At 35.6% G+C, this 72,089-nt stretch overlaps 2 protein-coding genes across 2 annotated transcripts in view; one reads left to right on the top strand and one right to left on the bottom strand.

Moving 5' to 3' along the window:
- Positions 1-5,146, top strand: part of LOC124360887 (prostatic acid phosphatase-like) — a 14,782-nt gene extending 9,636 nt beyond the window's left edge. The window contains exons 5-7 of the mRNA XM_046814867.1: positions 460-586; positions 1,710-1,936; positions 2,488-5,146. Of these exons, the coding sequence (XP_046670823.1) occupies positions 460-586; positions 1,710-1,936; positions 2,488-2,637 (504 nt within the window). The 3' untranslated portion in view covers positions 2,638-5,146. The remainder of the gene's footprint in view (positions 1-459; positions 587-1,709; positions 1,937-2,487) is intronic.
- Positions 5,147-54,839: 49,693 nt separating this feature from the next.
- Positions 54,840-57,807, bottom strand: LOC124360886 (venom carboxylesterase-6-like). The gene is made up of 2 exons (XM_046814866.1): positions 55,073-57,807; positions 54,840-55,041 (listed from the first exon to the last, which is right to left on the bottom strand). The coding sequence occupies exon 1, from the start codon at positions 57,793-57,795 to the stop codon at positions 56,056-56,058; it is 1,740 nt and encodes a 579-aa protein (XP_046670822.1). The 5' UTR covers positions 57,796-57,807; the 3' UTR covers positions 54,840-55,041; positions 55,073-56,055.
- Between the last annotated feature and the right edge of the window lie 14,282 nt (positions 57,808-72,089).

The raw sequence follows: 72,089 nt of genomic DNA, 5'->3' as shown, positions 1-72,089 counted from the left end.
CACCGAGAGTTGAGGGTGATATGACGCCCTCCACTGCCTTAAAGTTATGACAGCCCTGTTCTCACGCGGTTAGAACTGTGCCAATTTTACTGTGTTAGCCTTCATATTATTAGTAATTGTTCTGTCTCTGATATGACGGGTGGAATAAGCCTCTGACTGATTTAAGGCCCTTTTTCACCTTGCCCGATATTTCCTGTAAGAAATAGAACAAGGCTGAAGTGACTAGTCTAGAACTCGGCACGCAGACATTATAAAAATACAAACAGACTATGTGGAGTTTCCCAAATGTCTCTCCCCAACTCGTCATAACCCCAGAGGTTCACCTTGCTATTGGCGAGGTATCACTCTCAAAACTCGATGAATAGACTGTTGTGTAATTACAATTTCTTGTAGTTTATATAATATAATGTTACGACTGATATATATTGGTGTACACTAATATATTGCTGTATGCATTAGACAGCAGAAGGGTTTCCGATCCCGGACTGGGCTCAAAATATCTTTCGACAACCTCTGGAGAACTTGATAGTGAAACTATATCTGGCAATCATATCCGGTTCCGATGAACAAATTAGGCTCTTTGAAGGTACGTTATGTCTATCATTTGTATTAATTGAATTTTAAAAGGATAGCAGTAAAAGATAATAATAATTAGCTCTAGAGAATGTATAGTTCGTATAAATAGAGATAGTGTGCAGTGCCATCTGGTGTGAGACGAACTGACTAGTGAACTCTAGCGGCATTGAGTTGCCGGTGAAGTGTGCACACAAGCGCTATCTTGATTGACCAAGACGAACTCACTTAGCTGGAACTTAAAAGTGGAAGTGTGGAAGTGATAAATTAATTTTAATTCTTTTTCAAAGTCTGATTATTTTGTTATCGAAATAGTAAAAATGGACTTATCCGAAATATACATTTGAAAACTTCAAACTCGTATTAGAAAGACTTATAGCCCAAGTATCAAAACTTTGTAAACGGGAGTGTATAGTACTAATTGGGGGAAGAAAAAATATGTTTTTAAAAATGGGTGCTCACCCCCATGCCCTCCGTACCCAAACACAAAATTTTGAAATGGCAACTTATACCTTGTGACACCTCAAATTGAAGCTAATAAAAATGCTGTATTTTGGTAAAAAGAATTGAAATCGGCCAAGCAGTTTAGTATCAGCAGCGAATAGTGTAATGTCTTACCCAACAATTATTAGTCTACAAACTACTATACTATTACTAATAACAACAAAATTACTCACTGCATACTGTTGTAAATCTTTTTTAAACTTCAAATTAAATGTTCAAATAGGTAGCAATTGTTGTTCAAGCAAAAAATATCCTATTTTCAAGTTTTCAAATAAACACCCTGTATGGATAGTACGAAAATAGGAAACAATTATATACAAACTTTCAATGAATTCTAGACTAGTACTAATTGTCGCCCATGGGCATCCATTTACTAACTCAAAAACAGCTTAATTTTCGAGTATTTAGGTGAAACATTCAACGCCGAGAGTATATTATATTCATTTTTGACACTGGATGCTTTCATTCTCTGTAATTATTGCTTCTCTAAGAATTTTCTTTGTAATTTGTACAGATTTAAGAGAGATTGCATTGGTTACAATATAATTATAAAAGTTAACCAATATAAATACAATCCCTGATTTAAACATCATATTTAAAATTTAAGTTAACAATGGGGATTCACATTTCAGGGATGCTATTCCAAGATCTGATAAAGACGATGGAAGCCAAAGTGAACGGTACCTTGAATCCGGACAGAAGATTTATCCTGCACTCCAGTCATGACGGCTCGCTTATGGCGCTCCAGACCATCCTGGGAGTGCTGGAGTACGAATCGGCTCACCTAATCGTGGACACAGGATCTGCTCTGATTTTCGAACTCCACAAGGACCCTGTCACCAGTCTAGAGTATGTCCAGGTAAAGCAATTATGTGACTCTCTGTCTGTAATATTACCTATTACAAGTTATTGCGTGATTCTCTGTTCATGATATTGCCTGTTACACTTTTTATTGGTTATTCAGACCATTCTCGCAGTGCTAAACAATGAGTCAGCACATCTGTAAGTATCTAAGTTGTGTGTGACCACCGACCGCTAGAATTGTTATAAGTGAGCTTATATGGATGAGTTTATCATATACCGTAGATGGCGGTAGAAATCTAAAACTGGTACAGCAGTTTTACATCAACCGTGGAATGTAGAAATCGGAACTGAGGAAGTGATGAATCAGATGTGACACTATCGATGTAATTCATTTCTTAAACAGGTCAATGTTATTCAATGGAATAATATCAGCAAAACAATACCAAGTTTATCTATCACACATTACTGACCAGTGACCTTAATTAGTTTTAAAGTTGATAATACAGTTAGATGAGTAGTGTCAATAATCTTGGAGGAGAACAACGTCAGATAACAAGTTAATGTATGTGATGGGCTACGACTAAATTTTGCCAAATGGGGTTCCAGGTGCTGTTCATACAAGGACATTCTGCAGACTTGAATCCTGAAGACATCAACATACCGGGTTGTGGCTCTCCCTGCGAATTCAACAAGTTGAAGAAAATTACTGAGAAATACTATAATATTACAGACTTCAAGAGGGAATGTTTACTTTAGACATGGATCATCCTGTGTCGTTCATTTATTATTATGTTTTAGTAAAATATAACCAGTGGTGTTATATGGAAGTTTGGCAGGTCCTGGAAAATTCAGAGAGACTTCAGGGGTGCATAAACATTCAGTGGTCAATAGCAGCATCTCTTGGAAGCTTATATATTGCTAGTAACATATATACAGTAGGAGTGTACTACAGTAGGCTACCTGTCGCGTAACAGGTTTCTCTCAAGTATGCAGATCATTTCATGTCCTCAGGAAAAAACCTCAGGTAGACAGAGAGAAAACCTGCCAGTCTACTGAAAGAACTTCAGTGACCCTCAGTCAAAGCCCATGGTCAGACATACACCTCCATCGAACTAATTTTGTCCACGTAGCAATGGAGTTTTAGCCAAATTTAAAATCTAAAGATCAAATTGTTCTAGAGATATCCTACAGAAAGATCTTAGGATATTGCTAATCCAAAGGTTTTTCTTAACAATACAGTCGTTCTGCAGGATCTGATGTAATCCAAGGTCGGACTTAGCTATTTCAGTGAAATTTAGAGAAATTCTATAGCCTGTGCATGATACTTAGTACTATACCCCTGAAACTATATAAGGGTCTAAAAAATCTTTGCTTCTAGAAGACTGTTTGAACCAAAAAGCAAACTGATCCTTCGGTTTAGAAAACTATGGGCTTCGTTCATGGGAGTGTTTGATTAGTCTTTCTAAACTATTTGTAAAATTGCTACACATAACGTTTTGGTTGGAAACTGACAAATAAATATTGGATTCCAACGCAATTTAAACCCATAGTAATTGTCAAATTTAGTTCCTTCGGAAAATATTTCTCACCCAATTCAAAACGTTTGTCGGAGAGAATTGTTGTTCAAACAAGGATGACGTTGTGAACACAAATATTTATTCTGTTTTTTCTTTTTGTTTTCTTTTTATGAAACTGACTCAAATATGGAGTTACATCTCCATCATGGCTGAAATGAGATGATGCTAACTCAAAATCATCCGTATGTCTCTCTTATACAGAGTGTTCCGGCAATGTTTAAGGAATTTGTTCTCCTTGTCAAAGCAAAAAAAAAAAGAAATATAAACAAGGGTTATAAATGCTTAGTTTATCGTATGTCTTTATGTATGTGTTTTTAGTTGTTAATTTCAAAAATCAGTAAAAATAATTCAAATTTTGCAAAATTATTTTTTTTTTTTCTAAAAGCAAGTGGAAACTAATACTAAACTATCATTTCACATTTCAAAGAGGCGGACAGTTGGAAAGGAAATTGAACTTTTAGAGCTATTAAAATGAAAATAAAATTTATCAAACTATTTACAATTTTTATACTTAAAATATAAAAATCTACCAATAAATAATGTAGATGTATGCTTTTAACAGATGTAATGCTCGGAAAAAAACTGTCATTGTTTATATGTTTACTGCATAATTAAAGGAACAAAAATTTTTTTAAAATATGCATTGATTTTCAACTGTTTTTAATTTAACTATTTAGATTTTCATTATAACTCACATGATGAATGTAATTCCAAGTAATATACTTTATATTGTAAATAAATACCATTACACATAACATTGATTCAATGTAAATGTTAAATCGCTGCAACAGACAACTCCTGGAATGTGACTCTTGAGCTGAGAGGAAGGTACTCAATTTCAGGAGTCAAGTCTGTGTAGCACGACAATTTTATTTAAAATATTAACCTGGTTATATTTTCTTTATTCATACATGACTAAAGGACAACATGCAGTTGTAAATCGTCCAACCGAAAAAATCCACTTGATTATTGATACTTATTGTGCTGTTACTGTTCCATGTCATTTATCTTGTTAGGAAATTGTGAGATGGATTAAAAAAACAAAATGTGAGTCTCATGTATGATGTTTAATGTGTATCGAATCACATTGCTGAAGCCTGAATCAGTCTTGCCAGAGCTGTTTCAGTTGCATTTTTGTTTAAGAAAGTATTACAAATCAAGAAGTATACATTTGTGTACCGGAAGTGCACTTAAAACTTGCTCCAAAAGAATTATGTTTATTTCATTTCATTTTGGACATAACTGTCATCAAATTATATTGTAAAATTTATATTTACTTTTTTTTGTGTTTACTCTCTATTTTGCTGAAGTGCTCCTTGAAAACTACCATTTAATAAAAGGACTTGAAACAAACTATGTTTTTATGAATATACTTTTAACCCTTTGAAACGGTCAGCTAAAACCTCCAAGAATAGTTAAATGATTGGTGCGTCTAGTTCTAGTTAACTATCCTCGGACATTCAGGAATCCAGAGTAAAACTTGAGCGCAAAGCGCATGGACGGTGAATGCTTCATTTTAATTAAACTGAGTCAATCACAATTACTGAGTCAAGTTGACTATATAATTTAAGGTCCTCTCTGCTCAAATTATGACTACAAAATATCAAATCAATCTCAATTATAACACATAAAACTACTTAAAACGTATTTTGCCACTTAAAAATACCCATCTACAATTTATTTCATTGTATTTTCGAAAGAACTCTCTTCAAGAATAAATTTATAGTAAGAAATGTCTTAAACAATATTTTAAAAGATAAGTTAATATATAGATTATTTTAAAATGTATGAAGATATAGCTACCCAATGTTATACCGTAATTTAATTATGACAATGTTTTATAACACCTGAATAAACACGTGAACACCTGAGAAACTCTTAAATATTCGTTAACTTCGGTGCTCGACTGCTCTTCATACTCACTACTACCTCTCCTTTAGTTACACACATTATTTATCACATATATGGCTACAATACATTCTTTTATTAATACATAATATTTATGTTTTAAGTTCCATTTAGATTGTGTATTCTGCATATTTATCAGGAAAGGATATCGTTAAATCTACAGGTAGCAGTTTTTGAAAGGAAATTAAGAATTATTTGTGTGGGTCCTCATAATTTGATTGATTAAAAGCATTGCAACGTTATTTGATTATAGACCCTCCGCCAAACACCAAACTTTACCTCGATAGAAACAACCATTGCTGAGTCCAAACCAAACCAAAGACCGCGGAACCAAACCATGATTAATCAGTGTGATCGGAACGGTTACCAGGTCGGTCACGGTAACGTTAGTTATTGCATGTCGGTGACCTTTGTCTCCCTTCCATCGCACCGGTCATCGTTTTAGGGGCACTTGAACACAATAAATGTAAAGTGTTGTGTAATTTTTTATTTACAAATAAAAATTAAATACTGTGCTAAAATAAAATACCGTATTTCTTACAATGTTTTCTGTCTTAGAATCGAGATTGCTTTGACATTTTGTGGTTCTGAAACCAAAGCTGAAAAACCTAAATTACAATGCAGAGAGGACCTTAATTATATAATTGCAATTTAACCATCGTATACCTGTAGGTCCACGCCATAAAATTGTCGAAACTATTTCCCACCTACTTCTTAAGGGGCGGACACGAAGTCCACGGTCCTACCTTTTATCCGAGCACGGAAACGTTTTGTGTTTACCGTTCCTGAGATCGTTGACACGGACAAATTTTGGCGCTTTAATATAAACCTGCGGATCTAGAGTTTGCGTTGGAATACAATTTTATAAATTAATTTCAGTAGAATAAAATTTCTATACAATCAAACAATAATTTGGTTAATAATAATTAAGAGACATTTCTAATTGTTGTAAGTTTAATTCACATAATGATCATTGTATTCCTACTATTACACTATTATGTATTAGTTAAATCCTGACTGCTGTAATATAATATTTCTCGCTCGTGATTTCACAAAATTTGAGATTATTTTCACTGAATTACGCGCTTAACTCTTGGATGTGAATACATAGTGCAGTCATTGAAGCGAAAAATACGGTCTTACCTCCGAATTTTTTTACTGTGAACCGATTTGCATGAAATTTTAGAATTAGGCTCATCTTACCCTTAACTTCAAAAGTGAAAATGATCTGAAATCCGCCTATTATTTTTAAGGGGTGTAAACAATCCCTTAATGGAAAAAATCGACATTTGAGCCATTTTATCGCTAGAAAAACATGTTTAATAGTAAGTGGTGAAAATTTTAAAGTGTTTTATATAACACAATTACCTCATATTAAAATCATTTTCAACCCCTTGAACATCTTACACAACCCTTGCAAACAACCCCTAAGTTGAAAAATCACAAAAAAATACTTTGGTATGATATAAAAAGATGTAAGTATAGAGTTAGTAATATTTTATATTTTCTATAATAATTATCAAATTTTTTAACCCCCTTTCAACCCTTGAAAACTACCCCTTGATAAAAAAAATTGTTAAAAATTTGTTTTGATAAAATGAAAAAGGATTTAAATATTATTCCACCCTCTCGAAAATGATTATCATATCTTAAGCTTTTCTATACCCTTAAAACTACCCCCTAAATTAAAACAGTAAATATATATGATTACATATTAAATTTAAAAATAATTTAATTTAGAGTAAAACATTGCCATTTATTGCACAAAATATTTACAAATTATACAAAATTTACTCAAATGTGTTATATATACATATAAGAAAGTTGGGTATGTATTCATGCCTACGTTTCCAAAATATATGAGCCATTATTATGTATATATACACACATTACAATAGTTTTTGGGTCTCTATATATACTGCGTACTTCCACATTGCTCCAAATATTCACAGTCCGAAAATTTTCAGTTACTAAGTAGAAAAAAATATGATAAGTTTTTTTTTTGACCATAACTCCTTCAATTTTCATGCTATCCACAAATTTATAAAAAACCATTGTAAAGTTAATTAAGAGAGCTACAACATCCTTCATTGCAATATATAGTAAAAAACCTTTTTCTCAAACGGTGAAGGTTAAAGGGCTTAAGAGGGGCTTGTGATTGCGCTGCCACGCGCTCTTTAAACAATCATATTTCCGTCAATTTTTTGTTTTACAGAAAAATAAAAAAAATCCAAATTGTTTGTCAGAAATATACCTACATTTTTTTTATACCTACACTTTTTATTCGTATGTGTCGTCATTTTCGAGATATTATGAAAAAAAGGTGGTTTTTTAAAATTTAAAATTTTTTTTAATCGTGACTTTTTTGAAAAATATGTGTCCTGAAGCATCCAAACTGATACAATCTATTAAACTCTTCATAATAAAGTTGATTCTGGGTGGAATACGATTAATTTTAATTTTGGTGGAATGGCACTTATGAAACCCATTGATTTTAAAAGAAAAAAACATTAGATGCTCCTCTTATTTGCAATACAGCTCACTTATTTTTACGTGCAAAAGAACTTTTAATAGTGCTCATTTTAAAAGCTTATTTTCAAGCACTATAAAACTCTTTTTTTATTAGAATGCCTAAAATGCATCTGGTCGCCGCTAGATGGCATTGACCACATCGATTAAATTTCAGACAAAATAAAAAACGGCTTTGATTTTTAATATCTAGCTTAATATTGCACTTAGAATACTTTCTAAAAAATAAAATTGTTCATTGTTTTACCTGCTACAATTGTGTTCCTTATAAAATTTTCGATAAAACGTATATTTTTTGGAGATATTTGCAAAAAACCGATGAAAAACGTGTAACAATTGCGAATTTTCAATTGCCAATAACTTGAAAAGTATTGAATTTTTCGAAAAAACGTTTATAGATGATTTTTGCTTAAAATTAGGCCTTCTAATTGATATCCGAGGTTATTTCGAAAAAAATAAATTCACTCCCGAGAAGGGGGTGGCAACCACCCCCAGGGTGGTTTGCGGAGTTCAAATCATTTTCACTTTTGAATTTAAGGGTAAGATGAACCTAATTCCAAAATTTTATGCAATTCGGTTCACAGTAAAAAAATTCGGACCAACAATGCTTCAATGACTGCACTAACAATTCAAGTACAATAATGATCAACAAACTGGACAAGAAATAATATATACACTACCACATTCATCCTACTTTGAAGATTAATCAGCGTACATAGAACAATGGTGCTGGACGTATTAATAGGTTATACATTTCTAAAATGTCTCTCTTACCAAAATAATTGTTTTTTGTTTACACCATAATGAAATGGAAAATACATGCACCATCTGAATAGTGGGTCGGTTAAATTCGACATGCATATTATTATTACTACGTATTTAAACATGACAATCAAATGTGTTTTAAGTGAGTAAATATTTAATCTGCGTTTATTAACAAATTTCATGTTATATTCTATGACTTATGGTGCCCATTTTTGTTTTCAATAAAAACAGTTTGAATACAATGCGAGTTTTTGTTTAAACAAATTCTAATTTTAAAACCTAGCAATATTTACTTAATTTTTACTTCACGAAATTCTCAACATCCATGGTGCGATTTGGCTGTAAAATATATTTTGGTATAGTTCCTAGCTAATATCTAACCCCATGAACTTTTGGATTTTCTGTTCTTTAGACCGTTGACACAGACGATAATTGATGTTTTGAATTCGCTCTAATTTTCGTTTGAGTAAACTTGTGTTAATTAATACCTCAGCACTACGATATACAAGTGCAATAGAAGCATCACTAGACAGAAGAATGTTCAGGTAGAAACACTAATGTACAGACGGTCTTGGAAAGTTGGATCGGTAGTCCACGGGTGTCGGCGTGGACTCACTGTCCTACCCTGTAGAAATGTGACGTCAGCCACTGTCGTCAAAATTAGGCGTGGACCTACAGTCCTACATTCATATTTTTAGGGTTTATTCTTTTTACAACAAACGATCCACTGAGAACATGAATATTATAAAGTGCATTCATTAATGGTCGATTATAGGTTGTCAGTTCAGAATTATTGAATAAAATACTTATCAGTTCCAAGAACAATTTATTTCAAATGCTCTGTAATTATTTTGTAGTACGTCATTAACCGTAACACTAGTCAACTTAGTGAAGTAACTGTGATTATCTCAGTTTTATTTAAAAAGAGCATTCGCCGTACATGCACTTTACGCTCAAGTTTTACTCTGAATTCTTGACAGTCCGTATTTCAGAATTTAGAGGATATTTAACTTGTACTAGACGGTTGCAGTCTCTTATTTGGAAGTTGAAAAAGTATATATTACAAACGTAGCCTGTTTCATGTCCTTTCAAAAATTTATTCAATACGTTAATTTTCATGGCTCACAACAGTACAATAGAGTGTAAACACAAATTTAAGTAATTAATAAAATAATCAAACATTTTTCAACACCATTTGCTGAAATTTATGTACAAAATGAAATAAAAAAAATGTTTAACATACTTGTGTATCAAGTTGTAAAGTTTACTTCCAGTACAGAAATGTCCGCTCGTTTATATTTAACATTTGCTTTAACAAAACTGAAATTTAAAAAAGTTCTGTCAACAATGTTGCAGCAATGCGATCCGACATACATTGAACATTCTACACGAGACTCTCATTTTGTGTGTTTGATCCATTCCACAATTTCCGAACAATATGGGTGACATTGAACTGTAAAAGCAGATTAAGTAACAAATACAAGTGAACTGTTGATGAAACGTTCCGATATCCAATTGCATTTTGTTCCTTAGTCTGCTATGAATATTACTATGAATAACACACCACATTAATATTTGTCCCATAACATTTAAATTTTAAACAGACTCCTAGTTTAAGAGTCAGATTTCAGGCGTTAAGACTGTGACAGTGAGATTCCAGACGGATTAAGAGGGTGGTGAACTGGAGCTAAGCTCAGCATTCACATTGACAACGCTGAATGCAGTATAATTTATTTACGCTAGGAATTTAGGTCCTGTTTAAGTTGGTTTAATATTCTTACCCAGGCTCAATTTGTAGTGGTTTCATTTAGAACAGGACCTACAGTGTAATGTTTCAAAATTTAAACCACCGTTCTGTTTTAAAGACTGAATCTTTTGAGGTCGGATTTGAATCATTCTACTCTACTAAGAAAAACCTTTAATTTGATGTACTACTCGACCTATGCTCTTATTTAAGATTTACTCGTGATTCCTTACTGTCCATCTTTCTGATTTCATAAAACATCGTAATTACTTCAAGTAGGTTGAGTAATGAAATACCAAGTTTTATTGCTTTACTTGTAATCGTTCGAGAATTATCAAGTCCTTTATGAACAACCTGTACAATGATCAATTGTAAAAAATATTCTTGATACTTTGACCCCAAAAAATAGAGTGCTGTCTCGAACCAGTAGAAACTTTTGTGCCAAGTTTTGAGTTTCTAGGACCACTCGCGCAAAAGGGCAGAGAAAATCCAACGAAACGATTTTAAGGGCTTGTCGGTCCTTAATAAAACGTTGAATAAGGTGACTGTAACAGATAGTACAAACGCTGCTTTTATATCTTTTAAACAGCTCTTAGTTTTAATTTCACCCCACTGCCACAGTATAATAATTGTTCCAACTTTGTACGAGGAATCGTATATGGAACTCGTATATGGAATCCAAACTCTCCAAAATAACCAACAGATTTTACCAAGACCAAATAATTCCTTGTTTTTTCCTACGGACTCTAAATTAACATAAACATGGTTGCTGTAATTACTGTGCTGATAACTTTCAATTATAACCAGGTGTTGTAGTTGAGGGGCGTAGTACACGATATGCTAATGCAATGCGCTGTTGATTATGCAATTATGCAATGCCAACAACTCTCCCTAAACAAGCTACCAGAGCCAAACATGGACTTCACAGCTATACATGACCTTTCGTCCACTTAACTGTCAATTACTTTTATATATTATACGTATTAAATACAATATTGTTGATATTGTATACAATTGTATATTTTTAAATGGTTTATACGTTTCAAAATAATTCATTTTCTTTTCAGTCAGTTTTGAAATAATAACAATAAATTATTTGCCTAGAATACTGTTAAACCCGAGTAAGACAAGAATAAGATATTTTGATATTGTACACAATTGTAAATTTTTAAATAATTGTACGCTTACTACTATAAATGACCTTTCGTCCACTAAACTGCATTTCGTTTATTTATTGCTAGTTATTATAATTATAGCTGTGACTCAATAAAATACGTTTAGTTCTTTAATAATTTTAATTTAATAAATTCTTACGGTTTTTACAAAGTAGAATATAGTTAAAACCGAATTGATCAAACATGAATGATTACTATTGACATTGTATACAACTGTATATTGTACAGGACTGTACGTTTAATTAAAACCAATTGTGATTGGGTAGCTTTATGCGATTTGGGGCTCTTATTTTTTGACCTGATCGGACTCCAGAGGAAGTGTCACAGCATTATAGATAGAACCCTGGGGTTCCTGGGAGGGATGAAGAGGGCACGGTTCACTAATAGTATCTCTGACCTTGCCATCCCAGCTATCCTGTCATGGTATTATCATTTTGCTTTTATCCTATTGTTAGTAGCCGGAGAATAAACTTCCCACCCAGTGGTTGTGTCACGTTCGACAACACTCCACGTGCTTATTAGTTTATACAATAAAGAGCGCCCGCCGGATTTGATAAATCAATATGAAAGATTTATTTTAATAATAATCCAAAAATAAGCATATTAATTTGTCCATGTAACCTTCCGATTTCACGTCTGCAAAATGACCTCTACTGCACTGGTACTCAGCAACTATCTCCATGAAATTCACTATGACTGCACAACAATTTTCCACTTCCAATTTACCGACAACTCGTCGAATATCCTCCTTCAAGTCACTGATATTTCGGGGTTCATTGGCATACACCGATGGCTTCAAATAACCCCAAAGATGAAAGTAACAAGGCGTCAAGTCGCAAGATCTTGGTGGCCATGGTCGAAATTTCGAGAAATGAGCAACAAATTTGTCTCACAAGCAGCGTGGCAGGAGGTCATGTCCATGAAGTCATTTTTCCTACGCGAATTCGGAATGTTATATAATCATGTTAATAAATTTATTTTTGTATTTATTTTTATTTATAATATACTAAGTTCCTTTTTGCTATTACTTTTTATTGAATTACATCCAGATTACATGATTTTAGTACTGTTAATGATGTATGTGAAGCTGTATAAAGATACTAGGGGATACTCCAGCACGCTTCATGTGGGTACGGTTATGGGAGTTGTCTCGTTATTATAAAGGTACGATGAATTCGCATCTGAACGATTTTTTTAAGTGTACACTTTTTGAGAACTTAAAATATAAAATTTAATAATGTTTGAGGTTTATTTCTAAATAATAATTAAAAATATAGATAAAGTAAAAAGCGACTGGATGCATCTTATTATCTTTGATGACTCTACGATAAAAAAATGAGGAGGAAAAGTTGGATCAGATTTAACATTGTGATTCATTGTTCATTGACTTTGTAAAAAACAAAATGGCTGCCAGTACAGCCGGCTCTTAACACTAATCCTCCCAAGCCTGTTTTTATGCAACTCTAGTCATTGGCGTGTATTTCGGGGGAGCGGAGAGGCCTAACACACTGGGGTTTTTAAAAAGTATAAAATAAACAGAACAAATATGGGCCAGATTCTTGTGCCAGAAAATGTTTTAATCTTTACGATCCTAAAAATGTGTTTTGGATAAAACAAACTACTACGTGCAATTATAATGTTTATTTTTCAAAATTTTCTGGGGGGTCTTGAGGCCCTTTAGCCCCCCTTATATACGCCAATGACTCAAGAGAGTAAAAATGTATAGTACTAATTACACTGTTTAAAAAAGTATCGTTGTTATCAACAAGTGTGCTACAATCAACATACTCGTACAATCAGGTACGGTACTTCTGAACGGTTTTGTCCGAACACTGGAATAGTTGCGCGCGCATTACGAATGTTTCTATAAACAGTTTGGCCTTTCAGTAAAGTAATTTAAAAAATGTAATTCTATACTGAGTTTTATAATATGAAAAAATATATTGGAACTAGGGTATCAATCAACTACAGTAACAAATTAGGATTCTGTAGTGTATAAACAAATAGTGGTTATTAGAAGCATCTATTAAAAGCATACATATTGGCAAGTGACACAATATATTGGCGAGGTAGAAGTACGCCACATACCTGACACGTGACAGGCCTCGCTCATGTATATAGATCAAACGTGTCAAAACATGTTTACAGGCCTGGGCTGACAGAGACAGAATCTGCCAGACTATTGAGTGATAGACGCTCAGACAATTAATTCTTGTCCACGTAGCGATGAAGTTTTATGCAAAATTTAAAATCTACCGATGAAATCGTTCTCGATATATCATTGATGACAGTTAGACTATATAAAGGCTTAGCCACGACATCAAACATAACGTTCCCTATGTAGGAATGACACAGACTTATATATAATTTAAAGTCTACAGGTCTGAAAGGATAAATGTATTATGGACATTTGCCATCCTTAAATGTATTACACAACGTCTCAAGGATTGTAATCTGTCCTCTTCGTCAGTTGAAGGGGCAATTGGTACATTCAAGTTGGAATGTACAGCAATGGATTGCCACTGAAAAAAGAAAGATAAGGAAAATAAAAGAGAAAGAAAGAAATTTGTGGTATATAACTTACAGTACAGGGCGTTCACGAACTTTCCGGTAATATTTTAGAGATTTTTTCTTCGCGTTAAGACAAAGAAAACATGTTAAACAAAAAATAAAAATAAAAAATCTAAATGAGTTAGAAATACTTGGTTTAACGACTATTTTTGTGTTTTTATTTTTTTATTTCTTATCACAGACCATTCAATATTAAAATATTCTAATTTTACCAATTAATTTTCTTGCATTCTCAAATCAAAAGAATTAATAATATTATATTATTATCATGTTACGTTTCGAAACGGCGGACGGTTGGAGTTTTAAAAGCGTAACACGTTCAAGAAAGAAACAAGAAAATCATGAATCTTTTTACAATGAAACTTGTTCAATTTAATTACATTAATTTTTACATCAAAAATATGAAATCCGGCCAATAAATAATGTAGATGAAAGCGTTTAACTGTAATGCACGGAAAAATATTTTTGCTTGTGTGTTTACTGTATGATTAACTGAAAAATAAATATTTCGAAAATATTGCCGGAGAGTTTGTAAACACAATGAAAAATTCGCGAAAGTTTGAAAATTTGATTATATATTCTAGTTTTACTCTTACATATACACTAACTGCTATAGTGTTTTAATTTTACCTGATCATTTTGCTTACTTTACTTTCATTGCAACTTCTATTTTTGTTGCATAAATAAAGTTATCTGTTTGAATTATGACAATAATATGTTAGCAAAATGTTCAATGTAATATACTTTCATTACTTTTATATATAAAAATCTGTATTTTAAAGTAAATTTGTAATTTATTCTATTACATTATGTATTAAAATATTATAAATAAAGTATATGATTAGAATAAGTACCAACAGGAGGTTTGCAGTTTTGTAAGACAAATCTACTTTTCTAGTATTGATAAAAATAATTATAATTCTCATTAAACTTAATTACGTAGGTTAATGCGGATTCAACGCCTAAATTAAGTAAAACCAAAAAAATATAAATTTAGCCTGTGTAATATTCTTACAAAATGCTGTATCAAAAAAAATTATGGTTGCCTGTAAAGTCGGTTTTACGGGCGAAGATTTTACGTGACAACGTCTTTTTCTCGGTAGAATATTTATTGATATGAATATTATTAAATTGCACAATAGGAACAAGGAATTGAATGAAATTAAGAATTGCACAAATTTTAACTATAGAAATATATTTTGTTTACTAAAACATTGTACATAATTTGAAATTAATTAAAATTTGTTATTGTAAATGGTAAAGTTGAATAAAACATTTACTAAAATTGGAATTTGAAATTCTTGCTAAACACAGTTAAATTCTAACTCCGCGCGTGGTGATTGGTCGGTTAGTTCGTTTGTTTGGTCGCACTGTTATGACAGGTTAGAGGTTATAATTTGTTATTTTAAATGTTTGACTAGCAATACGCGCTGTTTCTTTTCAATCGACTGAATTACGATTGATTGCAGAGTGATTTAAACTAATAATTTACTTAACACTATCAACATTTGTCAATAGTATGACATAACCTATAAACTCAGTTTCTCAACTTTTGTGTCAATCTAACAATTAATCAATCAATCATAGTTTACGATAATGAAATATCAGTGTACAATTATTTACCTTTATTGTTGTAGTTGTTGTAAATGACGAATCTAAGCACTCCACATTTTCACGAATAAACATAGTTAGTTATCTGCTTTATCCCGTGCGGCGGACCCACAGTTATCTGCTTTATCCCGTGCGGCGGACCCACTGGACGGGCATCGTAACGTTACCGGGCGTTACACTTTTTCATGAGTGACTCCGAGCCGCAACCTAATTTAAGACGTTGTCACGTCAAAAACAAAATTAATTTGCTTGTTACTAACTTTTGTAAAAATAAAATTTACTGCAAATATGCTATGATGTTGTCTTTGCATTCACTCATGGACTTATAATTTAGATCAGTATTAGTTTTCCTATCATGTTCCAATAGCTTACCCTATAGGAAGGGGAATTATGGATCTTGGATATTGGTAAATGTATGTTTCACGTGTTCCTGATGATCAAATCAGTGATGTTGGCGTTACAGATTTTCGTTATAAACTGCTGATATGTGGGTTTCTCCCGTTATTGGTGAATGGTCTCCGGGTTCTTTAGAGACAGCCGACCAACAAAAGTTGGTGATAAAATATTTCGCGCATATTTCAGAGGCGGGGTTGTAATACAAATTAATCATTAATGAATTGCATGAGGAATGCTCAGGGATATCTCGGTTCCCAGAGTTAGAAAACTATTGGTGCTCAACGTCTAGAACCATACAAATCGGGATGTTGAAGAATATGGATCAAGAGAGTTTTCTCCAGTAGTCATTATTGACCTGAGGTATGCCGAGGAACATACAGTATATCACTATCCCACTGGTGACGTCCAGTTAGAAAACTCTATTGGTGCTCAACGTCTAGAAACCATACAAATCGGGATGTTGAAGAATATGGATCAAGAGAGCTTTCTCCAGTAGTCATTATTGACCTGAGGTATGCCGAGGAACATACAGTATATCACTATCCCACTGGTGACGTCCAGTTAGAAAACTCTATTGGTGCTCAACGTCTAGAACCATACAAATCGGGATGTTGAAGAATATGGATCAAGAGAGCTTTCTCCAGTAGTCATTATTGACCTGAGGTATGCCGAGGAACATACAGTATATCACTATCCCACTGGTGACGTCCAGTTAGAAAACTCTATTGGTGCTCAACGTCTAGAACCATACAAATCGGGATGTTGAAGAATATGGATCAAGAGAGCTTTCTCCAGTAGTCATTATTGACCTGAGGTATGCCGAGGAACATACAGTATATCACTATCCCACTGGTGACGTCCAGTTAGAAAACTCTATTGGTGCTCAACGTCTAGAACCATACAAATCGGGATGTTGAAGAATATGGATCAAGAGAGCTTTTCTCCAGTAGTCATTATTGACCTGAGGTATGCCGAGGAACATACAGTATATCACTATCCCACTGGTGACGTCCAGTTAGAAAACCCTATTGGTGCTCAACGTCTAGAACCATACAAATCGGGATGTTGAAGAATATGGATCAAGAGAGCTTTTCTCCAGTAGTCATTATTGACCTGAGGTATGCCGAGGAACATACAGTATATCACTATCCCACTGGTGACGTCCAGTTAGAAAACTCTATTGGTGCTCAACGTCTAGAACCATACAAATCGGGATGTTGAAGAATATGGATCAAGAGAGCTTTCTCCAGTAGTCATTATTGACCTGAGGTATGCCGAGGAACATACAGTATATCACTATCCCACTGGTGACGTCCAGTTAGAAAACTCTATTAGTGCTCAACGTCTAGAACCATACAAATCGGGATGTTGAAGAATATGGATCAAGAGAGCTTTCTCCAGTAGTCATTATTGACCTGAGGTATGCCGAGGAACATACAGTATATCACTATCCCACTGGTGACGTCCAGTTAGAAAACTCTATTGGTGCTCAACGTCTAGAACCATACAAATCGGGATGTTGAAGAATATGGATCAAGAGAGCTTTCTCCAGTAGTCATTATTGACCTGAGGTATGCCGAGGAACATACAGTATATCACTATCCCACTGGTGACGTCCAGTTAGAAAACTCTATTGGTGCTCAACGTCTAGAACCATACAAATCGGGATGTTGAAGAATATGGATCAAGAGAGCTTTCTCCAGTAGTCATTATTGACCTGAGGTATGCCGAGGAACATACAGTATATCACTATCCCACTGGTGACGTCCAGTTAGAAAACTCTATTGGTGCTCAACGTTCTGAGCCATATAAATCGAGATGTTAAGGAATATGGATCAAGAGGGTTTTCTCCAATATTCATCGCCTTTCTCAGGAGTCCTTGGGAAAAATCTTTGCTATAAATATAAAAGTATTCAAGGTCAACCCTTAGGATGACTACTATATTACTCTTTGAGAAACTTTTAAAGGGCTGTAGCAGCAGGATTGGTTAGAAAGGCCAGATATTTTTGAGTTTTCACTTCTTTATTGTGGTACAAAGTGTAAACATCGATATTAGTTAACTTAAAAAACAAATGATTCATTTTAATACATTTAGAGTCCACGCTTAAAATTATTTCAAGCCTGATGTCAAAATCTATGTTACTCACAACAATTGCTTTACAATCGATTTCATAGAAACATCATATTTTGTAACATAATGCAATAATGTTTGGAAGACTATAATAATTATGTGACATTACAAAACACGATTTACTTTTGCATATGCAGGCAGAAATAGCGTAAAACTATAACTTTAAAATTATAGGCTCAGAGAAAGTAGGTCGCTAAACAAATTGCATTCTTCATAAGGAGAAGGATTAGCTCTGATTGATAAAGAGAGATATAAGCCAGGAGTACAACAAATAGATCAAAACAATGATTAAAATGGCCTCCAGCACCTAGTTCTACGGTCCTCGGGGGAGGCTCACGCTGTGGGTGGGGGAGGGGGAGGTGTCACAGATATATTCTACTGTACAGAATTTAGTTCGATAACAAATACCGAGCCTAGATACAATATTGTAAATATATGTAGCAATTATATTGTTCACAATGTATGATAATCTCTCTACCTCCCACCTCTGAAAATGTGTGAACCAGAGGTTTTCTGATAACGTTAGTTAATAATGTATCTATTAAGGTTGCATTTCCATTTATCTTTCAACTAAAATCAACTCGTATCAGAAAACTAGGATGACTTTTTGTATGGGTTGTATTAATGGGACCACAGGTCGGATAACCTAAAAATCGGTTAAACCGAAAATCGCAAACAACTTAAGAAAGTTAAACTCAATTACAGTAATTTAATTGGTTATGTACAAATGCAATATCAAGTATTATATTTATAAACAAATGTACTACAGTAATTAACATTTAATCGTCCATATTAGGTGTCATTTACTATTCAAGAGGACTAAAACATTAGCAACGAAATATATTTCTCTTTTTGTTAAAAATTAAACGACTTGCCCATTAAAAATTTAGTAGAATTTAGTAGAATCATTGTATTAGAATGAAATTTTTATTTACTGGTTTGTGCATAGTTTTTTATGTACTATCAGTCTATAAATAAATATACAATCAACAATAACAAATTTAACACAACTTAAAATAACATACTTACATATAACACAACACATTTAGAAGACAGCGAAAAATAGGAATAAAATAAAAAATAAGCTACCGTCCACTCTTAGGAAACAAAATTTAAGAACGCGATTGTACACCTGCTGCATCAACATCGAGATCTGTCCGAGGGCCTCTTGAAATTATAGAAAGCTCTTCCTGCCAAGTGGCCATTCGAATTATTGATTTAAATCTGTTCAGATTTTTAATATAATGAGGAAGAAAATTAAAAAATGTTGCACCTAAGCAGAAAAGAGGATTTTTTAAAAAAGAGTCTGAATATATATATATACAATATTTTGTTTGTGTCTCATACTTTTTTAACGTAATAATTCAAATTAATTTATTCAAGCCATTCAACATAAAAGCAATAGGCTACGTAAAATATACATGTTTGGGATAAAATACAGTTAGCTAAAAAGCAGTTGAAATGTAATAATAAATTAAAATTAAAATAAATGTTGCTTAAGGAAAGTATGCTGCCATGCTATAATTATAATAATACAATTTAGGCAGTATGCAAAAACTACACTTTGCACACTATACAATTAAGTAATTGAAGTTGGAATGAAATTATGTTTAAGTGATATAAGCATAATTACTGTGAAACATTCTTTTATCCTATAGAAAGGATTGTCTAAAAGCCAAGACTTGATAACAGTTTTAAATCTATTTAGTGTTAATTCTTTAATTGCTGCTGGCATTTTATTAAACTATTTCATACCAGTTACAGGAAATGATTTGGAGGTTAGGTGCAATCTTTATTTATGGATACAAATATTCTTCCTTTGATCCTGGCATTATATGAGTGAACATCAAAGTCCTATTTCGGACTATTCCAGAAATCCTTGTTGACTAGCTTTAGGGCAAACTCCTCTACAATAGGGTTACCAATACAGAAAGAAGTGTTATGAAATAATATATAAATACTGAATGATGAAACGACTAGGTAAAGATTATCAATAAATTCGAAATGAAATATTTTACGTAAAATTGTATGAAAGAAAATACAAATAGAAAAAATAATTTTTAATTGAATTACGTTAGTTACTTTACAAGGCAAACCGTCAATTTAGAATACCACTCAAAGATTATATACACCAATGATTGGATAGGTATGAGGTAATTTGGTCCTGTTAAATCCCGATGACCCTGATACTGGTCTTGTGGTTCATAGGCAGCTTACTCTGAAACTCAATCAAGGTTTACTCAATGTTAGTATCCATAATCCATATTGCTAGTAGTCCGTGATTACTGGGTCTATGCCATGTGAGATGAGTTTTGAATTGAATCATCATTTGCAAAGGCACATTTAGGTAGACGAGTGCTTCTTTAACTTAAATTGCGAGTAAATATATTCGTGTATTAGTCGTAACTAGTGTTCGTTTTGGTTTCTCTACACATCTACAGTTTATGTCCAAATATTAAAAGAAAAAAGTAAAGTTCCGATCAATCGTAACTTTCAGATTCGGTCTGGTATTTTGTATTTGAGATGTCATATGGAGACTATTACTTATTGGCTGAGCTTTATCGAAGCCTCTGATTAGAGGGACTGGCAATAGTTCATGTGTCTCTGTTTGTCTCTCTCTATATATCCGCACGATATCTTAATTATGAACAGACACATAAACTTAAAATGTTACATGAATCTTTTCTGTACAAGCAAAATTGAGTTCGATGATGGTAAATGTTGTTCCATGGAATTAGGCTGAGCGTTAATGAAATTTTTACTTTAGTTTTACGGATAACCATGTAGTACGGGAGCTAGCAACGTTTTTAAAACAAGAATTTCAGGTCAGCTGAAATTTTGATATGCTGTCTTTCTTGCTCTTTCGGTTGGAGTCCGGGCTATCTGGCTGGCGGTAGTGGTTGCGTTTATTAATGCGCATCTTACCTGCACAGGTAAAAATCCTGGAGCGCTTCGGCAAATGGACAACATGGCGTCAGTCTAAAGTCACATGTTTGTTTTGTGTTTGTGTTATCTGTGATGTTTATTTATTAATTTCGCTACAATCGCCAGTGGTAAAATGAAATGTGTTTCTGTAATTAAAAAAAAGCACTTCAAACTGTCTCTCTCAAACCACCTGTCTTATTTATTTCAGTAGGCAGTTCAATGTCACGGTACTTTAATTTATATTTTAAACGTATATTCAAAACTTCCTGGCACTTTTTCAGTTTATCAACCACGAAAAGAATGATTTTATCTTTATGTCCTTTACAGAAACACGTTTCATTTTACCACTGGCGATTGTAGCGAAATTAACAAATAAACATCACAAATAACACAAACACAAAACAAACATGTGACTTTAGACTGACGCCATGTTGTCCATTTGCCGAAGCGCTCCAGGAGTTTTACCTGTGCAGGTAAGATGCGCATTAATAAACGCAACCACTACCGCCAGCCAGATAGCCCGGACTTCAACCGAAAGAGCAAGAAAGACAGCATATCAAAATTTCAGCTGACCTGAAATTCTCTCTCGAAAACGTTGCTAGCTCCTATACTAATGGTGGTAGTGAGAAAGTCGTAAAATAAATAGATTTATAAGCAAACTAAGAAAGTGGTCTGACCTATAGACTTGAAGTTGTGCATGCAGCTTCATTCATATACGAGGAGTACTGTGTTTGGTCATGGTACATGGGATTGTGCTGAGTGATAGCAAATATTTTTACATTAGTCTTATAGATAACCATGATGACAAGGAGAAAATAACAGAAAATAAGTAAATTTGTAAACAAGTAGTGTTGTGTTTATGTAGTGATGTGTTTATGTAGTGATGTATTACAAATGTGATAGTAGTGTATGTGTTATATGTAGCCTAACTATCTCAACACATAAATAATTTTATAGTGACTTGGTGTGTAGAGACTTTTATTATTTACAATAATATGAACAACCCAATTTAATGACAAAAATTGAATGCGTAATGTTCCAAGATATGACTTGAAAGATTTGCTACATAGATAATACATTTTGCATGGTTCTTAACTTGTGTACGATTGTCTGACTTTCTATGTGTTCTCAGAACATGTTAGGGATGAAATGAGCCATAGAGTGAAAATTTTGTGTAGAACCTCAACGAAACCTGTCACGAGAAAATGGGTTGTGTACCTTGTAAATGAAAAAACCTTGTAACATTTTTAAGAGTAAGCTTTTTGGTTGGGCTGTCAGCCTACACATTATGTTACATATATTATGTAAACATTACAAACAAACATATCGTTGATGCATTTCAAATGTTATGAATAGCAGCATGTCTAATTTCTCCAGAAAACACTTCAACTATGTTCATAATATAATTAATAGACCATAATACCATACTGCAGGCTTCTTCAGACATATAAGAATCATCCACAATTAAGTTTCATACTTCCATGGAGTGATCCTTTCTGTATTTCTAACGACATCAACTGTTACAGTTTCGACTTCAATCACAACGCAAAACTCAGTATACATACTTATTTTTAACATATTACTATTCCATAAATACATATATACCAAATAAAAATGAATTATACAAAATAGTAACAATGTAAGCTGGATTAACTCGAAAATAATATTATTTTAACATAATAAGATTGATAGATATCACACATAATAAATATAGTAACAATTAAATTGGATTTTACAGAATATAATAGTTTCAGTTCTTGATACAGAACGTCTCCTGAAATAATGTACATTCCCAAAATCTCCATAATTATTTAAACATGATAAAACTAGGTTCATATGTTGCTGTTACCTTATAAATTCAATAATTAGTCTTATTAATGTTTGTCATTAATGAATAATGACAAACATTTATAGCCAGTGTGGTAGGTTAGCTTAAGTTAAGTTAGGTTAGGTTAGAACTTTCCGGGAGATTTGTGATGTTTTTCTGCAACACTCACGTTCGTAACCTAAATAAATTTTGTGGATAAAGACTGTTTTATGGATAACTTAGGAATTTAAAACATGTCTCAAAACACAACAGAAATCATCTCTAAACCATCCCATAGTAGTTTACACTACATCAATTGTTTGAAAAACATGCCAAAGACTACACGCTTGTCTTGAAGTGCTATCTTGTTAATTTTGAAAAACAAAGGTGGATTAGTATTTATTCAACAATGGGTAATAACATTACCTGATAAATTTTTATACTGAAGAATTCCTATAATATAATAAATAGTAACAATCTGCCAAAAATTACCTTATAATAATCAACAGTTAGACCCTATTACTTACAATTTTGTCAATTAAATCCAGCCCATTTCAATTTTTATTTATTGTCTCAAACAATCATAGTCATTCTGCTATTACATAAATTTTGCTTGCGATGATAGAAATATTGATAAAGACACCGTGCGAAAAGGTTGTATCCTAAATTATTATAACTATCATTATTATAATAATTAATCTCGCTATGAACAGCCTACGCTAATTAAACCATCTTCGTTTGATGAAAACATTTAACCCCAGGGTACGGTAGATGTGCTGGAGTCACCAAGAGATAATTAAACTGCTGGATAACGGCCTCCAGGCTCCAGGGGACATTACATATCATGTGTTCTCTAGGGGTTTAATCTTAATCTTGGCTAACATGAACTTTCTAATCTTGGGTCATTACGACCTCACTAAGAATAGTGAGGTCGTAATGTTTTACCATAATGAATCATCACATTTCACAAATATGTGTCTAAAAAAAATAAAATGAAGTGCCTCATTATGATTCTAGGTTTGTACATTTAAATGTTTCTAAATATTTATTTTTATTACTTTTCAGGCCTGGGTGGAAACATTATCCTGTCGAAGATTTATCAGGATGGCATGAAGACCCTATTATCCTGGACTGTTTGACTCTAAGAAATCCTTATTTCCACTCCTAAAACTTGAACTGTTCTATGAAAATACCTATTTACAAAGGATGTAATCGCATATCCAAACCTACTTGTTTCCAGGCTTTTTCACTTAATAATTAAGACTGTAAGAAACCCCTCTTACGCACACACCACATCGTTTCGGTGTACCAAACCCGGAAACCCATCAACTTCGAAAGGCCCTATAGAGAACCCTACTGGGTAACGTTTTTCCTAACAGGCTTAAAGTGAACGGGAAGATCTTTATACCGTTTCCATTGATCTGGTAACTCATTAGATTAACAGAAGTTTTTTTTAAATCATTTATGATAATTAATTCAATTACCTTTTATAAGTTCATTTAAACTCTTTGCAGAAAAAAAAACTAAAAGTATGAAATCATATGAAATCCTTACATGGATGGCCAAATCAATCTATGCATCTTTAATACTTGTAGAATATTGTTAAATTAAATCTTTTTGTATTTGCACTGTGTTTGAAAACAAATTACCCAAACTGTTCCAAAGTTTTACACGGCTATTATTACGGTAGTGTCTCCTAAAAGCTCCTGTTTGTCATGAGGTCCGGTAAAGCTTTATAAAACTTGAACTACTATAATATTCTTACTTTCAGTTTCCCAAGAGCCCTTATAGCGCTCTTGAGAAAGTTTATTGCCCACATTTGTGTTACGGCCGTGAATATTTTATTAGTTCCGGAGATTCTAAATTGTTATTTGATAAATCAGTTAGTAAAGAATTTCCTTATGGAAACTATTTTATGTTAGATTTAAGGGAGAGAAACATTTGATAAATGTTAGCCTTTGGAAAATTTACTCTTTATCAAGATTGTGTGTAGAAAGAAATGATCACTAAACAATCGTTTATTAATCCATATTTATACATTGTAAGTTAAAAATATTGTATCCTGTCGATGTCTAATTTTAAAGACATGTAAGAAAGTTTTGAATGAAATAGCTTACAAATAAGGTTATTAAATTTTTTTTATTTTTTTTTTTAAGATAACATGTTTAAAAAGAAGGAGTTTTTTACAAACCCCTATGCTGTGGATAACAAAGTGTCTCTGTGCCACGCATTAAAACTATTGAAGTTTCCTGTTTTAGGGAACGTATCAATGTTTTTAAAGATTATAGTTGAAGTTTGAAAAATATTAAGTTAATAATGGTCAGGGTCGTATTGATTCTAAAACTGATCTTAAATGAGTGAAGTCTGTAAGGTTAAAAATTATTCATAGGATTCGTTTCATAAATTTTCAATATTTTTACAAGCAATTGAATTTTCACATTTTAAATTATTTTCTTTAAATTCTGCATAGATTTTATTAATGGTAATATTCGATTATACGAAGTGGTTTTTAGGGATTCTTATTTACACAATTTATTAGTTTTGGTGATTTTTACAGCACAGTTTTTGACGTGACAACGTCTTAAATTAGGTTGCGGCTCGGAGTCACTCATGAAAAAGTGTAACGCCCGGTAACGTTACGATGCCCGTCCAGTGGGTCCGCCGCACGGGATCCGCACGGGATAAAGCAGATAACTGTGGGACCGCCGCACGGGATAAAGCAGATAACTATGTTTATTCGTGAAAATGTGGAGTGCTTAGATTCGTCATTTACAACAACTATAACAATAAAGGTAAATAATTGTACACTGAAATTTCATTATCGTAAACTATGATTGATTGATTAATTGTTAGATTGACACAAAAGTTGAGAAACTGAGTTTATAGGTTATGTCATACTACTGACAAATGTTGATAGTGTTAAGTAAATTATTAGTTTAAATCACTCTGCAATCAATCGTAATTCAGTCGATTGAGAAGAAACAGCGCGTATTGCTAGTCAAACATTTAAAATAACAAATTATAACCTCTAACCTGTCATAACAGTACGACCAAACAAACGAACTAAACCGACCAATCACCACGCGCGGAGTTAGAATTTAACTGTGTTTAGCAAGAATTTCAAATTCCAATTTTAGTAAATGTTTTATTCAACTTTACCATTTACAATAAAAAATTTTAATTAATTTCAAATTATGTACAATGTTTTAGTAAACAAAATATATTTCTATAGTTAAAATTTGTGCAATTCTTATTTTCATTCAATTCCTTGTTCCTATTGTGCAATTTAATAATATTCATATCAATAAATATTCTACCGAGAAAAAGACGTTGTCACGTAAAATCTTCGCCCGTAAAACCGACTTTACAGGCAACCATAATTTTTTTTTTTCAATTTAATTACAATAGCGTGATAATTATGAGCCCGGAACCACACACATTATATATAATCAGGAATGTTTGCAAAGTTCTATAATGTTTTTAGCAAGCAACAAAAGCTCATGGCTGCTACAGGTGGGAGGAAGCTGGAGTTTATTGGATCCGACAGGGCGAGTCTTTCATTGTCCGTCCGTCTGTGTGATAACTTGACACTAGGTTCATATAGACTTGAAACTTGTTACACAGATTGCTCTTGACTATAGAACTCTATTTAATATATCACCTGACGTAGTAACATGTGATGAAGTAACTTTATTGGATTGGTTAGTAGAACATTTTGTCGGGTCCTACTAGGCTATATTCAGTTTATTATTCTACTCAAAATGAAGGACCCATTTTGAGTTACCCCCATACTCTTTAGACCCATACTCTTTACCCATATTCATTTTGCGATAAAGCATGTCGGTTAGCTTACTGTCTTATGTAACACTCTACCTTTTCCTGTTCAGATTTCTGTAATTTATGCAGATCATATTAACGTTCTGTTTAGTTAAATCTGTTTAGATATGAAATTGGAGGCTTCAAAATGTTTTACGCTGGAAGATTCCAGTTTTTTATTGCATTCCTCAATGAAGCGTTTAAAATTTCCTAATAAATAAATCATTCCAGAGATCTAGCGTGAATCTAGCAACTACTAAAACTTTATTTTGTGATGAATTGTTTGAACTGTTAATGTTGTATTGTTTCACTGGAATAAATAATTATTTCACACCCCAAATTTTGAACTCCTCTATATAAATATCTATTTACAAAGAATGTAATCGTATATCCAATTTTTATACCCATATATATTTAGGGATTTATTACAAAAACATAGAGTTGGAGAGTTTTAAAAATACAAATATCATATTATGTAAGCTATCGAATGAAAGTTTATTGTTCGATGTATTTGCTAAAAGCGTAGAGAGAAGCTGACTACACAATATTGCCTAATATTCCTCTACCCCTCCCCCAAAACCATCGACCCTCCGATTCTCCAGCATCAGATACAATACCTGCGCTTGGGTCATGGAGGGAATGGGAGTGGATCCTTCCACTGTCCTCAGTAACATTAAAACCTCCCTCGGGAAAAGACGGAACTCTGCACTCTCGAGATTTGCATGTGTTAAAATTGATACTGAACGCGCATGTGAAAGTAACTGGCTAATTCAGTGTAAACAATGATGAGGTGGTTTAGAGAAAATGTGAATGCCTGATGTCTCATTAGTGTGTGTATACGATTTAAACTTTAAATTAAAATCAATAAATTTTGTTAAATACTGAGATTCAATAACCAAATTACAGGAAAAAAGTATATTTTTAATACTATAGTTGCTAAAACTATGCTAGGAATAAAACAAACTATATGAACCCTAACAAATTATCTTTTGGCTTTTTTCATTGTGAATAATTATTTTGCACACTACTGTAATTGACTGAAAAGATTTAAAAAATGTGAGGACTCCATTTTTCCCAATGTTCTTTATAAAAGACCAGAAACGATCCACTTCTCGCTTATTCATCATAAAATACCAACGGGAAGATGTAACTAACACAAAGGATTAATTTAATTTAAATTCTGTTCAAGCTCAGGGTCTCTGAATGTAAGAAATTAAAATTAGGCACCTTAATACAATCTTAGTTGTAGCCATCCATTTCTGTTATTTCTAAAATAAATTATAAAATAAAAAACCTGTTTCTAAATTAACTAACTTACCAACACGTATAAAAAATCTTTAAGAATAGTAAATTAAGTATATAGCAAAATGAGCTAGATTGTATTCAACACGTCTGTAAACATAAACGAGTGACAGTTCAATACAGTGGGGTAGGGGAGGAAGGGAGGTCATACCCCGAGTCAATCAAGTGCCCCTTGTGGAAGTTCGACCAGTTGATTGGTACCAGAGTTGTGTGAACAAGGGGTGGCCTAGTGAATAGGATCTAGTAGACAATAGAATTAGGCTGGTATGTTTGCATAGCGTGGCCATTCCTGTACAGCAGGGGTTAGTCCTATTGGAAATTATCTACAATTATAACGTATACTGAAGCAAACATTTATTACATCACTTTCTAACACATTTTAATCAAATTAAATATCCTTAAAATAGTTACGTAAAATTAATATTTATTATTGCCATGCATAATTTTACGTTAATCCCTTATTCCAAGGTAACCCCGAATTGGTAAACCATAGCAATTTCGCTTCTTTGATTATTAAAACAGTAGTTTACAGTAGTTAAGTTATAGTATTTAAAACAATCTATGTAACGGTTAGTTTTTAATTATTATGGTTCAGTCAAATATCTAGAATAAAGTTAATTTTTTGAACTCTCGTTTTGGTTCATAAATTTATGACACTTCAAATTAACTTGTTCATAATTCTTGGGGTGTGTAACTAACTGTAAGTATACAATGTTATTTATTTATTTATTAATACATACGGCAATCGCCATTTTACAAAAATGTTTACAACATAGTGTTCGAAATATTGATAATACACTTTTCATGCATAGCCACTTACATGCGATATTAGTACTGCTGGACTAGCCATGGTTACAGAACAATTGAATATGGTATACATTTAAAGTTAATAAAAATAGAACATCAAAGACAAGATACAAAAAGAGATAATAATGGTCAACAAGATGATTACATAACAATGTACATGCTAAGTATATGCAACTTGTGCATCAAAGAAAAATTGAAACAAGGTAACAAGATAATAACTACATGCTTCATGCTAAGCGTGTGCTAACTCTAGTTGAAGTGGGACACAAAGCGAGTAGGACAAGGGTGTCTCGAAATATTTAAACAATTTCTACAATATGTTTATACTCGAATTTATTTTCGTTTTAACCCAAATATTCCACCAAACATCATAAAACACGATAAAAATGTTGAGATATTTCGTACTCGAGGTGGAGTAATACGCAGCCGCTTATAAAAGTAGGGGGAGGGGCGGGCTTTGTCGTGATTGGTCATAAATGAACCAATCAGCGATTAACATTGCTCCTTTACCACAGGCTGCCAGCTTCCTGATGCAATTCAACTGACATTTATTGTTTGACGGTAACTTTTTGGGTAAACTGAACGTACTGCAAATGACATGCTGTCAGGCGGCTCATAAATTGAAGAACTACCAATAAGGATACGATTCCTCTGTTTGACCAAGGGTTGTGTTTTAACTTAGTCAAAAACGCCTCGGCTGAAATCGTGTTCCCAAAATTGTTTACAGAATAAAAATCTTCATAAGAAACCCTCACTTAATATTTAAAATATTAAGGAGTAATTCAATAATCAGGGTTTGAATTTTACTGAAATAAGATTTAAAAAGTTTTAAGGTTAAAAGTTCTATAACTTTGACTTTCCATTCTCTTTCACTGAGGCCTTTATTAAGAAGTATTATTAGAAGCAGATTGGTATTTAAAAGTTTCGATTTTGTTCAAAATATCGATAATTTGGTGAAAGAAGTAAAATTGTAATACCAATATAAAAGACATTTTATAATATACTCTCCAAAGTTGTATAGAGTATGATTTTTCTAAATACCACAGTCAAAGAATTTCAAATTTGGTATTTTTGGTGTATAAAGCTTGTTTTGATAGTAAATCAGTAAGTGAACCAAAATTTCAGAAAAGTTTTATAAGCATTAAAAAATAAAACAGTTTAGAAAAACAGAATGTTACTTTAGCACAATTTTTCGTTACTATTCCCAAATAAAACTTTACGTGACAGCGAAGAACCGTAGTACAGAAATTAAGAAGATATAAATGAAGATATTGAATATATTTTTAGTTTCAGTTCCCCTAAAACGATAACCAGTGCGATGGAAGGGAGACAAAGGTCACCGACATGCAATAACTAAAGTTAACGTGACCGACCTGGTAACCGTTCCGATCACACTGATTAAACATGGTTTCGTTCCGCGGTCTTTAGTTTGGTTTGGGCTCAACAAAGGCTGTTTCTATCGAGGTACGATTTGGTGTTTGGCGGAAGAACCATAATCAATAACGTTTCGATGCTTTTAATCAATCAAATTATCAGGAACAAACCAAATAACCCTGCAGTGCCCAATTTTCTTTCCTTGATTATTCCTTTGCAACGTTCTCCCCTAGGGGAATTGTGCAAATGTCCGGTATCACTCAGTGGAGAAAGGGGGTGGTCCTTGACAGCGCACCGTAAGGGTAAAGGGTAAACTACGATTAGTACTTCTTCTTTAAGGCTGCTCGGTGAGGGAAAGGGCGCCCCACCTTGTTGTAGGATAGGTAACAGGCAGGGCTCCAACAAGGAACAGTACCCCTGCTCCAAGGAAAGTACCAATCAGGCTCCCTACTACCATACACTAAAGCTATTTTTTTTTGTCAACCAGGCCTGTGACTACACAGATAGTTTGTATTGAAATATTCTGAATATAAGGTTAAATATAGACCCCTAATACTTATGCGAGGTTATCTAAATCCAGTTACTAGGACTGAACAAAAGAAACAAAACACTCAAATGTTTGCAATTAAACTAATTTATTTATGTGCAGGAATTGTATGACATTATCACAAGTAAATCCAGCCTTACAGTAAGTAAATGCTTTTAGACAGAAAATAATTAACAACAAAATATAGCGAAGATACAATGTTACCACTTATTAGAGAGAATTACAAATGGCTAAATGAACTCTAATTATGGTAGGGAGCCTCCACTTCCTCAAAACAACATGCAACATACATACATAAATAAATGCAATAAACACATGCAATAAATGGCCTAGACATGTAAATAATAGACGACACAAGTAAATATACTAAAGATACACTATAATGCACTAAGGTGTGCAGTTAACGTCTGGAGGGTAGCGTTGAACCAAATTTTAAGGGCTCCTTCCACAATTACAAAGGCTCCTGGGCCAGAATTAGACATCAGTCCGCGTCCGACTCACTAATCCATAAGAGCACTCTGTGAAATAATCCAAGTCTGTACTCACCAACTGGGAGTCACAACACAAAAGGCCTACTACGTCCGGTCCAGACCGTGGCGCGGAAGAGCGGTGCGGGTAGTGGTAGGTGTAAGGGCGGCACGGCCAGGAGCAGATCCAGTGTCAGGGTAGTGCAAGCTGGAGGTACCCACTAGCGGCTCGGCAATAAGTCCACCAGGCTCCGGGCGCAGTCCAGAAGTGTACCAGGACAAAATCCCCAAAAAAAAGCCCTTGAACACATTCACTCCAAAATAGTTATGGTCCCAGCAAGCATCGATTATATATATAATTGGTTAATTATAATTACTAAAATTAAACATACTTAAATTACCTGATTAATAGTTTAAACCAACAGAGAATATCAGATAACAACAGTTATCTCCGAAATAAATTAAAGTTTCCTTTGTTATAAGAATAGTGAGATCATATCAAATTATACAACTTATTTGTGCCATATTTATATTTAATAGCAATATTTAAATTTTTTCATCCAAATTTATTAGGAATTTTAAGTAAGCAACATCTATTCTCAGTAGCAATTGAAATGGACATTTAAATACAAATGAAAAACAACAATGAAACATTTAAAATGAACACATTAGGTTTTCGTTCGTTTGAAGCAAAGAAAATATTTATGCCAGAATTTATATTCAGCTGATTAAGCAACAATACTCCTCTAGGTAATTGATAATGAATCTACCTGTATTTATGCAATTTTCTGGCCATAAAATCATGAGAATTGTAAGCTTGATTGTTAATATCAAAGGCTAAACACTGTAGAAAATAATAAACATAAATAAGTAGAGTACCCTACATGTACACAGTATGATTTAAACATAATAGGCAGTATAATAACAAAATTGCATTTATAAATTCAATGTGATATCAAAGACTAATTATTAATAGCTTGAGGTAATAATTTACCTTGACTTTTATTACAAATAAACATTGATACATTAAGAAGAAACGTTGAAACTATTGTATCGTACTAACATGTGACACATTAAATTAGGGACTAATAAACGGTTTTTTTTTTTACAAAATATATGTCAATCATGGTTGTATTTTATGCGACTTGTATGTATTTCCATAATTAAATACTTACTTTACTATAAAAGAGATTAATTTTCTTCGATTAAAACATTTAAAACATTGCAGTTATAACAGTGCAAGTTGTGACATTAATTTTCAACATATGTACTATTTATAAGTTTACCTCTTTCTCTTAGAAATGTTGTCAACATTAGTTAGCGTAATTGGTTTTGAAAACAATATACTTTAAACAAAATTATTAGGTAAGATTATTAACTATTAAAAGTAAATGCCACGTTTTAGCTTTACACGTTCAATTCAAACCCTAACAGTTTTTCCAAAGGCTCAGTTGAGTGATTCTATAATCTTGAGTAGTGTTTTAAACTTTTTTAGTATATTAAATTCACGTAAGAGTGGACAAGAACTAAGGAAAAATATATGGTAGTAGTTCACCTTGGCCAATTTATTAGTCGGCTCCCGAAAAATCCAGCGAAGCTGAAGGGCTCGTAGACACACACAGCACCGACGCAATCCAGTCACTCGCAAGCTTCCTCACTAATCAATCCACCAGCTGTTTGTTATCAGTTCACCTGCCGCAGGCGTGTCGTCCGGTCGTGCGGTGAACAGTCCACCGGAGATAAAAGGTTACTCAATGGGCTATTCTTTTATGCAGAACAGGCAAGAGTGACGTACGGGCATTGGTATAATTGGTACAATGTCGGCGCGCTACGACATTGATGAATTGAAATTTATATAATGTAGAGTGATCAGTTTACATTATTTATACCATAACTCACCATAAACTACACACGTCACAAATACCCCCCTGCCTGTAGAAAATTTCCCAAAATTTTCTTCACTTGATGAACCTTTTGAGGTCAGCCAACATGCCATTTCACGATACGTTTACCTTTCATATCAGCCAGGGTGTATACCAAAGGAGATACTTCCTCAGCCACCAAAAGGGTCCTACATATTTAGGTGCTAGCTTCGCTGAGAAAATACTTTGTTGCGTCCGACTGTGGGTAATTCCTTTTGAGGACGACATCACCCACTCGGTAGTGTACAGGTCTTCTACGAAGGTTATAGCGACGAGCTCTCCGTCCATGGGCATTCTTTAGCCTATCAGCAAACCTCTTGATAAATGTGCTTCAGCTCTTGTAGCTTGTCACCATAATGCCTTGAATCTTCTGGAGAACGGTACCACAGAGCCATCCTCAAGAACCTCAAATCCTGCACCAGCAGTGGCGAGTTCTCGCTCGAAGTTCAGGAACGCTGGCGAATACTGTGTAGTCTCGTGGTACGCTGTCCTAAGAGCAAATCCTAGCTTAGGTATGTACTTGTCCCATTCTCGGTGGTTGTCTTTCACGTATGCCCTTAACATAGTTAACAATGTCCCGATTCACCCTCTCTGCCGGATTGGCTTGGGGATGGCGACTGGCGTTTTAAAAGGATCTTGATGTTATACTGTTTTGCAAGGTTGGTCATCGGCTTTCCGATGAATTCTGAGCCATTATCGCATATAATGTAAGCCGGAAACGCCATAAACCATGAACATATCATCCTCTAAGTGTTTGGAGACCAACTTCGCTGTAGCAGCTCGCAAGGGACGCAAAAACAGAATACTTAGTGAAAGTATCGGTGATGACTAACAGATACTTAAATCCCTTCAATGACCGAGGTAATGGTCCTATTAAGTCTGCAGCAATCATTAGCCAGGGAGCGTTCACACTACGTTGTGCTCCCATCACACCAGCAGGGAGTTGTTGGTCGTATTTTATGCGCTGACAGACATCACATCGAGCAACGTATGTAGCCACATCCTTCCGCATCTTGGGGCCAGTAATAACGCTGCTGCATCCGTTTGTAGGTTTTCAGAACGCCCTGGTGGCCAGCGGTTGGTTTATCGTGACATTCGGCTAAAGTTTGAGAACGAAGATCTTTCGGGATAACCAATCTCCAATTATTCATCTTGTAGCGAAGGAATCCAAAGTGGTCACTCTCTTCCAAAGCTTTCCATCCTCAGTTCGCCACTGGCTATACTGTTCTGGGTTGGCTAACACGTTCTGCAGCATGGTGGTATACCAATGATCCTTAAGTTTGGAGGAAAATGGATGGCATCACACCAGCACGGTCTCTTCAGTGGGGAGGTCAGGTGGAGTTGTCCTCGATAGTAGATCCGGCACTAAGTTGTCCTGGCCTTTCCTGTGGACTAGGCGGAAGTCGTAAGGTTGGAGTCTGAGAGCCCAGCGTGCCAATCGTCCAGTCGGATCTTTCAGATTGTTTAGCCAGAGTAGGCTATAGTGGTCGTTGACCACGGTGAACCTCGTACCTTCCACATATGGCCGAAACCTCTCAACAGCCCAGATCACCGCCAGACACTCTCTTTCCGTGGCTGAATACTTCTGTTCTTGGGCGAGTCAAAGTACGGCTAGCGTAGGCCACGACTCCTTCTCCATGTTCATACTCCTGGCTAAGTACCGCACCTATCCCAACGCCAGAGGCATCACAGGAAATCGTGAAGGACTTAGCAAAATCTGGACAAGACAATATCGGGGCTGTTATCAAGGCAGGATTTTATGTCCTGGAATGCCTTATCTGCTTCTTTCGGTCCATTCAAACTTGGTATTTCTCCTGAGAAGTGACGTTAGCGGATGCATTCGAGGAGCGAAATTGGGTATAAAAACGGCGATACCAAAGACGCCATGCCGTAAATTGTCTCACTTCCTTTTGATTCCGTGGGGTGGGAATTTCCACAACCCGCATTGATCTTATCGGGATCAACCCTCGGTCCATCACCACCGACGAGGTAGCCCAAGTACTTAAGTTCTTCTCGACAGAACTTGCACTTCTCCCTATTAAGAGTGAGTTTGGCTGCTCGGATTCTCCTAAAGATTTCCGACAATATCCCAAGGTGCGCCTCAAATGTAGATGTTACTACTACAATATCGTCTAAGTAGACAAAAACGTTTGGCTCGAGGTCGGGTCCCAAAACGGTGTCCACAAAACGTTGCCACGTTGCGGGAGCCCCACACAGTCCAAAGGGCATCGTCACAAATTGATAGAGGCCACGACCTGGGATCGCAAAAGCCGTCTTCTCCTTGCTAGCTTCTTCCAGCTCTATCTGCCAATAGGCACTTTTGATATCGAGACTTGACAAGAATCGAGCATCTCTGAGTCGGTCCAGAATGGTGGTAACTTGTGGCAGGGGATAAGCATCCTTGCGGCTTACGGCGTTGACTGCCCTAAAATCTACCACGAATCTCTTGCTACCATCAGGCTTGTCCAACAACATTATTGGCGATGACCAAGCGCTTTGGGGACGGTTCAACGACTCCCAGCTGCAACATACGGTCCAACTCCTCATTTATCAATTTTTTTGGCGAGCTGGGGATACGTTATAATATCGTTGCTTGATGGGTTGCGCGTCTCCCGTGTCTATGACGTGCTTGACACGATCAGTCCTACCTAACGTAGATGGTTCATTTTTAAAGTGCTCTTCTAGTAGGTCTTGAAGTCTTCCTCGTTCTTCCGGGGTCAAGTGGTCTTCAGACGTAATCCCTTCAATAGCGCTACATAGGAACGGCGTCTCCCTTGGAGCAAACTCCCATCTTCGATTACGCATATCAGCTACTATGTGCATGCGCTCCCAAAAATCGATGCCCAATATCAAAGATTGCTGCAATGATGGAACAACACATACACTCAAGTTCTCGGTTCTACCCCTTAGAGAGATGGGCAGATCTACAAATCCCTTGACCTCGTGTCTGTTAGAGTCAGCAGGCTCTACAAAACGTCCAGAAGCAGTCTTAAGGCGCGTAGGGAACTTTTCCAAAATCCACAATCCTTTTTCTCCAAGAAACGTTTGAGAAGCACCGGAGTCTAAAAGTGCAATAATCTCTCGACCAAACACTCTAACTTTTAAATACGGTCTAGGGCCTGACTGAAAGGTATGCAAAAGGTAGTCTATAGTGGGGGAATTCTCGTTAGACTGGGAGGCAGGCATACTCACTGAGCTCCTGACTCCCATCCCTACTCGTTTTTTGGAGTACATTTAGGGCACTCTCGTTTCAAAATGTTGTCCTTGCCACAGCCAAAACAGAACTTCTTCTTGGTCTTGCGACAAAATCGGAAACGATGGCCTTTCTCTCCACAATTCCAACAAGATACCTCTCCGCGATCTGGTCGTGGTGATGCCTTGATGTCAGCTACTCGTCCTTGGGTGATTACTCTGCGACGACTTGGATCTTGATAGGCGAGGTCCGGTTCAAGCGTTACCTCACTTCGTTGAGATCTGTTTCTCGTCATGCTTAACCGTCCAGCTTCAGCTCGACGTCCCATGGATCGAAGTTGATCTAGAGTTTGGATGCTAAATAATGCCAATCTGTCCTGCAACTGCGGATGGAGGTTGTAGTAGATCTGGGCCAGACGAGTACTCTCGGGAACGGGAACAGCAAGTCTGCCATACAGGCCTTCCACAGCCGCGATGTAGAGGTCCAAGGGTTCGTTGTCTCCTTGTACTCTATTGAATATCTCCTGATGAAGCCGTAGGTCGTAATCAGCAGGTTGAAAGACTTCTCGCAGTTCCTTCGTTAGTTGATTGCCATGACCGGATCCTGTTAGCGGGCTGCACGATACCATACAAGCGCGGGGCCAGCAAAGAGATTGACAGCCGAGTCATAAAGTTCTTGGTGAGTTACTCCTCGGGCTCGACGAAGTTCCTCGGACCCTTTCCAAGAAGGCTGCGATGCTAGGACCAGAGTTGTCGAATTTCAGGCCCCACTTATACACAGGTACATATCTGGGGCGTGAGCCTTCTCTTTTGTCTTCTAAATATCGCAGATCGTCTTGGCGGGGCCAGTCTTGAACAACTTTTCCCATCGAAGAATGATTTTCCTGCTTCTTCCTGTCTTCTTGAAGCCTCCACTCTTCTTTTTGCCATCAACTCTCTTGCTGTTGTCTCTCTTCTTGTAGTCTTCTTTTCTTCTTGCTTCCACTTCTCTTCCTGTTTTCTTCGTTCCTCTTGAAGCTTCATCTCTTCCTGGCGAATCCAGTTATCTTGCTGTCTTTTCAAATGTTGTAGCTGCATCTCGTCTTGACATTCTCTTTCTCTTCCAAGTCTTCCTTCCTCTTCATGTGTTCTTTCTCTTCCAAGTCTTCCTTCCTCTTCATGTGTTCTTTCCTCTTCTGGTGAAACGACTGAGCCAGAAAATTCTTAGAACTTTCGTGGGGACAAAGAGAGGATCCGTCCGCTTATCTGAATCTGGCTGGGGTTGTGGATTCCCAGCTGATAGAGTCTTGTTGTCAGGAGAATCCACCTTAGCCGCAGACTTAGACTCCTTGAACGAGTCCAACAATCCCTTGCATTTACCAAACCAAGCACTGCTTGGTCTGCTCATGATCATCATCCGCCGTCGCACCTACTGGGACCTGTCAGCTCGGAGGTATAAATGCCACAGGCGTGCAACAATACGATGATACTCATTATCATTGTAATTCCCTCATAATCACTCACAAGTGCTGATAAATCCTGGTACTTTGCCTCACACTCCTCTAGTTCTGTATCTGTATCCAAAGAATTAACTACAGCCTCCTCTATTGGCGTATTCGACGCTAAAATCTGAGAAAGTCGTTTTCTCAAATCTCCGGCTGTACCTCCAGAGGGAAAATTCCTAATCTTCAGCTCATAGATAATTTCTGTTTTACGCAGGTGATAGGCACTCATATTTAGATAAGATACCAAATTCAAAAGTGGAACAGAAATACTCATAAGTTTCCCAACTCAAAAATATAAACACCCTTAAAAGGTCACAAAACCAACATGAGCGTATAAAATTAAAATTTCGAAAGAGTACGCTCAATAAGTGTCACAACAACAATAAATAGAGATATGTTGTCCAAAATAAACTACAACAATGACCAAAACACAGAATTCAAAGCAAATGTCAGAATTATTCCATAACTGAAAAGGAGAAATAAGTTTGTTTGATATTTAGGTTTTTGTACTTTGTTTTGTTAAAGAAATGTGAATAACTACTTATTCCAAGCAACACTAATGCAAACCGATCATATAAGCAACAACAGTTCAAAGTTCATAAAAATAGTTAATATTTACAAAAACACAAGTATGAAGGACAAATAAAAATGTACAGTTATAAACTATTACTTCAGATTATTCCAAATAATCCAGGCCCCACGTTGGCAGTGCCATTTTGCAACGTTCTCCCCTAGGGGAATTGTACAAATGTCCGGTATCACTCAGTGGAGAAAGGGGGTGGTCCTTGACAGCGCGCCGTAAGGGTAAAGGGTAAACTACGATTAGTACTTCTTCTTTAAGGCTGCTCGGTGAGGAAAAGGGGCGCCACCTTGTTGTAGGATAGGTAACAGGCAGTGCTCAACAAGGAAACAGTCCAAATTCTTAATACAAATTGATACATTAAGAAGATAACGTTGAAACTATTGTATCGTACTAACATGAAAAACTGTGACACATTAAATTGGGACTATAAACGGTTTTTTTTTACAAAATATATGTCAATCATGGTTGTATTTTATGCGACTTGTATGTATTTCCATAATTAAATACTTACTTTACTATAAAAGAGATTAATTTTCTTCGATTAAAACATTTAAAAACATTGCAGTTATAACAGTGCAATTTGTGACATTAATTTTCAACATATGTACTATTTATAAGTTTACCTCTTTCTCTTAGAAATGTTGTCAACATAGTTAGCGTAATTGGTTTTGAAAAACAAATACTTTAAACAAATTATTAGGTAAGATTATTAACTATTAAAAGTAAATGCCACGTTTTAGCTTTACACGTTCAATTCAAACCCTAACAGTTTTTCCAAAGGCTCAGTTGAGTGATTCTATAATCTTGAGTAGTGTTTTAAACTTTTTAAAATTAGTATATTAAATTCACGTAAGAGTGACAAGAACTAAGGAAAATATATGGTAGTGGTTCACCTTGGCCAATTTATTAGTCGGCTCCCGAAAATCCAGCGAAGCTGAAGGTGCTCGTAGACACACACAGCACCGACGCAATCCAGTCACTCGCAAGCTTCCTCACTACTCAATCCACCAGCTGTTTGTTATCAGTTCACCTGCCGCAGCGTGTCGTCCGGTCGTGCGGTGAACAGTCCACCGGAGATAAAAGGTTACTCAATGGGCTATTCTTTTATGCAGAACAGGCAAGAGTGACGTACGGGCATTGGTATAATTGGTTACAATGTCGGCGCGCTACGACATTGATGAATTGAAATTTATATAATGTAGAGTGATCAGTTCTACATTATTTATACCATAACTCACCATAAACTACACACGTCACACCTTTTAATAATATACTGCTACCTATACATTTTAAGATATACTTTCCTGATATATAGACAGCAGACACAATCTAAATGGAACTTAAAACATAATCCTGTGATAATAAAAGAATATATTACAGCCATGCATCTGATAAATAATGTGTATAACAAAAAAATATTTAATGGTTGGTCAAGCTCCGAAATTTTTCATTAAGTCCAATTTGTGTTTTCCCTTGGAGTTATACATGAAAATACAACAGTATATAAGTCGCTTTTAAGTGGATTTCTGTCTTAGAATTGAGATTACTTTGATATTTTGTGTTTATGTCACTAAAGCTGATAAACACAAAATACAATGCCGAGAGGACCTTAATTATGTACACCTGTTATTTAACCATCCCATTTTTCGGGTTTATTCTTTTTTAAATCTCCTGGGAACATAAATACTATAAGGTACATTCAATAATGATCGGTTACAGGTTGTCAGTTCAGGGCAAAATTAAATATGTAACAATTCCAAGAACACTTTATGTCAAAAACTCTGTAACTACATTGTATTAGGTCAACTATACAACCAGTCAACTCTTGAAGTAATTGTGATTGCTTAGTTTAGTTAAACTAAAGCATTCACCGTCATGTTTTTACTCTGGATTCCTGACCGTCCGAATTGTAAAGGATAGTTAACTTGCACTCGACAGATTAATCATTTAACTTTTCTTCACGGTTTAAGTCTATCGTTTGGAAGTTGCAGAAGTATGTACTTACAAACGTAGTTTTTCTCATGTCCTTTCAAACATTTATTAGACATAGTAATTTTCAAGGCGCACAACAGCACAATGGAGCGAAAACGCAAACGAAAGTAAATATACATTTTTCAATAGCATTGATGACAGTTATTATGTCCAAATCGAAATAAAAATAATCATTCTTCTGTAGAATTTTATAAATAATCAAATTTAAGTGCCTATTGATCCTCTTAATACTTTTATTGGTTCAAGTATTTAGCATGTTTAATAATACATGTCAAGATAACTAATATAATCTAATAAGCACATGGTTGTGTTCTCCAACAATGCACAACCACTGGGTGAGAAATTTAATATCCGACTGGTAACTATAGTCTTAAAGCAAAATGATAACACCACGATAGTATGGGTAGAGTGACGACGTCATTGAGACTGTCAGAGAACGGTACCCTCTTCAGGAATCCCGGGATTCTACCTTTAAGCCGTGACACTTCCTCTACAGTCCGACCGGGTCAAAGAGCCCAAATCGCATATCACATTGGGTACATTATAGACTTGTAACTTTGGAACCTATGATTAATGATTTACCACCGTCTTGACATCACCTTGAATACATACACTGATATAGAACTTAAGTATATCAATTCGCATGATCGTCTATTTACACTGCAGATACTTTCGCTGTGAGTTTTCTAAAACCAAAACTAATGAGAGGTTTGTGAAATGCTTCATCCTTAGTTAATAGGCGAGTAATGTTTGGCTATTATTACACACTTGATATAAAAGAATTTGTTGGAAGGAATGTCCTTTGTAGCAGTGATATATCAAGCAATATATAGAGCAGATATATATGTCAATTACTTTTATATTACGTATAAAAGTAATTGACATTTAAGTGGACGAAAGGTCATGTATAGCTGTGAAGTCCATGTTTGGCTCTGGCAGCTTGTTTAGGGAGAGTTGTTGGCATTGCATAATTGCATAATCAACAGCGCATTGCATTAGCATATCGTGTACTACGCCCCTCAACTACAACACCTGGTTATAATTGAAAGTTATCAGCACAGTAATTACAGCAACCATGTTTATGTTAATTAGAGTTCGTAGGCAAAAATGGACTCATTTAGTTTTTGGACTGTTTATATTTTTTTAAGAGTCCGAAATCCCTATGACAAGTTTGAAAATTTATTATACCGTTGCATAGGAGTGAAATTTAAAATAACAGCTGTTTAAAACAGATATAAAGCAACGTTTCTACTATCCCGTACAGTCATCTTATTCAACATAGTTTTTTATTAAGGACCAACAAGCCCTTCTAAAAATCGTTTAATTGCCAGTTTGTCTCCCACATTTAAGCGATATCTCTTGATAAATAGGTCATTAGAAACTTGAAACTTGGTAAATATGTTTATACTGGTGCTAGGAAGAATTTTATTGTTTTGGGGGTCTAATGATCAAAGGATTTAAGAATCTTGATTTACCGTTAATCACAATAGATAAATAAATATTCAATCTCGAGAATGTATTTGTATTATTACACATAAATATTAGTTATCGGTGAATTATTAAAAGCTAAAACTTATCGGAGAGTTACCAGTACAGAACCAATATCCAGAAAGTAGACATATTCCCCTTTAAACGTTGATAACTAGTTTCAGATTATTAGAAAGCTATGGATATTTAAGTAATAAGAAATTTGTTGTAAAAAGGTTTGCTAGTAGACCAGGTATACAATAAAGTATTAGTAAAATGTGAAATACTTTTGAAGTAAGGCTTGTTCAAGAAAATTATTAAAACGTTTTGTGCATTTTTGTTTCAATGAAAAAAATGGAAAGTAATCGCTAACCTCTGCTGCAGGTTCAACACTGAGTGTTTGTTCTGTTATAAGAGTGTATACTTCGTTTAGTGTATTGCTAAACTGGTGTATACCAGTTCTATTATAATAGTTGTTGCATAATATAGAATAAGGAACATATACAGATTATTAATGGTTAGAATCTATAATTTAACAAACATGACGTAATATATGAAGTAATAAATTATTCGTTCCGGCCAAAATTCTTACAACCTTTTTTGCAATAACTAAATATTTTGTACGAGTAATAAGTTTTTAAAGGCATTACGGTCGCCTATATACAGAATATTGTAAGAAATAGCAAGAATTACCAAACGAAAAACTATACAAACTACAGATATTAAAAAAATAATACTAAACTAACTAATATGACGCATTACTTCAGTAATTCAGTTACACAATCACAGCCCCACATTCACGTTGGCTAGTTATATGTAACACTTTTTGATACATAGTATTTCAGTGGATATCAAGTTCGTTACTGCAAGGCTCCTGATAGCTGCTGCTGACAGTTAACCGATATCTCAGCGATGCTGATATATTGCGAAAGGGCAGGGGATTGATGTTTGAGAGTATTGCTTCTACGTTCCTGATCACTGCTGCTAACAGTTAACTGATATCTCAGCGATGCTGATATATTGCGAAGGGACAGGGATTTGTTGTGTGAAAGGATTGCTTCTACGTTCCTGATCACTGTTGCTGACAGTTAACCGATATCTATGCGAATTCGATATATTTCGAAATGGCAGGGGATTGCTGTGTGAGAGTTTTGCTTCTACGTTCTTGATCACTGCTGCTGAAAGTTAACCGATATCTCAGCGATGCTGATATATTGCGAACGGGCAGGGAATTGTTGTGTGAGAAGATTACTTCTACGTCCCTGATCACTGCTGCTGACAGTTAACCGATATCTCGGCGAGGGTGGTCTATTGCGAAAGGGCATTAGATTGTTGTGTGAGAGTTTTGCTTCTACGTTCCTGATCACTGCTGCTGACTGTTAACCGATATCTCTGCGATGCTGATCTATTGCGAAAGGGCAGGGGATTGTTGTGTCAGATTATTGCTTCTACGTTCCTGATCACTGCTGCTGACAGTTAACCGATATCTCAACGATGCTGATATATTGTCAAAGGGCAAGTAATTTTTGTGCGAAAGGATGGCTTTTATGTTCCTGATCATTGCTGCTGGCAGTTAACCGATATGTCAGCCATTCTTATATATTTTCAGATAGCAGTCGATGGTTGTGTGGGGAGATTGGTTCAAGGTCCCTTATTGCTGCTACTAACAGCTAACCAGTATCTCAACGATGCTGATATATTGCCAGATGGCAGGCGGTGGTTTTGTGGGGGATTGCTTCAAGGTTCTTAATGGCTTCTGCTACCAGCTAACCAATATGTCAGCATTGAATTTTATAACGTAAACTGCTGTTAGGTAGCTTGAGAGATTTGCAAATCTTGTTATCCTGTGCAGCAACTGGAAATCTGGTACATCCATAAAGAGGTATTTGATGGTTTTCGATATAATTACTGTAATCGCTGTACACATCATTTTTCAGAACTAAAGTTTCCAAACGTTTATGATCGATATGTCATGCTGATTGTAGATATTCTCGACTAACAGCCTCGTTAAGGTACATAGAGTGCAATGAATAACCCTTATGCTAACATAATAACAAGTACAATATTGTGTCAGGCAGAGCTCGTTATTCATAAGGATGAGGAATTGCCTGCAGCTCTTCATTGATTACTTGATTAATGAGTCTCTGTGGAAGCTTGACGTCGGGCTTTTCAATAGAGCTCCATTTACTCGTATTTTAATTAATTATTTTTCAATCATTTTATGCATTTTAAATTATGCCCGTTATATGTGTATTTTGTACCATAAAATATATAAGCTGTATCTTATTTTATATAATTTCTACACAAATTTATTTAATAAATAGTTTTTTTCAGGATTGCTTAGTTTTATACCAAACAAGGAAATACCCTTGTTAACTTCACAGGTTCTCCCTAGTTCCTCCACCCTTTACATTCCAAAATACCACTTAGATCCCTCAATCTACGTCATTTCCAAACCTTTCTGTTGGCAGACTTGTAGTAATCCTTTTGTGAATGACTATCCATAATTTTATCACTATCATTTACGTTTTTCAGGTCTACACCACGTCAAACTATTCTTATATTAAGATGATAATAAGAGTCTTGGAGCTGAGAACTAATTTGTATTGTATGTGCACACAATCTGGGGTTTCTGGAATTAAGAAACCTTTCCTAAGAAACTAACTACCTAACCTAATCGTGAGCAGCTCCAGTTTTGTGGGAATCGAAATGAGAGGGTATCAAAAAGGTTAAGAATATAAACAATAGTAATTTTCTCAGATTATATTTTGGTGTGGTTGATACACTAAATAATAGTATCAACTACATAAAAAGACTGAGAGTCGCCTATTGACGGTCTGTACATGGTTAGCAGACGCTGGTTCAACATTCATTACCGTGCCTTTCGGTTTGTAATGCTAAGTAAAGTATGATCTGAGGAATAGTTATTATTTCATATTCTTTGCCATTTTGAAACCCTCTCATTTCGATCTCCACCAAAACTTGCGCTATGGTTCGTTTTCTTTCTTGTGGAAATTCCTCTATGCACTTCAAGAAAAAGAGGTTGTGTACTTGTACATTGTGAATTGGCTCCTTAGCTCTTGGACTTTTAGTTTATCATCGGTTCGCTCTCAGTTAGTGGATGTAAAATGAAACTGGTTAGACCAGCCATGCGTGTGTGATTATACGGGTATGTGGTGGAGGAGGAGGAGGGGGAGGAGCTATTCCTCCTTGTGATTGACAAGAGCGCAACCAATCAGTATTACATCTTTAGCACAGACTTCCAACCTTTTAATAATCTAATGTTGTCTTCTTTGCTAGGAACAATAACAATATCATACGTGTATAACAGTTACAAAACCGAGCATACAATAGAATTTGAATAAAGTTCTTCAACATATTCTGTGTAAGTATCAAAGAAAAATAAGAAAACCTTGGACATAAATTAGATAACTAGATCAAAGTAGGTAGTGTTAAAAATGCCCACTCCACTTCAGAGAGTCATGTCGATCACTGATTGGCTAAATTGAAAAAATAGATAAATACAAAAATGCAAGTCTAGGAATTCTTTTAGAAAATGCATTAGGTATAATAATTAGGATTTTTCAAGTTGCTCTCTGAAGAATGGAAAAAGATGTTTAATATTAACAACAGGTTTTTCACAATACAAAATAAGTGAAGGATTAATAATTTGCGATTTATTAATGATACAAAAACAACGATTCGAGATCTGCAATCTGATGTCTTCCTTAGGTAGATAACTAACCTAACATATACCTACAATGTAGGTTAAAAAAACAAATCATACCAGAGCGATGTGACACGCATAAGTCAGGAATCACAACTATATGTGTGTCAACTCCACGCTCACTATCTCTAAAACATGCTCTTAATAAATACAAAATACTAATGATTAAACAAACTAAACAATACAAACCCCAATAAATTTCCACTGAACGACCAACCACTGAGAACTGACCAGTGGTCAATAGTAGTTGGCGATAGTTACGGCAAAACAGGAAACCTGAGTGGGCCTTTACTTAACTCAAGAAGACTCAATATGTACACAGTACTGTAAAAGGAGACATTGCTTTTAAACCTTTTTGGAGAATTGGATTTAAATAAAAGTTTAAAAAATTCAAATTGGAAATAATTTGAAACTATTACAGAAATGTAGGTTTGTTAAGTAATCTAAATGATTTTATAAAAACGACATTCAACCATTTGTCGTATAATAATTGTGAAAAGTTTTGTGTTGTAGGCTTAGATACCTGAACTACTTGGTAGACAGCAGTTTATAAATATCGTGTTTATTTAATACACAACAAATTCATATATCCTTTAATCCATTTGTTTTTTTAACCCATCCCTAGTCAATGATGAACGAGTAACTAAAGGGTTTCACAAATATTTGCAAGTCAATATTCGCAGAACAGCAATACTGTAAGTAGTATTAAACTTAATAGTATTCAAACAAATTACTTTAAAGGTCGTTAAGCTCCATTTACTGACGTCTTAAACGTAGGATTATGGCAGGAAACAAATTAAACACAATCATTCAAACCATAACGTACTAGTGATCTTAAAATACTAGTATTATGATTTAATTTAAATATTTTTTCGTAAGAACAGGCGTTACCTTGCTGTTATATTTAAAGGGGTAAAGAACTATAAAAATACAGGGAACTGTAATTTATATTGTATAAAGAATATTATGTATATAATAATAATAAACCTTTTTAACACTTTTTATTTTCGTACAATGTACATTTCGAATTCTGGGAATTCATCTGTTAAAAATGGGTTCAAAAGGTTTAATATTATATACATATTTATCAAACACTTTTCGAGGCTACATCTCTAATAAAAAATATTATAATAAATAGCGAAAACTATCACACGAAATCTACATGGCTAAATTTAAAAATTACTAAACTAAAATAATATAACGCAATATATCAATACTACGTTTACACAATCACAACTATACAATAACGTTTACTGTTTATGTTTAACATATATTGATAAATCATACTTCAGAGGATATTGACTTCGTTACTTCGTAGTTCCTGATAGCTGCTGCTGACAGCTGACCGATATCTCAGTGAAGCTGGTATATTACCAGAGGGCAGGGATATATTGTGTGCGATGATTGCTTCTATGTTCCTGGTCACTACTGCTGACAGTTAACCGATATCTCACTGATGCTGATATATTGCTAGATGCAAGGGTTATTGGTATGGGAGGAATGTTTTTTATTCCTGACCACTGCTACTGACAGCTAACCGATATCTCGGTGAAGCTGGTATATTGCCAAAGGGCAGGGAATTGTTGCGTGCGATGATTACTTCTATGTTCCTGACCACTGCTACTGACAGCTAACCGATATCTCGGTGAAGCTGGTATATTGCCAGAGGGCAGGGATTTGTTGTGTGCTATGGTTGCTTCTATGTTCCTGACCACTGCTACTGACAGCTAACCGATATCTCGGTGAAGCTGGTATATTACCAGAGGGCAGGGTTTTGTTGTGTGCGATGATTGCTTCTATGTTCCTGATCACTGCTACTGACAGCTAACCGATATCTCGGTGAAGCTGGTATATTACCAGAGGGTAGGGATTTGTTGTGTGCGATTATTGCTTCTATGTTCCTAACCACTGCTACTGACAGCTAACCGATATCTCACTGATGCTGGTATATTACCAGAGGGCAGGGATTTGTTGTGTGCGATGATTGCTTCTATGTTCCTGACCACTGCTACTGACAGCTAACCGATATCTCACTGATGCTGATATATTACCAGAGGTTAGGGATTTGTTGTGTGCGATGATTACTTTTATGCTCCTGACCACTGCTACTGACAGCTAACCGATATCTCAGTGAAGATGGTATATTGCCAGAGGGCAGGGATTTGTTGTGTGCGATGATTGCTTCTATGCTCCTGATCACTGCTACTGACAGCTAACCGATATCTCAGTGAAGCTGGTATATTGCCAGAGGGCAGGGATTTGTTGTGTGCGATGATTGCTTCTATGCTCCTGACCACTGCTACTGACAGCTAACCGATATCTCAGTGAAGCTGGTATATTGCCAGAGGGCAGGGATTAGTTGTGTGCGATGATTGCTTCTATGCTCCTGAACACTGCTACTGACAGCTAACCGATATCTCAGTGAAGCTAGTATATTGCCAGAGGGCAGGGATTTGTTGTGTGCGATGATTGCTTCTATGCTCCTGATCACTGCTGCTGACAGATAACCGATATCTCGCTGATACTGATATACTGCCAGAGGCAGGGTTGGTTACGTAGGTGAATTGTTAAAGATTGTAACAGCTATTCGATATCTCAGTGATTTTGATATATTTTCAGATGGCATGGAAGATCGTGTGGAATAATTGTTATATTGGCTGAGCTCTGTTAGGTACTTTCATTAACAATTTAATAGTTTTTTAGATATACTCAGATACTTTATAGCCTCTTTAGGTGGTTCAATTCACTTTGGAAAATGTCTTAGGCAAATTTACTGCTATTCAATATAACTGAATACAAATAATATTGGAAATAATGTTATCTACCTACGTGAAATTACTGGCATATAAGTAGAAACTTGTGTAAATTTATTATGGGACCCATATAAAATGGTTGAAGATAAAAATGAAAATTATTTAAATTATAACTTATAGGTTCATTGAGTGATACGTTTTATTCATAAAAAATTTATTTTGTTAAGAGTATGAGTAGCTTATATTTAGCGAGTCATAATATTATATTACAGAAGAGTCAGCGGCATCTTAGAAAATATTTAGTCCTTAGGTCATAAATTAATTTTTTGACCAAATTTTATAAAAAGAATTTAGGTCATATCATCAACGATTTTGCCCTCCATAACAAAAACCTACGCCATTCATAAACAAAGTTCGATGTAAAGCCAGCCTGCAAATAGAACTATCTTCATAGTCACATTATTACAAATGGTTGTTTTACTTAAATATAAATTGTGTACCCATATCTTTTGAGCAATTTTTCAGAATAATTATGATTTGAAAAACGCATCAGAACATCATATTTAAGGAGATGTTGAATGGCATCTTAGAAAACGTCAAGTGACATAAAATTAAATATAGTATAACCTGTGATTTTACAACTCATTAATAAAATTCAAATAGAAAACTCTTTTTATTCTCTGCCAATGTATACAAAGAGGTTTTACATCTGCAGAACGTGGCGCAGTAAAAAAGTCCATGCATGAGGTAATTGACTAATGACTCAAGAGTGTGACGCACAACACGACATTCTTCCCTAGTGTGTCGGGTGGTGATGATGTAATCACTCATGTGTATTAAATTACCACTGTATACAAACAGAGCTTCACATGTGCAAAGACGAGACACTGCAGTACAGGTCAATGAATGAGATACGCGTCTAATGACCTCAAGAGTGTGTGACGCAACAACACGACATTCTCCCTAGTGTGTCGGGTGGTAATGATGTAATCACTCATGTGTATTTACCACTGTTATACAAACAGAGCTTCACATGTGCAAGACGAGACACTGCAGTACAGGTCAATGAATGAGATACGCGTCTAATGACTCAAGAGTCTGACGCATAAAGCGACATTCTCCCTAGTGTGTCGGGTGGTAATGATGTAATCACTCAAGTTTATTTCCTTCGTGTGTACAAACGGAGCTTGACATGTGCAGGGCGAGACACTGCAGTACAGGTCAATGAATGAGATACGCGTCTAATGACTCAAGAGTGTGACGCACAACACGACATTCTCCCTAGTGTGTCGGGTGGTAATGATGTAATCACTCAAGTTTATTTCCTTCTGTGTACAAACGGAGCTTCACATGTGCAGGGCGAGACACTGCAGTACAGGTCAATGAATGAGATACGCGTCTAATGACTCAAGAGTGTGACGCACAACACGACATTCTCCCTAGTGTGTCGGGTGGTAATGATGTAATCACTCATGTGTATTTACCACTGTATACAAACAGAGCTTCACATGTGCAAGACGAGACACTGCAGTACAGGTCAATGAATGAGATACGCGTCTAATGACTCAAGAGTCTGACGCATAAAGCGACATTCTCCCTAGTGTGTCGGGTGGTAATGATGTAATTCACTCAAAGTTTATTTCCTTCTGTGTACAAACGGAGCTTGACATGTGCAGGGCGAGACACTGCAGTACAGGTCAATGAATGAGATACGCGTCTAATGACTCAAGAGTGTGACGCACAACACGACATTCTCCCTAGTGTGTCGGGTGGTAATGATGTAATCACTCATGTGTATTTACCACTGTATACAAAACAGAGCTTCACATGTGCAAGACGAGACACTGCAGTACAGGTCAATGAATGAGATACGCGTCTAATGACTCAAGAGTCTGACGCATAAAGCGAACATTCTCCCTAGTGTGTCGGGTGGTAATGATGTAATCACTCAAGTTTATTTCCTTCTGTGTACAAAACGGAGCTTGACATGTGCAGGGCGAGACACTGCAGTACAGGTCAATGAATGAGATACGCGTCTAATGACTCAAGAGTGTGACGCACAACACGACATTCTCCCTAGTGTGTGTCGGGTGGTAATGATGTAATCAACTCAAGTTTATTTCCTTCTGTGTACAAACGGAGCTTCACATGTGCAGGGCGAGAGACACTGCAGTACAGGTCAATGAATGAGATACGCGTCTAATGACTCAAGAGTGTGACGCACAACACGACATTCTCCCTAGTGTGTCGGGTGGTAATGATTGTAATCACTCATGTGTATTTCTACCACTGTATACAAACAGAGAGCTTCACATGTGCAAGACGAGACAAACTGCAGTACAGGTCAATGAATGAGATACGCGTCTAATGACTCAAGAGTCTGACGCATAAAGCGACATTCTCCCTAGTGTGTGTCGGGTGGTAATGATGTAATCACTCAAGTTTATTTCCTTCTGTGTACAAACGGAGCTTGACATGTGCAGGGCGAGACACTGCAGTACAGGTCAATGAATGAGATACGCGTCTAATGACTCAAGAGTGTGACGCACAACACGACATTCTCCCTAGTGTGTCGGGTGGTAATGATGTAATCACTCAAGTGTATTTACCACTGTATACAAACAGAGCTTCACATGTGCAAGACGAGACACTGCAGTACAGGTCAATGAATGAGATACGCGTCTAATGACTCAAGAGTGTGACGCACAACACGACATTCTCCCTAGTGTGTCGGGTGGTAATGATGTAATCACTCATGTGTATTTACCACTGATATACAAACAGAGCTTCACAAGTGCAAGACGAGACACTGCAGTAACAGGTCAATGAATGAGATACGCAGTCTAATGACTCAAGAGTGTGACGCACAACACGACATTCTCCCTAGTGTGTCGGGTGGTAATGATGTAATCACTCAAGTTTATTTCCTTCTGTGTACAAACGGAGCTTGACATGTGCAGGGCGAGACACTGCAGTACAGGTCAATGAATGAGATACGCGTCTAATGACTCAAGAGTCATAGAGCGACATTCCCCCTAGTGTGTCGGGTGGTAATGATGTAATCACTCAAGTTTATTTCCTTCTGTGTACAAACGGAGCTTGACATGTGCAGGGCGAGACACTGCAGTACAGGTCAATGAATGAGATACGCGTCTAATGACTCAAGAGTCTGACGCACAACACGACATTCCCCTAGTGTGTCGGGTGGTAATGATGTAATCACTCAAGTTTATTTCCTTCTGTGTACAAACGGAGCTTATTGACATGTGCAGGGCGAGACACTGCAGTGTACAGGTCAATGAATGAGATACGCGTCTAATGACTCAAGAGTCTGACGCACAACACGACATTCCCCCTGGGGGTGTGTGTTGGGTGTGTGGTAATGATGTAATCACTCAAGTTTATTTCCTTCTGTGTACAAACGGAGCTTGGACATGTGCTGGGCGAGACACTGCAGTACAGGTCAATGAATGTGATAACCCGTCTAATGACTCAAGAGTCTGACGCCGACGTCACAACACGACATTCCCCTAGTGTGTCGGGTGGTAATGATGTAATCACTCAAGTTTATTTCCTTCTGTGTACAAACGGAGCTTCACATCTGCAGGATGAGACACTGCAGTAAAGGTCAATGAATGAGATACGCGTCTAATGACTCAAGAGTCTGACGCATAGAGCGACATTATCCCTAGTGTGTCGGGTGGTAATGATGTAATCACTCAAGTTTATTTCCTTCTGTGTACAAACGGAGCTTGACATGTGCAGGGCGAGACACTGCAGTAAAGGTCAATGAATGAGATACGCGTCTAATGACTCAAGAGTCTGACGCACAACACGACATTCCCCCTAGTGTGTCGGGTGGTAATGATGTAATCACTCAAGTTTATTTCCTTCTGTGTACAAACGGAGCTTGACATGTTCAGGGCGAGATACTGCAGTACAGGTCAATGAATGAGATACGCGTCTAATGACTCAAGAGTCTGACGCACAACACGACATTCCCCCTAGTGTGTCGGGTGGTAATGATGTAATCACTCAAGTTTATTTCCTTCTGTGTACAAACGGAGCTTGACATGTTCAGGGCGAGACACTGCAGTACAGGTCAATGAATGAGATACGCGTCTAATGACTCAAGAGTCTGACGCACAACACGACATTCCCCCTAGTGTGTCGGGTGGTAATGATGTAATCACTCAAGTTTATTTCCTTCTGTGTACAAACGGAGCTTCACATGTGCAGGGCGAGACACTGCAGTACAGGTCAATGAATGAGATACGCGTCTAATGACTCAAGAGTGTGACGCACAACACGACATTCCCCCTAGTGTGTCGGGTGGTAATGATGTAATCACTCAAGTTTATTTCCTTCTGTGTACAAACGGAGCTTGACATGTTCAGGGCGAGACACTGCAGTAAAAGTCAATGAATGAGATACGCGTCTAATGACTCAAGAGTCTGACGCATAAAGCGACATTATCCCTAGTGTGTCGGGTGGTAATGATGTAATCACTCAAGTTTATTTCCTTCTGTGTACAAACGGAGCTTCACATCTGCAGGACGAGACACTGCAGTAAAGGTCAATGAATGAGATACGCGTCTAATGACTCAAGAGTCTGACGTATAGAGCGACATTCTCCCTAGTGTGTCGGGTGGTAATGATGTAATCACTCAAGTTTATTTCCTTCTGTGTACAAACGGAGCTTGACATGTTCAGGGCGAGACACTGCAGTACAGGTCAATGAATGAGATACGCGTCTAATGACTCAAGAGTCTGACGCACAACACGACATTCCCCCTAGTGTGTCGGGTGGTAATGATGTAATCACTCAAGTTTATTTCCTTCTGTATACAAACGGAGCTTCACATGTGCAGGATGAGACACTGCAGTAAAGGTCAATGAATGAGATACGCGTCTAATGACTCAAGAGTCTGACGCACAACACGACATTCCCCCTAGTGTGTCGGGTGGTAATGATGTAATCACTCAAGTTTATTTCCTTCTGTATACAAACGGAGCTTCACATGTGCAGGATGAGACACTGCAGTAAAGGTCAATGAATGAGATACGCGTCTAATGACTCAAGAGTCTGACGCATAGAGCGACATTATCCCTAATGTGTCGGGTGGTAATGATGTAATCACTCAAGTTTATTTCCTTCTGTGTACAAAACGGAGCTTGACATGTTGCAGGGCGAGACACTGCAGTAAAGGTCAATGAATGAGATACGCGTCTAATGACAAGAGTCTGACGCATAGAGCGACCTTCCCCCCTAGTGTGTCGGGTGGTAATGATGTAATCACTCAAGTTTATTTCCTTCTGTGTACAAACGGAGCTTGACATGTTCAGGGCGAGACACTGCAGTAAAGGTCAATGAATGAGATACGCGTCTAATGACTCAAGAGTCTGACGCACAACACGACATTCCCCCTAGTGTGTCGGGTGGTAATGATGTAATCACTCAAGTTTATTTCCTTCTGTATACAAACGGAGCTTCACATCTGCAGGACGAGACACTGCAGTAAAGGTCAATGAATGAGATACGCGTCTAATGACTCAAGAGTCTGACGCATAGAGCGACATTATCCCTAGTGTGTCGGGTGGTAATGATGTAATCACTCAAGTTTATTTCCTTCTGTGTACAAACGGAGCTTCACATCTGCAGGGCGAGACACTGCAGTAAAGGTCAATGAATGAGATACGCGTCTAATGACTCAAGAGTCTGACGTATAGAGCGACATTCCCCCTAGTGTGTCGGGTGGTAATGATGTAATCACTCAAGTTTATTTCCTTCTGTGTACAAACGGAGCTTCACATCTGCAGGACGAGACACTGCAGTAAAGGTCAATGAATGAGATACGCGTCTAATGACTCAAGAGTCTGACGTATAGAGCGACGTTCCCCCTAGTGTGTCGGGTGGTAATGATGTAATCACTCATGTGTATTTACCACTGTATACAAACAGAGCTTCACATGTGCAGGACGAGACACTGCAGTAAAGGTCAATGAATGAGATACGCGTCTAATGACTCAAGAGTCTGACGCACAGAACGACATTCCCCCTAGTGTGTCGGGTGGTGACGATGTAATTATAACGTTTATTTCCCTTGCATCTATTTTAATCAGGATAGCATGGTACAACAGAACGTTTAGTAGTCCATCTTAGTAGAATATACTATACTATCGTTTAGTGAAACAAAAAAGTCAGTAACACTATTTGAACATTTGTGTTACTGATTTTTTTGTTTCACTGAACGATGGCAAATGTCCGGAAAATCCTGTTTCCTTCACAATCCTTCCAACGTCAAAAATAAACTTCAAACAAAGAATACTATACTAGTAAAATTTCAACCTGTAGCAAATGAAGGATATTTAAATAATTTTACGTACCCAATATATACAGTTTTTATTGTAATTTATAATAATTTACATAATACAAGAATATTTTTCATATAGTAAATGCCCTTATGACCATCCAGAAATAATTATGGGCGCTTGGCAATATGTAACCACGTTTACCTTCACTTCTCTAAAATGAAGTTACAATCAAACGTGTTGTAATGAGAACCCTACAGTATTTGTTAATACTACCTGCAGTAGTTACAGTATTTGTTAATACTACCTGCAGTAGTTTCAAATAGTTATGGATATGTCTGTTTCAAACAGAATTTTATTGTTAAGCGTTGGTAACTAATCTTACAAATATATTCTAGCTAATTGTCTAACTCTTTTATCTTCAATTATGAGAATATGTGCAGACTTGCATATATAAATATGTTTGAAGTTAGAATCAATAGTGATATATATTTTATAATACTATACATTTATATAAATTATAATATAATTTCATAATTTACTACATAACATTAAAAGGTGTAGAACACAGTTTGTTATTTTTTTAATAGCTGCACATCTTTCTTTAAAATTATGTATTACATAGTAGGTTGAAAGTGTGTTTGTACAATGTGTATTATACTAATAAAAAGTCAAATAGAAATAATAATAATGATAGATTTATACCTATTATTAAGTTTCTGAATATACCTTATATATGTCGCATAGACTATTTTGCAACTATTTTTTTAATTTTTAAAATATTAAAATTTTTAAATATACTATTTGAAATTTCCTTAAAAAATTGCTGAAAGTACTTTTGAGAAAATGAAGATCTTCATAACTCTGTATATCCCTGTTGACGTTTTTACATGTGAATTCCATACAACATTTTGTATTTTTATGTTATCCTAAAACTATGCTTTTATTACTTTGGGTACATTTTACTCAAAATGTAGTAGAGAAACAGTAATGAAATTTTCATACATATTTATTATGGATAGATACACAAGCGGCTATGCATATTTTTATGTGGCTTAATTGGTTTTTATGAATTGTAAACAATATTTTACCAACTCTTCTTTAAATTATTTTTTTATTAATATGTATTTTATCAAATAATTATAAATTAAAACAAAACCAACATTGACATAATATGTGCTAATTTAAAGACATGCCAAATAGCAGTTTTCTATTTCTAGTGGTTACCTTTGTTAACATGTCGGTTTTATGAAGCAAAATCTGGACCACCCCTCTCAATGGACACCCGTTTTAAGGACGTAATATAAGGAATACCATCGACATCATAAAACACAGTAAGTGCACTCTGTTGACCGTTTGAGCACTTCTATCATAAGAAAGTTCATTAATGGGTAGGCTATCCCAAAAGGCTTTGTTACCCAAGTTGTCAGAACTGGACATTGTAAGGTTCCTGCTGGAAGCGATAAGCATGAAAGATACATTCCTGCCCTGGGGAGGCACAGGTCTCCACAGAATATCGGTACCAACGGAAGGTTCTCCAGTCTGGATAAAACTGCCCCAGAGATCCACCATTCTCCATACCACTCTTCTGTCCTCCTCTGTCTCCAGTGGTGACAGATCATCTGATCCTACCCTGAGTAAATAGATCAAATCGTCTGCATGGCTCACACCCAGATCGTCCCTACACTTGCAAAACCAGTCCGAAACACTGTATTTTCCTCTGTAAGCGAAGCTGTAAAAGAACACAGAAGATTTTGTAGCAGAAGCTTGCAATTTTGCAGCTTTTTCTATACCAACATTAAAAAGTCGATCGCTCATCATTTTAATCAATTCTCTTCTACTTTCGTAGCCAATAACCTTATTTCCGAAGTAAGTCGTCCTGATCTGTGCTGTGACGTTGTTAATTAGATGGACAGGCACTGTGTTGTTGTAGTCTAGCAGAAAAGGTGCTATCACCTCCCAACGTTGTTCCAGTTCTTGGAGGAGCGAGGTGTTCTTGATGAAGGTCGCGGCTGGGAAAAGTCCTTCCTCAGTAGTCATACTCGTCAACCAAGGAGCGTCTTTAACGTCGCCCTCTGATAACAGCTGATATGGGCTTTTGCTTAAAAAGGCTTCGTCGTGATTGACTTCGACCACTACACCGAAAGGTGAAAATGGGTTTAGAAACCAAGGCGTAAATAATTCTTCCAGTCGTAGTAGAAGATTCTGTGCCGGCACACCTTGCAAACACTGGAGAAGAAGACCGGAGTCAGAGGTTGAACAATTGACAGACCTTGCTAAAGTTTCAGCTTTAGATCGCGAGTTCTCCGCGAGAACCCAAGGACACAAGGCAGAACCACTCACGGAAATCCCTCGATGAAACAAATGCCTTGTCTTCCTAGACAAATAATGCAATTGTACACTCGCCCCTCCAGCTGAAAGACCCGCGATCGTGATCTTTTTGCTGTCACCACCGAATCGACCTATGTTGCTGTGAACCCATTTCAAAGCCAGAGCTTGGTCCTTCAGACCGTTGTTTCCAGGGATAACTTCATCCTCGGTGCTCAAAAACCCAAAAGGTCCAAGCCTGTAGTTCACAGTGACGTGTACGAAGTCGTTATTGTCCAATATGTAGTTCGGAACGTTCTTGCCGGCCCCGAACATAAATCCTCCCCCGTGGATGAAGAAGATCACGTTTAGTTTTGCACTGTGAGATAGACGGGGTGTAAAAATGTTCAAATATAAACAATCCTCGTCACCGTTTGTAGGATTGGGACTCCTCACGTGGTAGTAGCTGTACTGAAGACAATCCGAGCCGAAACTATCAGCGCTTCTAATCCCTTCCCAAGGCTCGACCGGTTGGGGTTCTCGAAATCTTCTTGAGCCTACCGGTGGTTTCGCATAAGGCACTCCCAGGAAGGCGATGACTCTTCTACCTCGAGGTGTTGTGAACACTGTTCCGTTCAGAGCTCCATCTTCAGTGTAAACTACCACAGTCACCACACGGTTGAAAATACTCACAAGAAGTAGAACACTCAGACACTTTAGCATTGCAAACGGTGAAATAGCAGAAGAGAGACTGGTGCAATTCTTTTATAATAGCCGTTGTTACTTTTTAATCTTTATTTGGACTTTGGTTATCTCTTACTTTGTTGGGTGCGATGCTGTACGTTGCTTCATTCTTCATCAGCCTTATCTTCATCTGAGGCGAAATAAGACCTAGAAGATTTGCGCGATAAAACGCTCATATCTCATCATCACTAAACCATATCATCAAACTTTAATGATTCCACGTGGCAAGCATCAAACACTCATTATTAACAACCTTTCATAAGAATAAATAAATTACACGGTACAAAATTCAAATCAAATTCTTTCGTTTCAGGTTATATGAGGTATAAAATAACAAGTGCAAAAATGAATTATAAAACAAGTGCATATGTATAAAAAATATAATTTAAATGTGATAAGGAAAAGGAATTTTCCCATCAGCGTAAAAATCTAATTACAAATGAAATGTTCTTTTATTTTTGAATTAGTACCAAAGTTTTTGTTACAATTTAATAGAGTTTAATTAAACTCGACATTTTAGTATAAACGCACATTTTCCACATTTGGCGGCGTACTGATGTTTTTATTTGATCTACAACTTACAGAAACCATACTAATTAAGTAGTCGAAACGAGGAGTATTTTGTTATCATAATTGATTGGCAGAATTTTCTACAATTACCAAGAGGTTAAATGTAAGAAAGGACCACATGGTCCTAATTTCGCCTCAATAAAGAAGTGTTTCTTTCTTTCTTTCTTTCTCCTCACCATTCCTGTCACTTCAAATTAAATTTAGTATTGACATACCTTAACGAGACGAATAGAAATTTTGTGTGCTATTAAAGTTGAAATAAATTGGGAATATTAGTTCTATTGCCTGTTCTTTCTTCATAAACGGGTATAAAGTATATTAATTCCGAATAAACTAGTTCTGGATAATTATCGAAGACTCTTTCCAATACAATTCGCAATCCATTAATTTACTTTTAAGTGGCGTGAGATGATCCACTTCCCGAGGCTGAAGGAACCTAGGAACGTGTAAGGACCGAGGTTTGTTCTGGATTTTTTAATCCTATTGCATTTAAATTTATCACTTCTTTTTGAAAGGATTTCCACTTTACACCTCTAATAAAGTATGTAGGTTAGCTTTCCTACGTTTATAGTTATAATTTTTAATATAGTATACTAGATAATCCTTCCTATACATTTTGGTAGATTTTATGTTTAAAAATCACTCTTTTGAAATTGTTTCCATATTAGTACTTACCAAAAATCTCCGCGTTACTTTATCGAACGTGTTCCATCCCTAGTTCAAAATATATAAACTATAACTGTCCCAAAATAAATCCATAAAAGTTTCAGACTTCGTACAAAAATTGATCTTATAAATATCGACTCAATTCATAAGGCATAATCCATTTCGATACATAATGCAGGAAAAATTAAAAGTGTTCTGGAATGCTTATAGCATTTCATAAACTATTTGCTGTACTTGAAAGTAAATTAGTAATATTTCAGTCACAAACTCCACCTACATCTTCCGACTGAGCGGAAAGGACTATTAATAAAATAAAGACAATTCTAACTAAGGTAACTCACTTCGTAAAACAAATCCCCTGCACAGGGTAAATGAACGAAATCTCTTGTGTAGGTTATCAGGAAAATTCTGCTCTTCTTCATTCTTGGCTGTTAATTACAGCTGCTCGTCTATACCAGGGTACAGTCAGCAACTTTGTAGGTTTTTTCCAAAAAAAATATAACAGGAAGTCGATAGATTGTTGAACTTGGATCTTTAAGTATAAAGTAATCTTTGGTTTCCTTAGTAGTTGTCTATTGTCGCATATAAAATTAATAAAAATGCATCAAAATTTGCTTAGACATTTGTTAGCATTTCCATGACTCATTAACACCAAGCCATGTATTCTGTATGAGCCTCCCCATTAAACCACACATCATACAATTAGTTTTGTAAGAACTTCCCGTCATCCTTCTTATCCACCCCCCCCCCCTTTGGTTCTGTATAGGCCTTCACTGTAACTTTCCTTCTTCTCACTCCAGATAATTGGTTTTGTAGGAGCCTTCCCGTTATCTTTCCTTATCCACAACCACCCACCCCACCACATTCGTTATGTGTAAACCCTACCGTTAACCTTCCTCCACACCCCCCACAATTGGTTTTGTAGGTGCCTTCCCGTTATCTTTCCTTATCCACAACCCCCCACCCCACCACATTGGTTATGTGTGAGCCCTACCGTAACCTTCCTCCACACCCCACCACAATTGGTTCTGTATGAGCCTTCCCGTTATATTTCCATATCCACCCCTCCACCCATGTAATCAAATAAATTACTCATCACTCTTTGTATTTAAGCTTTCTTTAAGCTTTTGAATTCTTTTTTATCTTATGATTCATTCGAATTTAAAAAAATACATTAACCAAGAAATTTGCCTCTATACAACAACGTTCTTTTTATAATTTTTGTCTTTCCTATCAATATTCAAACATGTAAAAAAAACATTTAAAATTAGAAAATAATATGTGCCTCACCATACTTTAATCCTTTTAATCCTTTAATCCTTATATTCTTCTTAATATTAAATTATCCTTAATATGCTATTCTTATATTCTATTTTTTTACTATAAGATTAAGAAATATTGAGCTTCGTGTTGTGGTTACGAGTCAAGTTTCGTTCAGTTAGTTTAAATACAAAGTAAATAAAACAATGTGCAGTTATTACAATTTAATATATTTGTGGTTTCTGTGGAAATAAATAAATTTTGGTTGTGTACACTTTTAAAATGTTGTTTTATGAGGAGTCACTCAAATTTATTAAAAGTATTATTTTGGTTGTAGTAAAATTTGTAAAATTTTGCTCAAAGTGGGGCAATACTCTTTTAAAAATAATAAATTGATGCAACATGTTTTGTCTATTGACTTATTTTTGCCAACATTTTAAATTACTTTTCATCTACTGTATGATGTAATGATACGTTGAACCGTTAAACTGAGCCGTTTTATCTCTAAATTAGGAGGTGAAGACTACAATGTTTTGGTCTTATCTTATCAGTTCAAGATAAAAACTATTACAGTGGAATAAGGTACCCACAGCGGCATACCCAAGCAGGCATACATACCTACTACAGTTTAGCTGACAATTCATTCATCCCTAAGAACGCTCAATATTCTGTAAAAATACACAGTCATCTCCTACACGGGTTTTATAATTATTCATTGAACAACATGAAACTTCATTTCTACATGGATAACAATGAGTTATACGATGTTGTGAGTCCAACCACAGAGGTCGGCTGGGCGTCGTTGAAGGAGGCTGACACAATTTCTCTTGTGTTTACCGAGGAAGTATACATTTCTTTGCTGTCTCTAGGGCTATCTCTTAATAATGAAATTAACAATATAGCTGAAATATTGCGTTGAATCAAATCAAAGCCTGTGAGATAGGTGGTGTGGTACACCGCTACCGCTGCCCATATGAGTATCTAGGATGATCTAATGGGGGGAAGTTACCACTAAACCTTTTCCGTATCTCCTAGTAAGGGAGCATCCCTCCCCCGGATTATGTAAAATGATAATAACATTAAAAATTGTTAATTTTACAGCCGTCTGAGAGCATTATTGTTATTAATGTATGCTTTACAAAAACGGTTATATCTCGTAACATAAGCGAAAATGTAATCTTTTTGGGACCGTTCGATAACACCAAGATTTTAAAGAAAATGACGCTGTATTAAAGAGAATTACAGAGATTCGGAATAATATATCTTAAGAACTACAAAACACAACCTCCACCTTTTACCTAGAACTTATACATAGGCTTCTAGGATATGTATCTGTTACTTTAAAAAATGGACGTGTATTTGTATTACTTAAATAATATGTATTCTACACTTAAATGTTTCATTTCCAATTTCAAACCATGCCATACCTAATAATAACTTTTGGGATTTAAATCGACATGTATTTTATAGAGGATATATTCAATGTATAACTACACAAATTTTGAAGCATGAAATTAGTAATTGTGTTTTATACCGCGGCTAAGCGGTTGACGTCAACTGCGTGCATTGCGCATACGCGGCAGACGCTCGGCGATGGACAAATATAGACAAAAAAATATAACCTTCAAGTTAAATATTGTTTACAAATCACAATATTTCGTTACTTTGGTTGTTTAATTCTGAGTTTTCATACACGAAGTGTAACAGAAACGTGTTGTGGCAAGCGGTAGATACATATCGTAATAATTAATGAAAGTACACGATATAAGTCGACAAAAAAGAAATCTATTTTGTTTGTTGGCGATTTTAATGTAATCCTAGTAAGCATAACAAAGACTAATGCCATATTAGATATTCTCTGTGGTTAAATTTATATACAAAAATATACCATAATATCCATATACCATAACGATAAAGAAATATCGTAGACTACTTACACAGGTCTGAGAAACCTACTTCGGTCATTAAGCGTTTGTGTTGTAATTTACTTCTGGTCTAAGACATTTCCGGTGACACAATTGAGTATTCTCTGTTACCCTGACCAATAAAATATACACATAAGTAGGTCTGAGACGCCAAAATAAAACTAAGACGGGTTTAAAACCGTATTTAAATAAACTTAAATAGTAGCTTCGTCTTTGATATCTGCTTTACACTGACCAACCACTGTTTACTTAATATTGGATAAAACGTACGCGTACAGTTAAAGGTATAACTTTACTAAAACATTGTTATGTAGTCATAAAACAATGTTAGCACACAACAGCTGATTACATTTTAACAAGCTCTTCCGATAATAATATTTGTTTGCTGTAATGTAACTTTAGAGACCAGTAGGGCGGGCAGGGATTTTCGAAATAGGAAGAGCCCTATATTTTAACCGGGGTCCTAAGAATGTCCATGTAATTTTCAGTACTATCGGTTGAATAATTCACAAACGAAAGCAAAGCCAACAAATTCAGTTTTTCATTTATAATAATATATAACTAAGCCATAAATATTTGAATAAATTTTGACACATTTGAAATAAAACTGATCAAGTTGATTAACTAAATCCAAAGATTATTATTTTTAACGAATGTTTAGTTTTGGTCTACATAACAGCAATGGTCGTTAAACATGTTAACGTGTGGTTGCGAAAGTTGAGTTCAGCTCATTTCACATTCCGCTTAGTCTAGCGTCTCAATATGACTTTGTATCGTTTTGAACTTCATCGTAGCCGACTTTTTTTGGACCTCTTCAGACGAACGTTAACTTCAGATTTCAGCCTATTCAGCAATTTTTTGCAGAGGGTGGACATAATTTAAATAAATAAATAATTAAAAATGTTTAGATATTATAAATAACGAGACCATAACATAAATCAAATAAAAGCAAGTAATAGTAGAACACTTAACAAATTTAAGGACTACTTAAGCAGATTTAAAATATATAAGTCAGTAATACATAATTAAATACACAAATTAATCAAATCGTAAAAACAATATTACGTTGTTTAACAAACAATTTCGACAACTATAGCTTAGCAGTAGACATTTCATAATAAAATTAGTTTAGAAGACAAATAACAACTATTAATAATGTAATAAGTCAATATTCAGGTCCACCAAGTTCAATAGAAGTTCAACAAAACAGGATTTAATATAAAATATGTACAACATTAACAAATGCAACAATATATAGATCTAACAAACAATTTCAACAATAACAGCTCAACGGTAGACATATGATAAGAAACTCTTATATACATAAGAATTTTTAAACTATGTGATGAACTATAAGTAATGTGACACAACAATAAAAATAAAACAATTAAGAATGTAGTTGTTTTGGCTTAGATACCTTTTAAGTAAGATTAAAACATTAGATTTTGTATTCAATTAGTATAAGAAAATTGGTGTAAACAAAGTAGGTTTAGATGATTGTGGCCGAGGTATTTCAAGTAATCTAATCAAGAGTGTGCCGTGGTGATTGTTTTGTAAGGAGTGACTGTTCCCGCAACCACCTCTAAAGCTAGTAATGGTCTCTGCTCTCCTGATACACGGAGCGGTGTTTGCCCGATTGTCGGATCTTGCAAAGTGTTGCTTCTTGTGTCTCTCGTCATCCTTCTGATGCGGCACGGCGCGAACTTCCTTCCACATTATAGTTGGAAATAACGTGTTGAATACACACCAACCCAACCGGTTGTTACCTACTAGAGCAAGCAGTGTCGTGGTTCCTGCCGATTCACATATAATGTCGTCCGTGGAGAGTGACTCCTTCAACTAATGGGGGACAGTTATCATAACAATGTTAATTTCAGCTCCAGTTCTCCTTCCACTTAGTGCAACGTATTTGACATTTGGAATCAACATCCATCTGAAGAGATCCAAAACAGTCGGCGCCGAAGAAGCTCAAAACTAACTCTTCCTACCATCGCTCTACGTTCTTTGTAGAAGTACATCACGTTTGTTCATGCCACAGAATGAACCCATCGACATCTCTTACAACAAAATTTCTGAAATATTTTTTTGGATTTCTCCGAGAATTGTCCCCAGACCCCTTTAACTACTGCGTGATGGATAAATAATACTACTAAAAACTGACGGGAACTGCTCTTTTTATGTGTACTTACTCTACTTCCACTTTCCTTAGATTCGTTCCTTATGCAGCCTCAATGAAAAACCTTTTTAAGATAATCGCCTTCAAATTTCTAACTCGTCTAATGCGCAGTATAGAGGTATAAAATACGTCGCAGAAATTTAAACATGTACTTATATTTCGACTTTTCATATCTCAAGATAATAATTGCATAAAGTGTGTAACAACGCTCAAAAAGTATAAAACTGTACTTTAAAACAACTGTTGCTCTTGCCAATTTTTCTATAACTTCGTAGGTTTTTTTATGTGGCTGCATTACAAAGTTATGAAAGTATACAATAACATAGCAACAGTACGAGTTTACAAACAATACTTTTACAAACATAATTTGTAACCAACTGTAACCAGACCGGACTTGACTGAATTTAATATGCCCTGAAGGCCACACGTTCAATTAAATGTTTCAATATGACTGCCGTATTAATTAATTCGTGAAACGTTTTCTCTCCGGTATTTCACAATATAGATTATTAGTTGTAATCATATTAAGCAACTGTTAGCGCAATTTATACAAATATGTATTGTTTATTGTATTGTAAACTCTGTTTATTTCACATAATTGCGTGCCTTAATCCTCTTAAAAGTTGTTAATACCGTTCATTTGGAATGACGATTAACGAAATTACAATTGGAGTGAAGTATTGATTAAATACAATTTCAGCAGAGTAGTCTTTAGTCCTTGATACAGCCAATGTTCATACTAATAATGATTTTGAATTTGGCGCCAAATGTACGTAGGTACCAAAAACTAAAGCGTTTCCGGTCATCTAGGTTACCACAACGTGTGAGTCCATAGAAATACATCGAATTTTGAGTTCATGAGTAGCATCGACTTTTAATACAGAATATTTTATATTTCATACTCTTTTTCCAAAGTATGTTTTAAGAAACCCTATCACTGTCAAGGTTATTTATTAATGAGTACAATGTACCTTGTCCTACAAGAATGAGGATCAGATAACGCTCCTTTCTTATCTTATCTACTAATGCCTCTGGCAATCACCACGAGGTACAGCAACATTGATATGATAGTGTTTATCGCATTACAAAATAACATTGTAGCTCTGATGATAGTGTAAGAAACGACTATATTCCTAACTTCATCTGAAAACATTAAGAGAATTTTATTTTATCATAAATGCCTGAGAGGGCAAGCAAGTGTTATAATGTGTAGTGTAAACCGAACAAGACTTTTACACATTTACGCCTCTGAGAGAGTTTTACTTACTAGCCGATCATTTTGAAACTACACACTTGTCAATTACAACATCAAGAATGGTGAGAAGAGTTGTGGTAATGTGAATGTTGACTTAAGCTCCAGTTCACCTTGTACATTATAAGACAATGAGAAAACTTCTTCACCTATATTGCACTTTATTTTATAGTATATCACTTGAATCTGATGTCGAAACTATGTAACAATTTTATCCCATTGTTGTCGGACCTTCTGTGTCACCAACTTTTCTTGGATCTCTCCAGACGAACATGACTCCAGATTCCAGGCGTCAGGTCTGTGACAACGCCAGATTCCAGACGCTGCACTAAGAGGTAGGCAGGTTGGAGCTAAACGCCTATGGTGTGGGCTAACAATCTACTTTTCTATACAGCGGAACTAATTGGTAAAACAAGCCATCAAACCTAGGATCTCATAAAAAGTCTCGGATTAGTTAATTTTGATAATCCGGATGTACATACGACGCTAGTCATCTGTACCAAATTGTAACAATGATCAATTAAAGTACTAAAAGATAGGAAGCCACACCACGTGCCGTCAAACAGACTTCAAGTTCACAGCTCAATTAACTCTCGAGATATCACCCTGCCTATAGGGTTTGCTAATGTTCAGTCAGACAAATATCATGAAGAGCCATGTAACATCATCGAGCTGTATCTTTTCTATAAACAAATAAACTTATATAACGGAGCATTGAGAGACAAAGTATAATGTAACAAACGTCTTACGAACCAATGATTGTACTCTGTTTGTTCACATATTTATTTACTCTGCTATTGTCTCGTTTCCATCATGGTTATCCATAAGACCAATGTAAATATTTTTGCTCCCATCAAAATCCCAAGGACAGGTCGTTCTCGATATATCGAGCGGACGTTCACATAGAAATAACATTTTTCCAGCTCCTCAATTACTAATAGTCTTTTATAAAGCTCAGGCAATTAAAATATACTTAATAAATCTAATACAAATTAAAGTGTACTGTGCAATAAATTGAACATAATCTAGCACCGCCGCATGTTGCATTAGAACATCAAAGGACCAAATACTGGAACCTTGTGAATTATTTCCGGATAGCTATTTTTGAAACTTTTATAGTTATAGTTTAATTATTCTTTCAGCTTTTGAAGTCTAATAATATAAACAAGTATAATAAGAATGTTACGGCAACATCAGTCTCGTTCACTAGATGGTTGCGGTTCAAAATTCCGAGGCTCCCAAAGCTTCTTTTTATTGAGTAATTAATGAGAAGACATTCCGAGAGCTCTCCAGGACTCTGTAATGAGGTTCCAGAGCTGAGCTTGAGACTTCAGTATTGAAGGAGTGAAGTATGCATCGTTTGGTCACGAGTTACAGTGGCGGTGACCTTAATGAACCATTGATAACTGATTAATTACCTCATTAAAGGCTGTCTCGTATACAACACTGAATTATACACAATCGTATTTGAAGTATCTAACGTATATGCCATATTACTTAAGACAGTTTATACCCTATTTCCGAGAATTTTACGTAAGTCGTCTAAAACGGTTCAGGAACAAAAAATTATGTACAAAGTTTTAATAAATTTATATTCGCCTCCCACATAAGAAAAATTAACTTTAAAGGTTTTTGCCTAAAGACATAGTGAGATAGTCAAACTTCGAATCTCGTTTTACGCCGTTTTAAAACGTAGGCTAAATTGAATATTTTCTAAAAATAAAAATTTAAAAAGCTTCAACCGTTTTAAAATATTGACTGCAATATAACCAAATAAGTTATTGATCAATGCAGATTTGAATATACCTCACGTTGCAAATATATATTTTCTTTTGTTATTTAGAATTTAGTTACAGCTATTTCCTTGATACAGCGTGATCAACGTAACAATAACATAACCAGACCAAAATATAAATGTAAGTTTTATTTAATGATTATTAGTATTTCCATGATCCATGACCTACAATGTAGAGAATCAAAAAGTGATCTTCTATGTTAGATCAATATTATGTGACTGCCTTACTCATTATAACCTCTCGGCAAACCTTGTACCAAAATTCTGCGATTGCCTTACTCATTATAAACTACTCGGCTAACCTTGGACCAATAGTCTGTGACTGACCTCCTCAGTATAACCTACTCGGCTAACCTTGGATCAATATTCTATGACTGGCTTGCTCAGTATAACCTACTCGGCTATCCTTGGGCCAATATTCTGTGACTGGCTTACTCAGTATAACCTACTCGGCTAACCTTGGACTAATATTCTGTGACTTACTTACCCATTATAACCAACTCGGCTAACCTTGGGCCAATATTCTGTGACTGGCTTACTCAGTATAACCTACTCGGCTAACCTTGGACTAATATTCTGTGACTTACTTACCCATTATAACCAACTCGGCTAACCTTGGGCCAATATTCTGTGACTGCCTTACTCAATATAACCTACTCAGGTAAACTTTCAATATAATATACTCGGCTAAACTTGGGCCAATATTCTGTGACTGCCTTACTCAATAAACCTACTGTGCTAACCTTGGGCCAATATTCTGTGACTGCCTTACTCAATATAACCTACTCGGGTAAACTTTCAATATAACCTACTCGGCTAACCTTGGGCCAATATTCTGTGACTGCCTTACTCAATAAACCTACTGGGCTAACCTTGGGCCTATATTCTGTGACTGCCTTACTCAATAAACCTACTGGGCTAACCTTGGGCCTATATTCTGTAACTGCCTTACTCAATAAACCTACTGGGCTAACCTTGGGCCAATATTCTGTGACTGCCTTACTCAATAAACCTACTGGGCTAACCTTGGGCCAATATTCTGTAACTGCCTTACTCAATAAACCTACTGGGCTAACCTTGGGCCTATATTCTGTGACTGCCTTACTCAGTATAGTGAACTCGGCTAAACTTCGGCCAATATTCTGTGACTGCCTTACTCAATATAACCTACTCGGCTAACCGTAGCCCGAATATTCTGTGGCTGCCGTACTCAATATAACCCCCACGACTATTTTCGTACCGTTCTATTGAAGACGTTCCAAGATGTTAAGACAATTAATTCGGAATACCATGAACTACAGTATTGGATTTACATGTATTAACCGGGTATTGGAACGGGTATTATTAAATGTTAATTACAATGATGTAATGAAGTACTTTTATTTCTATCTATATTCTAACACTGTATAACCTCCTACAAAACATGTTGTGAAAATATATTATTTCCGCTCTGCAAGAACGCGAAAGAATATCAATGACTAATGTTTGTTGAAACCTGGAGTAAGTTCTCGAGAGGAATGGAGTCGCTAAAGTTTAGCTGTTAACGTCTGTTAAGGGGTGCTTTGTCAGTGACAGGAACAGTAGCTATTATCCGTCACGGTGACAAAGTATCGGTTAGCAGTGACAACATTAACCAGGTCCAGGTATTTCTCTTGTTTATTATTTTGACCGAGCAGAGTACTGCCCACTTTTCGATGTGACCGAAGTTCGTTTATTTGTTCCTCCCGTGATTAGGACCAAATGCGTGAACTGGTTGTTATGGAGTCCGACAGGAATGATCCTTTCTGGTACTAATTTACTCCCCTCGGAATATATTTCAGGATACAGTTTGATGTGAATGTTGAGTTTAGCCCCAGCTCGTCTTCCCCTTAGTGCAACGTCTGAATCGGGAGTCATGGTCGTCTGAAGAGATCCAAAAACATTCGGCAATGATGAGATTATTACGACGTCTACGTAGACTACAAAATGTAGTGTAATCTAGGTGAAGAGGTATTCTAATTGTCTTATTAGGTGGAAGGTGAAATAGTATTCGCATTGAATCAACCCTTACGCCCATAGCTACGGTATGTGTGGAAACAGTTTGAGATAGGTTATCTCTCTCTCAAGGTATATTTTTATAACAAGTTGGCACATCTTTCTTTTAATCTGTAATTTATTTATGCACGCATTGGCGCTCAATTGATGTTGATTAAATAATATGTAGGTGTTTAGTAGTAGAGAATAAGCACGGGTTTAGTTGTAGAAATTTTTATAATTTGAAACGTTTTTAAGAACTGACAAATACCTTCGACGAGTTATCCTTTCTTATTTATTATCATTTTGACAGGATCAGGACAAGCAGGAATCAAGCATTTCCTTACTATAAATTAACTGAATTTTTTCTGCTAGAATTCGTCTACCAAGAGTTACCAAACATACGGGCAGACAGTCCAAGGAACTGCCCTTTTATCTACTTCGTTGACCAAGGGGAACCTACTAACCAATTTCTAAGTCTCTAGTCTCTAGTCTCTAGTAACGTTCGGCAAAGAGTTAATACACAGACGCACTGCCCTTTGACCTTTTGACGCCAAAATCATTAAGGTTCTTTCTCGAACCGAGAGAAACCTATATGCCAAGTTAATAAATTTGTTTTACATTGTATTTTTATTTAAATATGAACCAAGATAAAATTAAGAAGTCAATAAAATGTATTATGGTAATAATTACAAGTGACGTAAAAATATGAAAATAAAAGAATCTACTATCGTTCAGTGAAACAAAAAATCAGTAACACTACGTTTCGAGATCTGCAATCTGATCTCTTCTTCAGGTAAATAACTAACCTAACACCTATGGTTGATAGACGAATGCAGACCTATTGTGACCTGTATTCTGTTGTTCAGTTTTAATAATTAGTTGTGTTTAGTTTTTTTATTTAAGTTCATGTTTTAGAGTTAGTGAAGTTGACACACAACATGGTGGTTGTGATTCCTGACTTACGCGTGTCACAACACTCTGGTATGATTTGTTTATTTTAGCCTAGTTTGTAATTATGTGTTAGGTTAGTTATTTAGCTGAAGAAGAGATCAGATTGCAGATCTCGAAACGTAGTGTTACTGATTTTTTGTTTCACTGAACGATGGAAAATGTCCGAAAAAATCCTGTTTCCTATACAATCCTTCTATCACCAAAAATAAACTTCAAACAAAGAAAAGTATTTAAGTAGAATAAAATTAATTTTTTGTCTAAAGAAAGGAAGTTTCTTACGGAAATGACGACCGTCTAAGCTTCTTATAAATGCAAATTATATGCAGGGATGGTAATTTATTTACATGTTGTCAAAGTCAAATGCCTCACTCACACTTCACCAATTTTCAGTCATCTCAAGAACGCTCAAAGATTATAATGTGACGTGGATGTTATTCTTAGAGTAAATTGCAAAGTAAAACATTTTTGAGCAGGTTTATGAATTTCAAATAAAGTGAAGTTTACGGTTTTAATAATCCTAAAGATTTAAACTTGACAGTATGATGTATCTACGTAGAACTTTTACTCTTATGTATAATTTTAAGTCTTGTTTTGTAAATTTTGTTTTCAGTTTCCAACAGGTTTCCTTATACTATAAAAGATAGGATGGTTATATTATTATGTGGGTATTATTTTATTAAAGTACGTAAGACCTTTGTTTTCCACTTAAAACTCAGAATCATTTGCATTCACTAATAATATTAATCAAGAAACTGTGACGTATACCCAACGATATTAAGGACCATATAATTAACGATTATAATGGATTGTACACCATCCAAGAATAAAAATCGTTTAAAACATGAGTGTTCTTTTTGTAATTTTCCTATGTACTTACTGAATAACTTATAACAAATGATAGACACAGTCATGACCCGATTTCAAATTACAAATTAGAGGAGTTTAAGAATGCATCAGTAACATGGAGTATCTTATGGATATGTGTTGTATATTCAATATGGATCCAATATTGTCTTTCAAATTTACGATGGTAACTGTTTGGATGGTTAATTTCTTTCGAGCAAAAACATTTCTGTTGGATAAACACTTCTCAGTTGCAACAACATGTGACAGTCGCTTACCATTATTTCCATAAAGAAAGGGTGATCTAACAAAATTTGCTAATAGGCAAATTTTTATTAAGGATTACTTACTTAAGGTGTCAAATCGCTTGGTGTCTAAATGCGAAGGATGTTCAATTTTAATCAGACACGAAAGAAGCATAGCAAAACCAAAGTCGAAGTGTTTAAGAATTCTTATAACAGAATTTTAAAAATTAGTCTTTCTGAGTCGTGACTATAATGTAGCGTTCATTTGTATTTATTTTGCTATGGATTTTTAAGTTCAGTTACACACTGTTTCCGAGAGCCAATTAGTATTGTATAAGAACACAATCTAGTATTTTGTGATATTGATCGAAAAAATGAAGGATAGAAAAAGAGAGGCTATCAAAAAGGTTTAAAATGCAAATTGAATTTTTTTTAAACCTCATATACTTTAGATTTCTACAATTATAGCAGACAATAGACTTCATATCTTAGTGTGTGGCCGTTAGTTTCAAATGTGACAAGCTAAAAATAAGACCTATGAGAAACTTTTTTGGCATTTCACCCTTTCGGTGCT

The sequence above is a fragment of the Homalodisca vitripennis genome, chromosome 4, assembly GCF_021130785.1.
Source record: "Homalodisca vitripennis isolate AUS2020 chromosome 4, UT_GWSS_2.1, whole genome shotgun sequence".
Lineage (NCBI taxonomy): Eukaryota > Metazoa > Arthropoda > Insecta > Hemiptera > Cicadellidae > Homalodisca > Homalodisca vitripennis.
This window is presented reverse-complemented; position numbering and strand designations above follow the sequence as displayed.

What these genes read in the sequence shown, in the direction of transcription:
- LOC124360886 (XM_046814866.1), bottom strand. Translation starts at nt 57,795, where the DNA reads ATGCTAAAGTGTCTGAGTGTTCTACTTCTTGTGAGTATTTTCAACCGT.